We start from the raw sequence: 72,089 nt of genomic DNA on the forward strand, positions 1-72,089 counted from the left end.
AGGATTATGAAGTAGCTAACTAGGACATAGGAATGACAACTCAAAAAAACGAACAGATTGGATCCTCTAGTCTCTTTGTGGTCAATAATGTCTTAGTGAATACTAGTTCAAGATATATAGAGGATTAGTTTTCTACAATGGATACTGATGTGCCAGATGCTATTATCTGACAAGCTTTAATTTATATAGTTACCGATATAGTTCATATAGATAATCGGCTATTTGAGGAAGATGATATACTACGTGAAGATGATATGGATGATGATGCTCAGCAAGCCAGTGCATCACATGATATAGAGTGCTCACATGTTGTGAAGCACTCCATTTTTCTGGTGTTTGAAGCTCCTTCTGTTACATTCAGAAGTATTGATTGGACGGCTGCTAATGTATCAATATCTTTTACATTGCAAATATAATGTAGCACCTGAAAAAGAAGTGACAAGTTATATAAAAGACTCCATTTTGTAAATAAAATAGAACTACAAACTGCAGTAAAACAGTATTCAATTGACACACATCATGAATTTAAAGTTGTTGAGTCAGAGCCAAAGCTTTGAGTGGTTAGATATAAAAATATGAAGTCTGGATGCAATTGGATACTTCAAGCGACTAAATGGTATTATTATTTCAAAATCACATAATATATCGGTCCGCATACATGTATTTCGGTCATACTTTCTCAAGATCATTCTAGCTTGATTCGAACTTCATCGTCAACGAAATATGGAATCTTATAAAAAATATCCATAATTTCTATCGTTGAGTTGTCAACCACCTCAGACTGAGCCGGATGGTTGAGACGTTCGTTCAATCTAAGCAGTTAAGTTCGATCGATTCAGCCAGTCGACCACCCATCTATCTTTTGCAAGGTCGACGAGGTTTTTAATTTTTTTTACATATTTTTTTTCTTTTTGATGTTTAGATTACTAAGTATTTATGAAATCCTAAATCCTAAAACCTGATACATGAAACCCTAAACCTTAAATCCTACCCTAAAACCTAAAACTTGATACATGAAACCCTAAATCCTAAACCCTAAACCCTACAACCCTAAAACCTAAAAACCCTAAACCCGAAACCTTAAAATCCTGACAAAATAATGGTGTTACTCAAGCTATAAAAGCTGTTTGCTGATCGCCGGCACTTAAATTCATCACCAGTCGACCATCTGATATGATCACCTATAGGAAATACAATTGGAAGTTGTATGGAATCTTTGAGGCTAGAAGTTGTGGACAGTTGAATGCCAACTCACATGCGCTAACAACCACTAAGTGAGGATCGATTCAAGAGCACTGATTGCAGACAATTATTATACAAAGCCACACTTCTGGTTTGAGCTAGATTATGCACATACAAGAGCACTGATTGCATTGTCAAAATCTTCATCTTATCCTATCAATAACAGGCTCAAAACTTATATGTCAAACAAGATCAAGTTTTTAATACCATCACAGCCACCACAAGGAATACAACTAAAAATGTGGAACACACATATTCAAAGGTCTGTGTCGTGAAAAAAGTATATGAGTTACCATCTATTGATATCATGCTTGAGAATAAGTTCACATCACATGGTAATGAGAAACAATCATCTAACATGAAAATAGTGTTTGTAAAGCTAAAAAGAAGCCATCTGTTGATCGTCAGCATATAAATTCGTCTGCAATTGAGATAATGTGATCCAATATGGATATCCATATATAAGTAGAGCAACATAAAAATAATGTACAAATGCATAAGAATAGTAGTGTTAATTAGAACATATTAGTTTATAAGAAATCTCAAGTTCAAGATAAAACTGGTCAACATCATATGCACAATTTCATTTGACAAGGAGGGGAGCACCAAAAAAAAAAAGTGCTTCCAACAAACCAAAATACATTACTCTAAAAATAAGTAAAAAAGATGATGCATCAACGAGTGGAGCCTCATATACAACAATCAAAAGCCAGAACTTAATCATCCCCTGCAGGGTCCTGTGGAGGGAACTAATGATAAAACTGTTGTATGAACTAATCAAAGCATTCAAGTCCCTCATCTAGTTATACCTCGAGACTATGAGCTCGTGCATCGATCTATGCAAATCCCTCATCCATCCATGCAGTGAGAGATATCTCTAGTGCATCTATCCGAGTAGATAATGCATGCAGATCAAAAGACTGCTGATCAAATCATAGAGGCTGTGTATGCTGAGCAGGATATCTAGACTGGTCTCTACCAGCAAGCTGATCTTTTCCTTCGCTATCATTTTTTTCTTCATATATCTTAGACACATACCTCCATACTCCATCGGTAAATGTATACTCCATAAGCCTTAGAGATGAGTAATTATAGGTGTCAATGGATCTGAGCTTAATAACTTCATCCTCATCAGTGATAGAGACATCAAAGACCTCAAAGATAGTGGTCATAACAACTCCATAGGATAAACATGATTTTGGACTTTGGAAACATTCATTTATATAACGTATCATTAAATATGGCAAATTAATTCTATCACCCAAAAGCATCATTTTGAGGAGATAAATATCTAGATGTGATACGTTATCTCTGTGACCTCCTTCACGTAGAAAATTAAATGTAAAAATATAATGAATTAGTCTATTTTTCAGTGATAATAGATGTGCATTAGGTTTATCGGTTCGAACTAAATCACCATTCTCAAAAATAATTTTAATATAGATAATATAATCTAAACCTCGATGACTCCAATAAGTACTATTGAAATATTTATCATCATCTACTGGAATATCCAAGATTTAATCAAGAATACTACAGTCAAACTCTATAATTTTTTCTTTACATATAATGTAATAGAACAAACTGAACTATTAAAATTAAAATTATTATAAAAATATTTAACTAAATCAGAATAAGTTAGCTTGTTCAACGTAATCAAAGATAGCCAATCTATCCTTTCAAATAAAAATCTAATTTAAAAATCACTAAAACTATTTAAATCTACTATTGTTTCTACTATAACTTTTCTTCGAAAAAAATTAAATCTAAAATTTTCGCTACACTCATTATTCAAAAACAAATCTTCTTCGTATCTACATGAAGGTTATTTTTTTTTTTATTCAAGCCCTCTTTCCTTTTGACATATTTTTACCTTTTTTTGAAGCAATTAGGTTGATTTGAGAGTAGGGATGAGGGTTTGGAGTTGGGATAGATGTATTGGAAAGATTTTTTGAATAGATCAATAGAGAGAAAGAGGGGCTCGACTGGAGTTTTAAAAAAATTTAAACACTAAATGAAACCATGGATTGTGGCTGCGATTTCAAGTGAAATTGTGGCTCCACCCCATGATTTCATAGTGCCAGTCAGTGAACCAAAATCATAGGTTGAACCTATTATTTTAGCCAAGTGAATTTGAAATCATGGTTTCAACCCATAATTTTGGCCGACCTGACGTTGAAATTGTGTGTTGAGCCCAACATTTCACACGACATGGTAGACATACTTCTCAACCGACGGTAATTTTAAAATTAAATATTAAAAATATAATATTTTTAAAAAAAAAATCCTTTCATCTATAGCATGGACTACGGTCTTCACCAGATAAACTTTCAGGAGGCAAAAAAAAAAGGGGTCTGAAATATTTCCGTGAAATCTTTCCACTTCTCTTCTTCTCACTTTTTCTATCTCCTTTATCTCTTCTTTTCGTCTCCATTTTTCTTCCTCATATTTTCACATTAAAAAAAAATTTTTAGTCCTTTTTTTTCCTTCTCTGTCTTCTCTTCACTCCTATCTACTTTTGTCCCTTTTTTTTTTTGCCTATTTTGGTAGCTTTGGTAGCATTTTCCGTTATTTCTCCGCATCTTATCTCTCTCTTCAATTTATATAATTTTTTTTCTTTAAATTCTTTAAATCATGAGCTATAATATTTTATTTTTAAATTTTTATTTTTTTTATTTATCTTTTTGAGTGATGGGCTGATATGTGCCTATCAAATTTTTCTGCTTAAAAATTTTTTGTGCAGTCCGGCTCCGTGTGTGAGCCAATCACTATGCATGGTGCGTAAAAAATTTCTCATTTCTACTTATTGGTTGCACACCGCACGTCCAACTGTGGGGGATACGTTTATTGGGCTCTTTCTACATGGTATAAACAACAATTCTTCTCCATCAAGATAAATCCAATGTTTCCCAGACTGGCTGCAGACTATAGAAAGTACCAAACAAAGGATTCCAACTCCACTCATAGGGCCCTTTCTTCCACTCTGATATATGGTGATGACAATAGGTAACTAATGTTACTAAAAGATGTTCTGAAAAGACTTCTCAAATTGAGATGCTTCGTCAAAGGGTAGGTATACTTGGTCCTATTAGTAACGATGTTTAATTAATTGCCAATAGCTATTGGTTCTACCATTTTAGGTACTGTTTATCCAAGGATGGCGCATCACCACCACATTCATATTGCTCAAAAACAAAGAAGATGACTAGTTAAAATGGGAGGCATGAAGAAGCAAAATTATTTTGAATAGTGCAAACCAAGGGTGAGACTATTAGAATTCGAGGTTTGGGGTATGTATATGTGTTTCAAAATTTTATTTTCTAAACATCATAATGAAATACAAGATTAAAATATTTTTAATCTGAATCATGCATGCATAAAAATATAAAACCACAAAGATCTAGTTCATATGCTGAAATTGACATATACTGAATTTAGATTGTGATCAAATCGCATACCAGTTTCGTAATCTCTTTCTTCAAATTTGGATCTGCAAAAGAAGAGATTTTCTTCTAGCTGCACAAGTGTCTGACCTCTATAGTTATCCACTCGGAATTAGCCTAGAATAGTCCTCTTCAAATTGATTTTTCTTCTCTAAAAAAATTCAGCCTGTTGAATCTGAACGAAGCCTGGATCGCGATCAACACTTGATCTCTTTCCTTGATCTTCTTCTTCTCTTCTTCTCTTGCCTTTCTCTCTTACTTTGTACTGCTACCAAACACCAGGAACCAGCAAGGTGGAACACCCAATAGCCTTGGGCGTAAGGAAGAACTTGGGATGCCCAAAAGTGCTATGGCGTGAGAACGCCCAAGAAGAAGAGAAGGAGAGAGGAAGAGAGGGCATGGGGAGATCTAAGAGATGTGGAGGGCTGTTGGTTTGGATGCTCTAGGGACCTTAAGGAAGGTCCCTTTAAATAGACATGAGGATTGAATCCTATTCAATCTCATAATACAAGTCCTACTTGCATTAGGTTTCCTAATAACTTAAGTTATTCAACTTATATTAGAAATCCTATTTGTTGGGTATAAAATACCCCCAGTCGAAGTCCTCCACAGAATCAACGGCTTCGCCAACAAGGCCAACCTCAAAAGAAATCTCTGCCCGGGCTCCCACGGGAGCCGGACTTCATCCTCGACGACCAACAACTTCGGCTACAAGATAGCTCCGCCCGGACTCCTACGGGAGCCGGGCCCCGCCGACAACTTCGACCTCAAGAGGACTCCGCCCGGACTCCTACGGAAGTCGGGCTCCGCTCTCGGTATCAACTGCTGGTAAGCTCCGTCCGGACTCCTACGGGAGTCGGACTTCACCTTTAACTTTGATTGCAGAGGACTCCGCCCGACTCCTACGGGAGCCGGGCTCCGCTCTCGGTATCAACTGCTGGTAAGCTCCGTCCGGACTCCTACGGGAGCCGGACTTCACCTTCAACTTTGATTGCAGAGGACTCCGCCCGGACTCCTACGGGAGCCGGGCTCCGCTCTCGGTATCAACTGCTGGTAAGCTCCGTCCGGACTCCTACGGGAGCCGGACTTCACCTTTAACTTTGATTGCAGAGGACTCCGCCCGGACTCCTACGGGAGCCGGGCTCCGCTCTCGGTATCAACTGCTGGTAAGCTCCGTCCGGACTCCTACGGGAGCCGGACTTCACCTTCAACTTTGATTGCAGAGGACTCCGCCCGGACTCCTACGGGAGTCGGGCTCCGCTCTCAGTATCAACTGCTGATAAGCTCCGTCCGGACTCCTACGGGAGCCGGACTCCGCCGACAACTTCGACCTCAAGAGGACTCCGTTCGGACTCCTACGGGAGCCGGACTCCACCCACGACCCCAACCGCAAGGAGGACCCCTCCCGGACTTCTACAGAGGCCGGACTCCGACCGCTGCCGAGCCTCAATCAACAGATCCGCGCCCCCTGGCAGGTCACAATAACAACCATGATCCTGTTCCACTTCCTGTAGCGGATTCCGTGCGGCTCCATCACCCCCTGCGGTGGACCCATTACTCTCTGACAGGCTGTGTCAACGGCCACGATTCTGCTCCGCTCCCTGCGGCAGGTGCTGCGCGACTCCACTACTCTCTGACAACTAGCGGCAACGGACGCCGCTCCACTACTTGCAACAGGCTCTACGTGGCAGACCATGACAATAGCCACGGGTCTACTCCACTATCCTTCGCAATAAATTCCCCTGACCATGGGCGGCCCACTACCAGACGGTTACAGATGTCGCCATCAATCCGTTGCCTCCTCCGCCTATAAAAGGGGGACCCAGATACGTTGTTCTCTAAGCTCATTTCTTATCTCAAAACTCTGCTAAATTCTCTATTCGAGTACTCCATTCTTGTTGAGGCAGAGAACTGACTTGAGCGTCAGAGGATCTTGTCGGAGCAACCCCACCTCCGGTTTAGACTTCCTTTGCAGGTCCCGGCGGTGACCGCGGCTTCCCCGACTCCAGCTTCTCCGGCGCAAGCAGATTTTTGCACCAACACTATTAGACACCAACTCTTGGAGCCCTTGCACCCATTATTTTACACTCTCTTTTGCACCCAAGGGACGCCCCATATGAAATCAAAAGATCCTCTAATCATGGGACACGTCCAACTTGATCCAATCAAGATGGCACCCCATAATAACTATCAAAGAATATTAATTAGAGACTTGTACCTTAATTCAATTGATCCAAAACCTTAGACATCCAACAATTGGAGTCTAATGAATCTAATTTATTTAGATTATTAGTAGATAATTAAGTTTGAATTATCTTATCAAATAAAAAATCCAAACGAAAAGAAAAAATTAGGTCCAACTATATGCTAGCAAGGTTATCTTAAACCCAATCGAGTTTCTCTAAATCCAATTGACACTTTCTAAGCTCAATTGCTAATTTCAGGCCTAATCCCTTTGTTGTGTGATCCCATAGGTTCAATTTTATCTGATAGTAAGATATACAATGATCTCTATCAAAATATTATTGAAACTCTTTTCAATGGATCGAAACAATTTCACTCTAACTCATCAAGGATTATCGATTCAGAACAACCCTAGTGAGTTCTCACAATCCACCAGTGACATCTAGCAGTTTGTAGTGGCAATCCAGTAGAATCGAAATAAATCTTAAGGTATATTTAACATGTAATTCAGTCCCTCTATCATGAGTTCCGACTAGATGGCAAATCATGGATAAATCGTCAAACTTCAACATCAGTCATATGATAGATTCGATCAGCTCAAGTCATTATGATTTCTATGAAAACTCTTTTCCATCAATCATACTACTATGACCATAGATTCTCGGACCTAGGCTTTTAAATCTCATAGGACTACTCCTCTCTATCAAGATTGATAGATCCCATCTTGATGTACATCCTACTCCTACAGTGGATCAACTGTCGCCAACATCTACTTCAAGGACTCATTGAGATCCATGTTTATATGTTAGTCAAACTCTAGTAGCCTCACTGCGAGCAATAGTACAATCTCAGGTCAAAGGACCAGTCACATAACTATAGCATCGAGACAATCACTGACGAATGAATAGAAATTCTAGTGATCTCTCATATGGTCACGCTCAGTACTAGTTATTCTCTAATAACTATCTGCACTCGTTGTCCAGTGTCTCTACACTATAGACTAGAGACTCATCTATCTCAAAAGAAGCGATCTGTACGTCGGTCTATCCGAATCAATCACTATCCTCATGATTATTATATGACTAGGAGCATTTAGAAATTAAATACGTCTCTAATTCTCAACTCTTTAAGAATATGTATCGAAAACTAATTCCATGGACGATTCAAAGATACATTACACTTGAATGAAAAATAAACTTGCCCTTTTATTGATCATATCATTGTATTAAGTATAAAATTATGTCCTAGATTCATTATAATGTGTCAGCCATATTGGCTTCTAGAACATACATCTAACAATCTCCTACTTGGACTAAAATCAATTGGCCACAAATCTAAGTCCCATCTTCTCAAGGTGAACTTTCATTTTTGGTTGGCTTAACTGCTTTGTCAGCGGATCTGCCACATTATCCGTAGGATCTACTCTTCGCACCTCGACATATTTCTTTTCGAGGTAGTCGCGTATACTGCTGCTCTGTGTGCTTGAATTTCTGATGAGATCTTGGCTCCTTAGCAAGGGCAATGGTGCTATTGTCTTTGCAGTACTGTGTCATGATATCTAATGACATGACATCCAGTTCTACAATGAACATTAGAACCAGAATTTATCCTACACATCTACAGCATAGTCAGCTTCTATTGATTGATTACTCAGAACCCTTCCAGTATATCGAACAAGAATACATCCTGATGTAGACATTCTATCATCAGTAGTAGGCATGAAGTCTAAGTTAGTATATCCTTCGACTCGCAACTCAGAACTCTTTCAAAATCAAGAACAAATCTTTAGTCCTTCTTAAGTACTTAAGGATGTTCTTCACAGCTATCCAGTGCTCTTCATCTGGATTCGACTGATATCTGCTCGTGACACTCATAGCAAGAGCAATATCAGGTCGAGTATATAGTATGACATACATGAGGCTTCTTATGGTCGGGGCATAAGAAATCCTACTCATACACTGCACTTCCTCAGATATGATCGAACACATCATCTTAGAAAGATTAATACCATACCTAAGAGGCAAAAGTCCTCTTTTGGAGTCTTCCATGCTGAACCTCTTTAGCACTTTCTCTATGTACAGCTTTTGTGACAGGCCTAGCATTCATTTAGGTCTATCCCTATAAATTTTATTTCAAAAATATAGGATGCTTCCCTTAGGTCTTTCATGGAGAATTCTTTAGACAACTATCTTTTAATCGTGGTTAGCATAGGAATATCATTCCCAATGAGGAGAATATCATCAATGTACAATATGAAGAATGTTATTATGCTCCCACTGACCCTTTTATATACACATGGTTCTTCTTAATTTTTGATGAAATCAAATGATTTGATTGCCTCATCAAAATGATGATTCCAACTCCGAAAAGCTTACTTTAATCCGTATATGGATCTTTGCAGCTTGCAGACTCTATGATCATCATCACTAGATGTGAAACCCATAAACTACCTATATAGATATCTTCCTCAAGATATCCATTTAGAAAAGTAGTTTTCACATCCATCTGTCAGATTTCATAATCATAATAAGCTACAACAGCAAGCAGAGTGCAGATGGATTTTAGCATAGCTATGGACGAAAAGATTTTCTGATAGTCAATATCCTCATGCTGACTATAACCTTTAGCCACAAACCTAGCTTTCTAGGTTCTATCTTACCATCGGCATCTATTTTTCTTTTGTAAATCTATTTATACCCAATGGGTACGATATCCTAAGGTGGATCCACTAAGATCCATACTTGGTTCAAGTACATCGAGTCAATTTCTGACTTTATCGCATCTAATCATTTCTCAGAATCGATGTCAGACATCGCCTCGTCAAAGGTATTAGGATCATCACCATGACCCTTATCTCCTATAAGAAATATTTTCTTTACTTCCTCCATAAGCATATCTATGTACCTTTCAAGAGATCGGAAGATCCTGCTAGATCTACAAGGTGGTTGAGAAATATCAACTACTGACTCATGAAAAATAGATTCCTGAGGATCTATAGCTCTTTGTTCTTCAGAGACCTTCTCTTCGAGCTCAACTAATCTCCCATTGCCACCATCCTGGATAAATTATTTTTTTAGAAATATGGCATTTTGACTCACAATCACATTGTGATTTTGTGAAAAGTAGTAGTATCTCATGATTCTTTAGCATACCCTATGAAACGAGCTATAATAGATCTATTTTCCAACTTATCCGCCATCTATCTCTTGACATAGGTCGACATCCCTAAGTCTTAAGATAACCTAGACTCGATTTCTTACCGAACCATATCTCATATGATGTGGTAGGAACGAACTTTGATGGAACCCTATTCAACAGATGAATGACGGTTAATAAGGCATGTCCCTAAAGATATAAGGATAGATCAGTGAAGCTCATCATGGACCTGACCATATCCAATTTAAGAATAGAGCGATCACTTCGACTGAAGCAAATTGAACCTTAGCCAATTTTTCTACATCGACCCTTGAGACTCTCCATCAGGGAACGGTTCTAGACATTATAGAATGGAAATGCCCCTCCTCCACTCCTTGACATGACCATGCTACCGAAGTGGGACTTCGAATAGCATTTACGCCTTAACGGTGAACAATTTCTTGCTGAAAGTGAGTCATGAGTTTCCTCGCTCGTACAGTACTGCTTTCCTTCCTACATCTACTCATGAAATTCCATCAGAACTCGCTTTAGGAAAAAAACATATTAGTAGCTTATATGCCATGGGAAGGTTACAATTCTGAAGCACGAAAAACGAAAACCTCATAGAAAGCAGAATAAGACCTTAATAAGGTAGAAGGAAAACCCAGCCTACCATAGAAGGAAGATAATTCGTCGGGATGACGAGGCGGATCAGCTGGTTCAGTTATATTTGTCTTAGTTCTCTCTGGCTAAGGTCATTCAGTTGGCCATCAAACGAAGACTCGAATCGAGGTTTGACTTCCGAAGTTCACTGAGAGTTTTCTTTTAAGAACACTTGACCTTACCCCTTCTATTGAGCCATGTCTAGGTGGAATCGGCAAGATTGAACCGAGGCCCTTACCCGATTCGCCGGGAAGGGGGATATAAAGTGAGTAAACAGAATTCCATACTCGATCTATAATATAGTGGCGAATGGGTGGAGGCGAATAAGTTGATTCCACTGAAGGGGAATCAAACCTCTAGCAGCATGCGAGCCTCTTTAAGGGAGTTTTTTCAAGTTTTCGGCAGGTTGGAAAGAAAAAGAAGGCGCTTTGTTGTCGATCGCCAGATGTTTTTTTCTCGATCCATCCCGAAGGTTTTTTTCCCTCTCTCGCCCATCATCGTACCCAGCCCAGCTATCGGCTCAGCCCTATCTATTCATCTCTTCTTAGAAAAGTAGGTTTTTACGATCCGATAAAGAATCAAACTTATTTAAGAAGTAGGGTATTTTTCTATTTGGGATATCCGTTTCGAATCATTATCTAAATTGAATTTCTGATCAAATTTCTTCTTAAAGCAAGTTCGTGCGGATGCTGCCTAATGCCAGGTTCTTTCTTATCTATGGTATGGAATCACGCCGGCGAGTAATGTCTATTTCACCGAGCCTCTCTCCGAGACAGTGCCCAGATCGTTACGTGGATGAGAGCAGGACGACCAACTATATCGTTTTAGAAACTGCCTTATCAACGCGCGTTAAAGACCTCTTACACCTAAGACCCCCTATAAGTAAGTTGGGATATCTTTTGAAAGCAGAGAAGCTGTTGCCAATACCAAAGAAAGCATGGAAGGCAAAAATGACATGCCCTAAAGAGTTCCTTTCCCAATTTGGATAGATACGATACCTGTACAAATGAACATATATGGGCGAAACCAATTCCCAGGGTGTGACGGGTGGTGTGTACAGGGCCCGGGTACATATTCACAAGGCAATCCAAAGACTCATACTCTCACACGATCATTCTAGCTTAGATCGTGGCTTTCTACATGGGTTTATAAGCGCCTTGTAGATGCGGCTTCCGGGAAAAGCAGACGGAGTTGGCGAGACAAAAGCCCCTCTCAGGAAATACGAATTCGGTTGTTTTAAGAAAATGAACTTTCTGACTTTCTGATTCTGTTCCAAGTGATGTTTTCAGGTGGTTCAATCTAGAAGTGGGACGAAAATCAGAGCTGTCGTAGATGTCCTCGTACCGGGTCCGCCACCATAATTTGGCATCTCTGGTCAAGTACATGGTAGCCAAGAAAAAGCTTTTCTGTCAGCAAGCCGGTGTCCTCATCGAGCTTCAAATCGAGATCAACAGGATTGAAATCGGGAATTAAATACATTATAGGATACATTGTGCCTCTTTTAGAGGATGCCGCCACTCAGACTCGAACCGAGATAAACAGCTCGTCTCGCCGTGACCTTATCTTGGAAAGTGAAGAGAGCGAAGTCCTTCCTCTAAAGAAGCCCGAGCACAACGGGTACCAAGATCAAAATTCATCGTCGTGGTTATTCAATATACAAGAGTCTCAATCCGTTTTCTTTCCAGCCGGAGATATAGCAGCTCGGCGCCGCACTATGCTCCGCTTCAACAAATGATAGTTTTCGGTGGAACCGGTGAACTTTTTGGGTCATGTTTCTCCTTTTGGATATCCCGTTAAGCTGAGGTGTTCCGAGAGGCATCTATTGAGAGACTATGTCGTTGTCCTTAAGATATTTTAAAAATTTTTTACTAAGATATTCACCTCTTCGATTAGATCGAAGAACCTTAATTGTTTATCAGTTTATTTTTCTACCTCATGTTTGAATTTTTTGAACCTTTCAAAAATCTCAGACTTGTGTTTCATCAGATACACATATCCGTACCTAGATAAATCATCGGTAAAGATAATAAAATAGCTATAACTACTCCTAATCTGCATATTAAATGGCCCACATACATCGGTGTATACCAGGGTAAGTAACTCAGTGGCCCTTGTTTCATGTCCTACAAAGGGTAACTTGGCTATTTTTTCTCGAAGATAAAATTTACAAGCTGGGTATGACTCTGGATTAAAAGAGCCAAGGATCACATCCTTTTTCAGTCTGTTTATCTTGTCCTCTTAAATATGGCCTAGTCTATGATATCACAAAAATCTTTATTGAAACTAATTTCAAAACCTTCATGTGCTAGCACAGATATGAAAATCAAATTTCGACTAGCAATAGGAATATAATAACAATCTTTCAAATCCAATCTAAAATTAGACGGTAATCGAAGAAGATAAATGCCCACAGTTTCTGCAGCAACTTTTGCTCCATTGCTGATCCGAAGGATCATATCACCTTCCCTCAACCTTCTACTTTTTATTAGACCCTGCATTGAGTTATATATATGAGCACTCGAGCCAGAGTCTAATACCCAACTAAAAGTAGAAGAAATCGTAAAGTTAGATTCAATTACGAGCATATCATTGAAAGATTTATCATCTTTTTTGGTCTTTAGGCTCTCCAGATATGTTAGATAGTTTTTTCTCCAATGGCCTTCAGCATGACAGTGAAAATATTTTTTCTTTACTTCGATCTTCTTAGGAACTTTCTTCTTTGGTCTGTTCTCTTTTTTCTGCTTCTTAGTGAATTTTGTCTTCTTCTTTCCAGTAGACTTTCTTTTGGAAGAAGTCTACTTCATAGTGAGAACAGTGCCCCTTGAACTCTTCAAGATTCCTTCCGTAGTGACCAACATGTTGACCAGTTCGGATATAGTGCAATCGAGTTTGTTCATATAAAAATTTATAATAAATTGACTATATGAACTCATAAGGGATTAAAGGATCAAATCCATCTGCAATTTCTTTTGCATATCAAGCCCGAGCTTCCCAAACTCCTCAATATCCTTGATCATTATCATAAAGTGCTTATGGACAAACTGTCCTTCGTGCATCTTTAAGTTGAAAAATCTTTTGGATACTTTGAAGTGCGCAGTATGGCTCTGCTCACCATACAACTCTTGTAGGTGAGTTATCATTGTGATAACCCAGCCCGATGGGCCAAAAGCCCACTAAGCCCACTTAGGAAAAAAAAAACAAGGAAGAAGACTCTCGATCAGAGTCTTCCCCTTTCCCGATTTCGATCAGAAATCGGAGTCCTAGGGCCATTAAAAGACCCTAGGACGAGCTCTATAAGAACCCCCCTCCTCTCCTCTAAGAGAGGATACAACAGTCACCGACGATCGCCGGAGTTCTTCTCCGATTTTTTTGATTGAAGCCGCGGCCCCTCGACTCGTGCTCGCCGCGATTTCACATCGGTGGGGGTCATCGGAGGCTGTGGTAAGTCTTTCCTCCTCTTCCTCCCTTCTCTCCCTTCTTTCCTGTGCTGGTGGGCATGACTGCCGGCGACAGGAGTCGTCGGATTTCGTCAGAAAAGGGAAGTCCTATTCGGCCTCTCTCTTTTCCTAGTTTTTAAGGCACCGACGGTCACGCCGACCGCCGGCTCTGGCCTCTCCGAACTCAGGAAGGTCGTCCCTTGCCGCTGGCCACCGTCGGGCAAAGTACGATCGTGAATGGTCGGTCAAAGACAAGGGGACCTCTAGGTCTCCTGTTTCGGCCAAAGAAGGCCACGGGAAAAAGAAAAGGAAAAAGAAAAGAAAAGAAAAGGAAAAAGAAAAGAAAAGAAAAAAGAAAAAGAAAAAAAAAAGAAAAAATATATATATATAATAATAATAATAATAATAAATAATACACATGAGAGAAAGTTTCTCTCATCCCTCTCTAAAATCTTTCTCTCTCTAAAATTGGACTTTCTCTCTCTACTTTCTCTCTCATGATCGACTTTCTCTCTCTAAGAAGGTCTATAAATCCTGTATCGAGTTATGCCTTCATCTTTTAGAGGCTCATATTGACTCTAATAAGATGATCCAAAGTTGCTTTGATATCAGTGCTGTATGTCGACCTCATTTGGCCATATCAAGTATTTTTCAAACTCATTATTAAAGAATCATATTGATTGATCTTAATCTTAATTCGATCTGTGCTTCACGATTTCTTGATCAAGTCACTTAAATCTGACCCTCAGATCAGAGACCCTGAATTGTCCTGATATCTGGATGGACCGACACATCCGGACAACAGTCCTCTTTCCTTATGATTTAATCTTATTATATTTATGAAATAAAAATTGATGATGATTTGATATTTTAAATAGGATTAGCTGATTCTTTTAACGAAGTCTGAAGATCTAAGATGAACGAGGTAAGTAGATCTTATGCTCCTTATTTATTTTTAAATGATCATGTTCTTATGCAAAGAATTGCTATTGATGAAATCATAATTTTTTATAAAATAAGGATCGCATATGTGATATGAAAAAGTATATTTTATTATGAACATTGATTTTATGAATATGTCTTATGAAAATAGCATGATTACGAAGCATGAATTTCATTATTTTTCTATCTATATATATGTATGCTTTAAGAAAAAGATATAATAATTTCAAAGGCTCTCAGATGGCTATGAATGAATCCCTTCGGAAAGGTCGACATCCGGAGCTAGCATCCACACGAAATATGGCCCTGCCAACGGGTATAAAGTTGGCACATGAATTAAGAACTCTGTCGATTAAGAAACATGGCCCTGTCACGGGTATAATAGTGATCTTAGCACGAATATCTGTGAGCAATATTTTGAAACATGACATGAATACATGATGAAAATGATTTACGATTCATGATTGTGAAATATACATGATTTATGTATGCATGATGAGTTTATAACTTATTTTGTTATATGCTCTATGAAATACTTTATTTTGTATTATCTGTTATTTTCTAAATATTGCATTATCATGAAAAATTTATGTTTGATCCGATAAAAAAGTGCAAGTTCTACTTACTGGACTAGTGTAGCTCATATTCTTTTTGTTTTCTTTTTGTTTGAACAGAGAAATAAGGTTAGGATCGGCAAAAGAAATCCAAACTTGAAGATCGGCATAGCAAGCTTGAAAATTTGACAGTCGAAGTTTAATTTATTTTAAAATCATGGATTTATAGTTATTTATAAATGTTGAGATTCGGGTTAGTACTTGCTTTTAAATTTAGATGCTCTGAACCAATATTGGTTCGATTATTTGATGAATAATAGAATTGAATCTTTTTATTTGATGGATTTTAGATGATTATGATGGATTGGCTTCGTGTTATCGTGGGCTCCATCCCTAGGTAGCATGGCCGTATTATGTCCTAGATTTGGGACGTGACATTTTATGGTATCGGAGCTTAAGTTATAATCTTTGAAGATTATGATATAAATAATATAAATGATTAGGATATGATAGAATAATATCAGAGCTTAGGTTTAAGATCATTGAAATTATAAAGTGATATCAAAATTTTATGTATGATCAATAGGATGTGACCGAGTGGAGTATAATGGATAATATCAGAGCTTAAGATTATGATCATTAAGGACGTGATAGAATGATATAAAGTTTAGATTATGATCACTAGAGAATATGACTTAAGTGGTATTTGAGCTTAAGGTTATCATTATTCGGGATTGTGACTTTAGTGATATTTGAACTTGAGGCTAAGATCATGAGGAACATGATAGATATAAAAAAAAAGATTCAATAATTTGATTTCGAATCAATAGGTATTATGATGAAATTTATGCATAAGTGACATATGATGTCTATAATAGAATTGACGAGTTATATCATAGATTTCAATTAGCAAGGTTGACCTGAGTACGAGAAGTGTTGACCCTAGAATGAAGTGGAAGGTATGGATATATTATGTTAGGGATATTTGATGACATTGAAATGCTAAACCTATACGGATAAAGGACATGATAACTTTACTGATTTTGATGTTAATTTTTTTGCAAAAAAAAGTTGGTTTGAAAGTTGTCTAAATGATTGTAAGATAAATCGAAGGTTAACTCAAATTAATTCTAGACATATTGGATTCTTGAGGAGTGGTGAAGCTTATGTAATAAGTTTAAACATAGAAGGTGGATGAAGATTTAATTTTGATGTGCTATGCCTAAGAGATAGTAATGACAAGAAAATCTTAAATTTTATCCTAAATTGTATATGAAATCTGAAAGTTAGATCTATCTCTGATTGATTTAATATACAAAGATATCTTTTATTTTTGATAGACTTTGATAATTTGGTAAGTTGAGATCAGAGTGCGCAGCAAAAGCGTGGTGGTCTGAATTGATTTGAAATATTAATCCTTTAAATCAAAAGATATTATGAAATATGTTAGTTGTAAATAAGAAAAGATTTTACTGATAATAAAAAGGATGCTAGAGAAAAAAATTTATCTGATCAAAGAAAGACTCAAAGCAGTACAGGATAGACAAAAAATTGGGCAGATAGAAAAAGAAGATAATTGGAATTTCACTTTGGTGATTATAATTTTTTAAAAGTATCACCTACAAAAAGTGTCATGCGGTTTGGGAGATATGGCAAGCTGAGTCTACGATATATTGGACCTTTTGAAATTTTGAGCCGAGTAGGAGATGTTGCTTACGAACTAGCCTTACCACCAGATTTATCCAAAATGCAAAATATCTTTCTTGTTTCACTACTGAGAAAGTTTGTACCTGATCCAAATAGTATGATAAAGTATGAGCCATTGTAAGTTCATGAAGATCTAATCTATGAAGAATTTTTTTTCCGAATTATTGATCGAAAAGAGCAAGTTCTAAGACAGCGTATCATTCCGTATGTAAAGATTCATTAGAGTAATCATGAAGAGAGAGAGGCCACATGGGAGCTTGAAGATGATATGAAGACGAGATATCCACACTTATTTGAAAATGAAGGTATGTTAAATTTTGAGGACGAAATTTTTTTTAAGGAGGGTAGAATGTGATAATCCGGCCCGATGGGCCAAAAGCCCACTAAGCCCACTTAGGAAAAAAAAAACAGGGAAGAAGACTTCCGATCGAAGTCTTCCCCTTCCCCGGTTTCAATCAGGAATCGGAGTCCTAGGGCCATTAAAAGATCCTAGGACGAGCCCTATAAGAACCCTCCTCCTCTCCTCTAAGAGAGGATACAACAGTCACCGACGATCGTCGGAGTTCTTCTCCGATTTTTTTGATTGAAGCCGCGGCCCCTCGACTCGTGCTCGCCGTGATTTCACGCCGGTGGGGGTCATCAGAGGCTGTGGTAAGTCCTTCCTCCCTTCTCTCCCTTCTTTTCCGTGCTGGTGGGCATGACTGCCGGCGACAGGAGTCGCCGGATTTCGTCAGAAAAAGGAAGCCCTGTTCGGCCTCTCCCTTTTCCTGATTTTTAAGATGCCGACGGTCACGCCGACTGCTGGCTCTGGCCTCTCCGAACTCGAAAAGGTTGTCCCTTGCCGTCGGCCATCGTCGGGCAAAGTACGATCGTGAATGGCCGATCAAAGACAAGGGGACCTCTAGGTCCCCTGTTTCGGCCAAAGAAGGCCACGGGAAAAAGAAAAGGAAAAAGAAAAGAAAAAGAAAAAGAAAAGAAAAGAAAAGGAAAAGAAAAAAAAAAAGAAAAAATATATAATAATAATAATAATAATAATAAATAATACACATGAGAGAAAGTTTCTCTCATCCCTCTCTAAAGTCTTTCTCTCTCTAGAATTGAACTTTTCTCTCTACTTTCTCTCTCATGACCAACTTTCTCTCTCTAAGAAGGCTATGAATCCTGTATCGAGTCATGCCTTCATCTTTTAGAGGCTCATATTGACTCTAACAAGATGATCCAAAGTTGCTTTGATATTCGTGCTGTATGTCGACCTCATTTGGCCATATCAAGTATTTTTCAAACCCATTATTAAAGAATCCTATTGATTGATCCTGATCTTAATTCGATCTGTGCTTCACGATTTTTTGATCAAGTCACTTAAATCTGACCTTCAGATCAGAGACCCTGAATTGCCCTGGTATCTGGATGGACCGACACATCCGGACAACAGTCCTCTTTTCTTATGATTTAATCTTATTATATTTATAAAATAGAAATTGATGATGATTTGATATTTTAAATAGGATTAGCTGATTCATTTAACGAAGTTTGAAGATCTAAGATGAACGAGGTAAGTAGATCTTATGCTTCTTATTTATTTTTAAATGATCATATTCTTATGCAAAGAATTACTATTGATGAATCATAATTTTTCATAAAATAAGGATCGGCATATGTGATATGAAAAAATATATTTTATTATGAATATTGATTTCATGAATATGTCTTATGAAAATAGCATGATTATGAAGCATGAATTTTATTGTTTTTCCATCTATGTATATGTATGCTTTAAGAAAAAGATATAATGATTTCGAAGGCTCTCAGATGACTATGAATGAATCTCTTCGGAAAGGTCGACATCCGGAGCTAACATCCACACGAAACATGGCCTACCAGTGGTATAAAGTTGGCACATGAATTAAGAACTCTGTCGATTAAGAAACATGGCCATGTCACGGGTATAATAGTGACCTTATCATGAATATCTGTGAGCAATATTTTGAAACATGACATGAATACATGATGAAAATGATTTACGATTCATGATTGTGAAATATACATGATTTATGCATGCATGATGAGTTTATAACTTATTTTGTTATATGCTCTATGAAATGCTTTATTTTGTATTACCTATTATTTTCTAAATATTGCATTATCATGAAAAACTTATGTTTGATCCGATAAGAAAGTGCAAGTTCTACTTACTGGGCTAGTGTAGCTCATATTCTTTTTGTTTTCTTTTTGTTTGAACAGAGAAATAAGGTTAGGATCGACAAAAAGAATCCAAACTTGAAGATCGACATAGCAAGCTTGAAAATTTGGCAGCCGAAGTTTAATTTATTTTAAAATCATGGATTTGTAGTTATTTATGAATGTTGAGATTTGGGTTAGTACTTGTTTTTGGATTTAGATGCTCTGAACCAATATTGGTTCGATTATTTGATGAATAATAGAATTGAATCTTTTTATTTGACGGATTTTAGATGATTATGATGGATTGGCTTCGTGTTATCGTGGGCTCCATCCCTCGGTAGCATAGCCATGTTATGTCCCGGATTTGGGGCGTGACAATCATAGCCCTGACAGTGGGCATATGCTCATGCTGGTTTTGTAACTCATTTGACATAGATGCCAGCACATAGCATTTGACCTGACTGCCTTCATCTGTCCATTTTTCATAAGCAACCCTTTGCTCGATAGTAGGATGATTTGGTAACACTATGAGTTTCTGATCAAGTACATGACTTAACTTTTCTAAGATCAGGACAATTCTGAGATTTCTGAGCTAGTCTTTGTAATTAGTTTCGGTCAAACGATTGGTTTCAAGGATGCAGGCTAGAGGGTTTGAGGCTGACATTGTTTAACTGTGAGAGTAGAGATTCAAGTTAGACTTTTGTACTTAATATTATTTTTGCTTCTAGAAACTTTAAGATGCAAACAATGACTCCCACTAATTTATCGAATCCCTCCACTCTCCGGGAAGGAAACGAAAATTCTAACGCGATAAAAGATTCCTAGTGGGTGCTGCGGTCCCACCGATGTCATACACCTCACCTAATAATTATTGGTACTATGTACACCGATGCGTAGGCAACTCTTTTTCCAGATGCTTCTCTAAGTATGTTGCAGCGACTTGGTCTCTAAGTCATGTGGGCTCACCTAACAGTTATTGCCCACACTTCTTAGTTAAGCCCGATCCACTATTCACAAGCAAGTGCAAGGCCGTCATTGGGTCCCTCACCTAATAGTTATTAGGTCCAACCCCATCCTTATCCTGGAGTAACTCTTTGCTAATAGAGTGGTTGCGAGTTTTCAATGCAACTGAACCACTGTAACCAGTCGAGAACAATCAACGTCGGTAGTACGCCCGCACATCTACAACAGTGGAAGACCTATGGACTTAATATTTACGAAAAAGTTTAGATTTAGATCTCATCTAATCAGTCATTATATGACCGATCTAATTGGTATGGGCTAAACCAAATCGCTAAGCAACTTTATTAAAGATCCAATCTTTCAAATTGATCAGATAAGTAGAGATCGATGGGGGTCCTCCCGTTGCTTTCCTTAGATACCAATAAATTGGTCAGGTAAGCGAACGGAACCAATTAAATAACTATATCTCAATTACTTGCCTGAGACACCAATAGGTCAATTGATCCAAACAGATTAGCTCAAGCGAATCAGGCTCAAACCAACAAGCCAAATTAAGTCCTTCAGTTAATCGATTCTACATATGGGACTCAATCAATTTGATCAACAATAATTGCATGATCATATAACTTAATTGATCTAACCCAATCAACACTTGACTTAGTTTGATCAATTACTTAATCAAATTAGACCCTTATGATTCAAATCAAAAATCCTAGATGCAATCCTATTACATGACCTAATTTTGATTTGTCCATTACTAAAATTCTTATGCATAAACACAAATTTTAGATTTTAAAATCAAATTTTAGATCTAAATTCTTTACATGTAAGATAGATTTTAAATCATAAAAATAATTTTTAGATTTAACATATAAATATATATCTTATATATGCATGTAAAATTCAGATCTAAATAAAATTCAAATCTACTACATAATATCATATGTCTCATATACTAATCATGAACCATATCAAAAGTAATTTTATGACCTTAAGCATGCAATTACATATCTCATATATAAATTATAATTAGATCATATAAAATTTCAGGCTTATGCATGCATTTACATATCATGTGAATATGAACTAGAAATCATTCTAAATCAAAATTCAGATATATGCATGCTTTCACATATCAATTATATGTTCTAAAATCAAATCCAAAATTAAATTCTAGATTCAAAGATTCATCTATACATCTTATATATCAAAAAAAAATCAGATTTTAAAATTTTTTTCAAAACATATATAACAATTTCAGCAATATGAAACCCATGACTCTGATACCACTATTGGAATTCGAGGTTTGGAGCATGCATGTGTGTTTTAAAATTTTATTTTCTAAACACCACAGCAGAATACAAGATTAAAATATTTTTAATCTGAATCATGCATGCATAAAAATTTAAAACCACAAGGATCTAGTTCATGTGCTGAAATTGATATATGCTGAAATTCAGATTGTGATCAAATCGCATATCTGTTTCGCAATCCCTTTCTTCAAATCTGGATCCGAAAGAGAAGAAGTTTTTTCTAGCCGCATAAGTGTCTGACCTCTATGGATATCTACTCGGGATCAGTTTGGAACAATCCTCTTCAAGTTGAATTTTTTCTCTAAGAAAATTCAGTCTGTTGAATCTGAACGAAGCCTGGATCGCGATCAATACTTGATCTCTTTCCTTGATCTTCTACTTCTCTTGCCTTTCTCCCTTGCTTTGTGCTGCTACCAAATATCAGGAACCAGCAAGATGGAACACTCAACAGCCTTGGGCGTGAGGAAGAACTTGGGATGCCCCAAAGTGCTATGGCGTGAGGACGCCCAAGGAGAAGAGAGGGAGAGAGGAAGAGAAGGCGTGGGGGGATCCTAAAGGCATGGAGGACTGCTGGTTTGGATGCTCTAGGGACCTCAGGAGAGGTCACTTTAAATAGGCATGAGAATTGAATCCTATTCAATCTCATAATATAAGTCCTACTTGCATTAGATTTTTTAATAACTTATTAAGTTATTCAACTTACATTAAGAATCCTATTAGATGCCAACTCTTAGAGCCCTTGCACCCATTATTTTACATCCTCTTTTGCATCCAAGGGATGCCCCATATGAAATCAAAAGACTCTCTAATCATGGGACATGCCTAACTTGATCCAATCAAAGTGACGCCCCATAATAACTATCAAGGAATATTAATTAGGGACTTGCACCTTAATTCAATTGATCCAAAATCTTAGACACCCAACAATTGGAGTCCATTGAATCTAATTTATTTAGGTTATTAGCAGATAATTAAGTTTAAATTATCTTATCAAATAAAAAATCCAAATGGAAAGAGAAAAATTGGGTCCAACCTTGTGCTAGCAAGGTTATCTTGAGTCCAATCGAATTTCTCTAGACCCAATTGACACTTCATAAGTTCAATTGCTAATTCCAAGCCTAATTCTTTTGTTGTATGACCCCATAGGTTCAATTCTATCTGATAGTGAGATATACAATGATCTTTATCAGAGTATCATTAAAAAATTTTTAATTGATCGAAATAATTTCATTCTAACTCATCAAAGATTGTCAATTCAGAACAATCCTAGTGAGCTCTCACAATCTACCAGTGACATCTAGCAATATGTAGTGGCAACCCAGTAAAACTGAAATGAACCTCAAGATGTAGTTAATGTGTGATTCAGTCCTTCTATCGTGAGTCTCGACTAGATGGCAGGTCATGAATAAATTATCAAACCTCAATATCAGTCATATGATAGATTCGATCAGCTCAAGTTCAATTGTGATTTCTATAAAAACTCTTTTCCATCAATCACATTACTATAGCCATAGATTCTCGGACTTAACCTTTCAAATTTTATAGGACTACTCCTCTCTATCAAGGTTGATAGATCCCATCTTGATGCGCACCCTACTCCTACAGTGGACCAACTATCGCCAGCATCTACTACAAAGGCTCATTAAGATCCATATTTATGTGTCAGTCAAACTCCAATAGCCTCATTGCGAGTAGTAGTACAATCTCAGATCAAAGGATCAGTCATACAACTACAGCATCAAGACAATTACTGACGAATGAATAGAAATCCAAATAATCTCTCATATGATCACACTCAGTACTAGTTGTTTTCTAACAACTATCCGTACTCGTCGTCCAGTGTCTCTACACTGTAGACTAGAGACTCATCTATCTTAAAAGAAGCGATCTATACATCGGTCTATCCAGATCGATCACCGTCCTCATGATGATTATATGGCCGAGAGCATTTAAGAATTAAATACATCTCTAATTCTCAACTCTTTGAGAATATGTATCGAAAGCTAATTCTATGGACGATTCAAAAACACGTCATACTTGAATGAAAAATAAATTTATTCTTTTATTGATCATTTTAATGTATTAAGTACAATATTATATCCTATATTTATTACAATATGTCAGTCATATTGACTTCTAGGACATACGTCGGTCTATCCGGATCGATCGCCGTCCTCATGATGATTATATGACCGAGAACATTTAAGAATTAAATACATCTCTAATTCTCAACTCTTTGAGAATATGTATCGAAAGCTAATTCTATGGACGATTCAAAGACACGTCATACTTGAATGAAAAATAAATTTATTTTTTTATTGATCATATTAATATATTAAGTATAATATTATATCCTATATTTATTACAATGTGTCAGTCATATTGACTTCTAGAACATATATCTAACAAAAACATTCGGATTGATAGTCCATATAGTTCTCCCTGCAAATAAAGATAACAAATGTCTAGCTTGTCTAAATAAAACAAATATCTTTTAAAACTCGTTATCCAAGACCTAGAGGAGCGAGAAGCATATTTCTCTTTTTTATGGATCAAAATCTTCTTTTCTGGATCAAAGTAAGTCAAGGGTCGATCTATCTGCTTCTCCATCCCAGCAACTTCTCATCCATCACCGATGGCCTTACGAGAGAGCAAAGTAGATCCAAATGATTACAAACAAAAATTACACTATTTCCAAAAAAAATTAATTCACCTTCAATCTTTTATAGAAGTGAATAAATATTTTTATCGAATGAATGATAAGTGAAAATATTTTTATATATTTTGGTAGAGTACATACCTGAAGCTGCAGATGAAAGGATCCAAACAGTCGAGAATCCAACCATTTATGCCAAAGAATAAATGCAATCTGAATCTATAAAAACAAAAAGAATGCAGGATTCTTTTGCAAATTCACCAATAAAATATAAAAAGTAAAAATCATCCGTAACATCCTAGTCATCGAGAATGGAACAAGTTCATAAGGGAGGACGAGAAAACCCAACAATAGCAAATTCTGACATGCGATATGATTTGAGAAGAAAAATATGTTAAAAATGAGAGAGAATCTACGTCAACACTGTACAGCACCATTCTCTTCTGGTAGATTGATGCATCATTCTCCATGGCCAACATATGATGCAAATAACACGTAAAAAAAAAAAATTCGCCTCAACGATCAAGCGCATATAGTCTTGCATGAGTACACAATCTCCAGCGGGGTTGACTTCATGGTTTCATGAATGTTGCCAATGCAGCGTGGATGGGGCTATCTCGTACTGAAACATGTCTCCGGGTTAAAGAATGGGGCCCGTTCCACACGGACCTACGGTTGCTCGGAAAAAGGCTCCTGCATAACCACAATATTGTATGGTTTTCTTCTTGCACGATATTCTCTTGCATTTTGATCAGGTGATCCCTCAAAGAACGTTCCTGCAGCCAAACAGCGCTGATATCAAAACACATGCAATATCCACCAACATACGTATACATTCAAAAGCACGTGCCCCCGTGTTCATGCATGATGCGTTCAGAAGTGCATGCCCTCCTTGTTTTCATGCATGATGCATGGCAGTACCGACAAGCCTGATAATGCAATCCATGCAATTGTTTTTAAATCTTAATATGAACACAAAATGCGCACGTAAAAAACAAAAAGCATTCAAAACTTAGGAGACAGAAGCATTCAAAACTTACCCCAGGTTTCTTTTGCACCTCTTGATGATGATGGGCAACTGCTGCTTCCTTCTGCTGCACCACGTGTCATCTTTCTGGTCTCCAGATTGTGTTGCCTCCGTTTCTTCTTGAGACAGTGGATTGGAATCCTCTGTTCCATTTTCAATCGGCAAGGAATGGAGAGTTTCGTTTCTGCCACATGAGTTGTGATTTAGTTCCATTTCGCTTTCTACTATCTCCTTTTCTTGAATGTCCATCAGCTCAGGGGTCTCAATCATTTGTTCATTTTCACCTTCTTCCACATCCACATTAGCATCAGTCTCTGGAGAGTGGTCCAAGCTTGAGGTAGCATCCTCACTGCAAGGGTTATCTACAGGAGAGGCTTCCTGCAACATATGATGAATCAAATTGGCATACAGATATTGAGTAAAACCTGAAATATGATAAGGCCTTGAAGATTAAACATTGAAGACATTTCCATTTCACTCCATGGATAAATGGTAATGTTATTGATTTCAGCATCTTGAAACCTGAGAATTCTGATTATTTTTTGTAATGTGGTTACTTATAACCATCTCAAGTGTTTAGGAAGTAAAATACATCAAGCAAGATCAGGAGAAAATCAAACCACTATTAGAAACTGAAAGCAGCATATGAAACAAGAATTCTCACCATTAACAACAGAAAAATTTAAGGACCTGTTTGGCTAAAACCCAGCAGGATAGGCCGGGATCAGAGAATCCTGTGAAGGGACAGAGCGAGAGGAAGCAACAACGTGGATGCAAGTGTCCCCCTCACAACAGTATTTTTTATTATAAAAAGGGACCTCCCTAGGTTATTATTATTCCTACTGAGAGCAGGCCATGCGACAGCCAGGCTCTTCCTCTCCCAGTCTCCTGTTTCCTCCCTCCCTGTCCCACGCATTCCATTCCTAGGCTGTCCTGCCAGATCATGCTGGAAGCTCCCAAACAGGCCCTAAAAGTGCTTTCTGATTGGTCTGCATCAGGATTCACATTATAACCCAACTACAAAATGGTGTCAGGCAGATGTGAAATTTAAAATTTAGGCTGTGCTTTTTCCAAGCTTGTCACACGTTTGGTGAGAGAAGACTCCTTTCCATATATTTTCAGCATGAGGTCCAAGACATCCTTCCAACTTATAAAAAATAATAATTATTATTTTTTTTTTTAAAAAAAAGGAGGACCAAAATTTCCTTAAAATCCATATGGTCCACAATTGCAGAATATATCCTGACAAAAGTCATTTGATCCCACAATTACAAATTTGACATCCTGGCTATCTATTGGCAGCCATGATGTAAGCCTGTTTGTGGGTCAGTTTAGGTCAGCAACTGGCTTGGTCATCTAATAATAATGTAGTTGTTGTTAAAATTCAACGGTTCACATTCTCTGTCATACAAGCAGGATTGAACAAGCCCCAAAAAATAAGGAGTAAACCAGGATTAGTTAGGAACATAAGATTTAGATCCATCTTATGAACTATACAAGCACTTGATCTATAGGACTTGATTTTTTTAAAAAATATTATATTATGTGATATATGGCTTTCAACTAATAAGACTTGCATACGTAAAGTCAGCAAGCCTATTATTTCAGGTTCATGGAGTTAAATGCAAGAGGCTGTTTTCATTTTGAACAACCATAAAATAAAATCTGTTATTTTTCAAAATATTCTATCCAAAATGATAATTGAATGATAGGCTGCATATAGATATCTTGACTAGTTCAATACAGTGTTAGCTTCATTGGACATCCTACATATGGATTTATCATGAGGAAACTGAACTCATACGTATAGGTTTTGTCATCATCCATTCATCTACCCAATACTTGACTTATTTTTTCAAATTTCACATTCTTTTATCTTTCTTACTTTAAAAGAACTCAAAATAACTTTCAATCCACAGTTTGGTCCACAACACAATCCAAGATAACCCCTTTACATTTTATGACAACCCCAATCATGACAACGTTGAGTGCAGTTTGTGAATATTCTTCTTTCATTTGAGCAAAATGAATGGCAGAAAGATACATAAAGCCAGGCTGGTATAATTACAAAAAATCTTGTCTATTATAACCAAGGTTATAATTTATGACTCATGTCTTTTCACTATGCAATCACATGGGATTGTCGCCAACTCTTCTGACTTGTATGGCAACTTTTCTTAGTTTCTGTTATCAGATGGTTGCTTTCAAACATATGTTCCAAGTCATACTTTGTCATAAACAAGAACATGCATCTGAACCTCCCAAAGTATGTTTCTGACACTTCGTATTAAAGAATAAAGACCACATAAGTTTTAAAAAATTGATAAAGTAGCCTCTCCTTTCAAGACAACGGATCCATCTTTAGAATTCAGAGCTAAAACAAAAGGGTTTCAACTCCTATTTTCCAACGAGATAATCCATTAAGCTTCTACATGAAAAGGTCAGCATATTATTCAGATAATGAAAGGATAAAGCCTGTCTGCCAGCGCCATCAAAATAACTGGATACAGCTCTTCTCCCTATAATAGTACTAGAACAAACTGCAACACCATTTACAGATCTTTTAAAAAAAAAAAAAATCAAACAAGTTCATGCTGCCACATGAAAAAGGTACACATTAAAATACGGTCTCTAGCCAAGACCAAAAAAACGTACTTAACAACCTTCTTACTTTAGTAGCCTTGAAAACAAACCAAACAAATTGTAGGATACCTTAAGGTATGTTTAACCAGACAATTTCAAAAGCTTTCTGATAGACATTAGAAAAGACAGCTTCACTTTTAGCATCTCTCACCATGTATCTGATACTAGGTCTTGAATGGATATTAATGAAAACGATATAAAAAATTGAGAAAAAGATTTGGAAGTTAACCCAGTTATCAAGATAAACTTAACTACACCACCATGAAGATGACTTCCTATTGATGACTATTTGTTATTTAAAACAATATCCAAACAGCATAAGACAGTAAAGTTTCTGTCTCTATATTTAATACTTCACAAAAACTATAAAAAGTTTTTCATAATATGATATTTGTAACCAAGGTAATTCTTGGCAGAAATAATACTGTTATATCTTTCTAGGATTCTTTCATCAATTAATGAGTTCTAAAGGACATCTAATGCTCTAAATATAATTTCATATAAACATGAACCATTATTATGAAATCCACCAAATGCTAGATTATGAACAAATGTCAGGAAGTAGCATGTATCAACCTCAACCCTGAACTCTTGAGGAAGATTAGCATTGCTTACAGCCATTTGACTCTCCAGAACTGCTGAACTTTCTTCACGTTCCTTCCTACGGCGCCTAACAACACAGACAGCACATAGGCAGTCGCTTTTGTGGCGATCAATCCTGCATTAGATAAACTTATTCAGTTTAAAATTGAAATTTCTGTGATTCTATATACAATTACATAAAGAACTACAAAAAGAAGCACCTTGAAACCTCTGATCCTTGGACCTTCTAATTTGAAAAAACAAAAAATGCCTACAATCTTAATTATATCATATGTTTTGACCAGGAGAGTGAAAATCCTCTGGCAATAACTACTGATGTGTGTGTGTGTTGTGAGAGAGAGAGAGAGAGAGAGAGAGAGAGAGAATTGCTCTCATGAAGCAGTTGGTAGAAGATCTACATGTTGCGGATAGCGAATCAAGATTTACCAATGTGAATCTCATCCTACAGCAGAAGACAATGTAAAAACTTTCTCGATCATTTTAAAACAACATAATGATGGTATTACTAGTCTCCATCCTCTTGGTGTCGATTTATCTATGTAACACTAATCTATTTGTTATGAAGGTTGGGATGCTTTGCAAAGGAACCTTTGTTAACACACTGTAGCATAATCTAGAAGAAGCTCCTACAGAGGTGTCTCAGGCCCTCCATTAAAGTCAAGGCCTCTAAAAAGGGTCACGAAGAGATGAATCCAAGATGTTAGAGCCTTTTGAATTTGCAATTGTTTATCAATCAGGCTGCTTATTGAAAATTTGATATACTTAGGAAAGTGTAATATGGATGGGGGCAGACTAACACTAGGTTTCTCTGTACATAATGCTCCATGGAAATCACAGTTTTGTAATATAAAAAATTTCATCATTCAACACAAAATGCTTTCTTTTGCAGTTGGTTGCATTCTTTTTTATCCCATCATTGCCATCAGTACATTCTTCTTCTTTCACATTTCACCCTCAATTTCAACTCACCCACTTTTACTTCTTCCTCTTCTCCTTCATTTCTTACTGGAAAAAGAAGACGGAGAAGAAGAAGAAGATATGCAAGACAAAGACAATGATAACGTTACTTGCCCTAGGTTCATTGACAATCTTGATTGTGCCTCATAGTGTTAAAGAGCACTTGATCTCTCTATTCTTAAAAGATCTGACAAATCAAAGAGCAAAAGCAATCCTCCTAGAAGAATTAATGAATGGCCAAATTAAATTGTCCCCTCTCATTAAAGTTGGACAAGCAACTTACCCATAACGTCGACGCTTATGCTTTGTCTTGCTTTTTGGATGCAACTTTTCCTGACCTGAACAGGCAACATCCTCAATCTGAGTACTTTCATTAGCACCTAAAAAAAAAAAGAAGAAGAAATCATATCATTGTTCTATTTTTTAGAAGAAAATTTTTTACTCTACCACATTATTAGTAGATAAGATGTTCACAAGCTTCATAATTAAACTTTAAGAGTCAACTGCAAATATTTATACAAAACACTATTCTGAAAACAAAAAGGTCGACCAACCAGCTGCATCTCAAGTCAAGCTAACATGAGTGACAATGCACAAAAAAGGCATCAAAAAGTAAACAATCAGAAGAGTTACATGGCACAACCCCCAACGTTTAACTGAATAACAAGATTTTGATTAGAGAATATCATTGCAGATATTTTTTGATTTTTCTCTACCATAATTGTTCAGCAATTTACTCCACACCATTTTCTCAAAGTCCAAAATAATAAAGACAAAAATGCAGGACAGTGTTAACAATTCAACGGTTCATAGAGAGCTACCATGCATATCAAATGGCCCTAATCAGTCAGCATCTTGCAAGGACCCAGTTTTAACCCAAGATTTAAGTTTTGATCGCTGCATAAAAAAAAGCACATAATATACCTAGAGAGACCTATTTTACTCGGCTTGGTGGTAAAGAAGAAAGAAGAAACTAGAGCCCCTCCACAAGGAAAAGGCATGGAGAAAACAGCGAATACCACATCCCCAGATTGTCCAAAGGTAAAATTAGGAGATGGATATAAATTGAAATAAAGCTATTCAAAGGAGAAAAAGGTTAGCCTTCATTATTTCTATTTTAAAAGAGTTCCCAACTTTCAGAAGCCACCATCAACTCCATCATTGTTGCCACCACCATCACCACCGCCACCACTACCACTTCTGCTATCATTTTAGCCATCATCCCTAACTGCCATCACCACCATCGCTGTTACAGATTTCACTTTGTCTCACATCCTCTTCTAGCTTAATGTGACCAAACAACATAAAATTTGGAATTACCTTCCCATTATTCTTTTGCTATTTCCGAGTATTTCTTTCTACCCTTGTCATACAAACAAACAAAGCCCCTAGCTCCCTGAGATCTGATTCACAATTTCATTTTGGCACTATCAGAGATATATCAATTATGGCCCCAAAGTATAGAGAAACTGAAAATGAAAATGTTCAATATTATTTATATAAAAAAAATGGAAAGTATGATAGAACAGGAAGAGAATTTTAGGCAAAACCTCTTAACTTGAGGTCCTAGAACATGCTACCAATTTCTTTTCTGCATGTGGTAAATACCTCTCTATGTCATGTTTCAGTCTTCATTTTTGATTGAACATGTAACCACTTGATGAGATCTCATTGCACAATATGTGGATTATCACTTAAGAATATGATAAATATTATGACAGCAATTTGCAAGCATTTACTCTACCTACTTATAATAGGAACTCAAGACATGGGAAAAAATGGGGTGACGAGTGGTCAGCTTTCAAGCTAATGAACAATTTTCATACCATTATTGCTGCTAGAGAATGAGAAATACTGGAACTTCAAAGATCTTTTATTTATCTTGCCTTCCTCCGCACACATGAGGTCCTGTTAGTCAAAAAATAATGTCCTGCATATGCATGTACAGACCAGTTCCTTTCTCATTTAACTTTTAATCATTGATTAGAGGTTGAACTACTCATGTTTGCTCCTAATTCCCTATTCATTGAACATCAAGAGGACCGTTTTGTCATTCAAAACCTTAGATATCACCATGTTTAACACACTACATACTCAGTCCTTTAACTGAAGCAGCACCTGTCGAGAAGACTATCTGTATTTAAGCAACTCCATTGGTTTAATTCAATGTTAAATAGCTTCAATTGTGTGCGCGCGTGCAAGAGAAAGGGAAGGAGGGAGGGAGGGGACCAAAACTAACACATAAAATTGAGCCAAAGTCATAGAAGCCCAACTGCTATCATGAATGATTGAACACAAAAATAGAACTATTGAACTACAATTAAATGTGTTATAAATAATAAAGAAGGAAAGCCATTTCCAAATGTAATAACAACAGAGAGTGAGCATTATTATTAGCCAATATTCATGTACCATACTCACCGCTACTTGGCATATCAGAGTACAACCCAGCAGCCAACCAGTACTTCATGAAATTCTTTTTCACCCGTTTCATAAGGTCCAAAATATAATCACCCTTATTGTTGTACTTATAGCAGTTTTCCCAGATATATTGCACATCTTTATAAACATCCTCTGAGTTCGTGTATTTATGGCCATGTTCTAGCTCATGACAAATGGTGCCAAAATCCATTGGAGTGTCTATAATATCAAAATAGTCCTGAAACAGATAAGTTAGCAATTGGTTAGCTCAATTAAAGAGTGTAGAAGGATATCTATTATACAAGCATACGTGCAAGCAAGAATACATCTAGCAAGGCAAATGGTCTGGTAGTGTCCATGTCTAACATGCACAGTTCAAATCAGCTTATTAAACAGAAACATCAATTAGAGGTAATTAATTGAGAGAAATATTGTTACTCAATAACTAATCAGACTGAAATTTGCAAGGTCCAGAGCCCAGAACTATTAGTTAAGAGATTTGGCCAGGACAACTTCAAACATCAAGCTGATAGACGTGAGAGAGAAAAAAATGAATATGGCAAAATATGATACTGCAGACTTGCAGATTCGCAACCATAGAGGGAATGGAACCATGAAATTTAGGGCAATATATTCTAGAATGTGACAGACTGATTGCCATCAGACACTAACTGCACTAGCAACAACAGTTAGGAGCAAGATAAAGTGAAGGAGAACTAACACGATGAAATGGTTTGAAAGTGCCCCTAATAGCCCCCCAAACCCCCTCCTCAATCCTTTCTTCTTTATGCATCTCGAAAGAAGACATGTTCTCTATATCTGAAGTATCTGATAATACTTACAGGTATCCCCAGAGCGACAGGATTGACGGGGGCATTGAAGGGCCCAGCTGCTTCCATTTTCATGACTTTTTTAATCACCTGAAACATAACACAAAAGGAACCAAAATAAATAGCGTAGGTCTTCGATAATTTAAGAAATTCATACAACATTCTACATACCACAAGTGCAGCACTCAACTCTTTCGCCTTGAAATGAGGGTCCCTGGAAGGCAGTTTTATTGTCCCTTGTCTCAAATTCCTGGGCATTGATGGATCCACATGTTTTACATCATCTGCAAGAACCAAATTTCTCTGACCCAGAATCTGTGGACCACTTAGCTTATTGAGGTTTTTGTCTTGCATGATTTCATTTGACAGACCTAAGCTCCTTGAAGATTTAATCTTGATGCTGCCAGTTTTTCTTGGCAATTGTTCTGAAAGAGCATTCTGCTTTTCTGATGTCTGTCCATCAGAATAAGTGCTATCCTCCTTTTCTACAGCTGTTTCATTCATCTCCACGGCCACTTGTGGATTACTCTTATCTGTATTACTTGGTGTTTGTGCATCCGAATAACTTCGATGAGGTTCCAAAACTCTCGAGGATCTCAGTTTTACCTTAACCCGACTGTGTCCTGTTTTACCCGTTGATTTTTCATTTAGCATATCAGCACCAATACTTGACATGGTGCTAAGCTTATCCGATCCAAGGGAAGGTGATTCATTATCCATTTCAGAATTAAGCTGACCATCATCAGCCCGATTCGAACAAATATCATCTTCTGTGTTTACATGTACTGGAGACAACGTTGGATTATTCACCAAACTCTTTTTTTTCCCTTTCTTATGACCTGCTTTAGGTCCACGCTTGCGTTTCATGTCTTTCCTATTATTTGCAGAAATATTCTCTTCGGATGATGATGCTAAGCCAGTGAACACAGCATCTTTGAGCAGTTGACCAGAAGTTCCTCTGTCTGGAGTACTATCAGTGGATATTCTTGTACCTGAAGCTTTTAGCTTGATTTTTAGCACACGCTTCTCCATAACCCAGCAAAAATCAGTACTAATGATGTTCCCATGATAATCACACCTTTTAGAGAGCAACATGCAACTAGTCATGCAACTAGTCAACAGAGCAGTATAGCAACCAGGTAATTAAACAGCACGAGAAGACAGAAATCTGCTTAATCACATTATCCCTCAACAACAAAGGCTAAAGCAATTACAACATAGTAACTTAAATCCTGGATATGCCTCAGATCTCTCATGTGATCGTGCATTTTTCTAACTTGAGGCCTTCTTTAACATAAAGACTTGTTCTTTTGGTGATATGTTTACTAAATCTAAAGATGAAAGAATCTTGTGATTCATAAGCAACCTTCTCTGAAACATTTATCAAATTATGACAACTTTTCTATTGTTCCACATTTATCTAAAAGATGGAAAAGTTGTCCAATAACCATCTCAACCAATCAATATGCATCAGTCAAAATTTGCAAAATATACTTTAAGTCTCCATTTAGTTGTGAAATAAAGGAGGATCAAGTGGAACAAACAAAGGCCCGACTCCATTTATTCCACTTTATCCCACCAAATGCTATAAAACTAGAAAAGTAACTAATTCATTCTGAAAGTAAAGAGGGTATGTTGCTACACTGGTAGAGCTACTTTTCTACCTAATGATAAGCGAACTAGGTTGAAGACTTGAAGTAGTTTATTCCAAAGAAAAGTGGGTTTGGAGTAAACCAACCCATTTACTCCAAGCTAACATATTCTACAACCAAATGCAGCCTAAGAGCTGGGTATTACAAACTACATCAAATACAATAAACTTGACTTGGAACACTGATCAGTGTCTGATCACACTGCTGCAACCTAAATTATCATGTTAACGAAAATGACTCCTTATATTCAGATGATTAGTTTGGATAACAATCTTAAACATTAGATGAGTTGGAAGAGATCTCATAGCCAAACCCACCAAGCAGTGCACCTGCAATGCATGCACAAATTTTCAGTGAGCTAACAAACACATCTCCCTAATTGCATTCCAAAACTCCTCTTCAGCTTTAAAAAAAAAAAAAAAAAGGAAATACAGAGTTATGATGAATGCAACTGCTAAGAAAGGGTGAACTGATCATTCCACAGATATGATGATAAAGAACTCCCAAATTACAGAAAGATATGGCACTGCTACAGCTGCAGAGCCACCTATATGTTTGTATATACTAATGAAATAATGTAATGAATAAATCAAGATGTCTAAAGAGACAAGCAAACTAGACAAAATGTGAGATCTTAAAATAGTAGACGACTTCCGTGAACATAAAAATTGATAACTTGTTTTTGTTGTAGCACATCACCGAACAGATTGATGGTAAATCATGCTGTAGAAAATCCAACAGTTCGCTGTGAAAGCGTATCAATATGCAAGGCGATCGACAAAAAATATTATGTTAGACGACCCAACAAATTAAATTTCCAAATTAAAAAAAAAAAATCCAACTTTGATATTCTACATAATTTGCTGATAGATAATCATATGGATTCTATCTAAAATCCAAACAGGATTAAAAACACACCAGATCACTTCTGGGATACAACCAACACATGATCACACAACAGTTATGTGCCACTGTAAAAGAAGAAAATTGGCTAATTGAACGACCTAATTGGTCCTTGAAGAACCAAATCACAAATTAAAACAAAAATTAGATCTCTAAAAACAGCAACCAGATCGTTTATATCAACAGCTTAACCTCCAAAACCAAAACTTCCACCGCATGCATCGACAGTCGGAATGACCTCGAGCGAATTGATAACTAATCCAACGAATTTCTTATCAACGCACCCGACTTCTTGAAAATAGCCATGTTAAAACTACCATTACATGACACCCAATCTAAGAAAAGGGAACAAGAACTATTTTCAATTTAAAGAATCGATTAAAATCCACCCCGCAGTTGGCAGGGCTATCGATGGGAACAAGAAAACCGAACCATGGATCCATGGTTCTACGAGGAAAAAGAAGAAAGAAGTAGCGCTTCGATCTATTTTAAAAAGAAGATGAGAGGAGGAGACGAGATGTCACCAGACTTCGGCCGGAGTGCGGGAGACTACCGCGGTGAGACGAGGAGATCGAGGAGACGGCGCGAGGTGGGAGAGGGGGTGAAGGGGATTCGGTCCGGTCGGGCCCGGGACGAGTCGGTTGGAGATTACGATTTGGGAATTTTGGAGTCGGTCCCTGCGATGTAGTTTACTATACATATACATGCGAGGTGTCACGTGCACTGCACGTGATAGTAAACTTGTGGTCAGAGTCGGACTTGGGCTCATTAAACTGCGGCCGACGGGTAAAGTTTGGGTCCTGCGTCACGGATCGGGACAAAATCTCCACCCCAAAACACACCCACCCCCCCGCCACCCTCCTCCTTTTTTTATTATTATTATTTTTCTTTTTTTTTTTTCTTTTTTTGAACCGACTACATATAGAGCCCTACAATAAATACAGTCAATAGAAAATCACCTCCTCTGGATGGCCCATGCAGCACTTGATCTTTCTCTTCAAAGGTTGAGCCAACTTTTCTCAGCTTTAGCCCTTGCACACCTTTGTCACAATCCTTGGTTAAAGCAAAGTAAGGAACAAAGAGAGCTAAGAGCATAGTGGATGAATAAAATTTTATACCATCAAATAGAGGAGGGTACAATTAGGAGTTTTAGGAGTTACCTTGTATACAAGGAATCCTCCTCTTTGTTATACCTACTATCTAGTCAAGGTGCCAAAGTGATCAAAGTTTTGCCACTTATTATGTATGCAATAGTTAGAAAATTCTAAATAATGGTTATTTATAGTCATCTCCAAAAATATTTGGAGTACTAGAGTCTCTGGAGAACTTGGGACTTTTCAAGCAAAATTTGAGTTTATGTAGAGTTTAAGTGAATGTCTGGACTTCTTTGATGACCTTGTAACTTGATACTCCAAATTTGGATATAAAACCTTAATGAGTTGGACATTGGACGGCGCAAACCCACAACATTTTATTTGCATACAATGGATACAAGAGAAAAGTTGATTTCTATATTTTTCATATGATATTAAGAGTATGTTGAATTGCTAACATTGATATAAGTCATAGATTTATATCGATGACTTTATAACATTGATAAATCTTGAGATACATATTATATCTATTGTCTTTCTAAAGGTTTGGTGTCTTCCACTTTCTCAATCAATCTAAACAACCTACTTTTTCTTAATTGTTTCTCTATGTTCAGCCCTTGAAGTATACAATAACTAATCATGGTACTAACGATAAGCCTTGGCTTGCATTTTTCAATGGATACAATATTTGCTGAGGTATGATCAATCAAGTTAATCATGTTAGCCAAGTTAAATATAAACAAGTTAATTGATAGTTATCTATGGGCCTAACTCGATACGGCTTATTTATCAATCAAATTTAGCAAGTCAGGTAGGGTTATCTACTTGTTCAATAGACCGTATTCAAATTTGACAACTTGACTTATTTAATAAATAGGTCAGATTCAGATTTAAATTTTAACCCAATTCATATTTAACCCAGCCCATATTCAATGCAATTCAACTTGATTGCCACCACTATATAGAAGAAATATCTTAAAGGCAAAATCACATAGAAGAAATTATTTTTCTCAAAAAAAATAATCATTATATTCTTTTAAGAAATGATGTGAAAAAATTTTTAAAAAAATGTAAAGACTTTGGGTATACAATAAGATCCAGAGTTTATATACCATAAAAAAAAAGATTGTATACAAAAATATATATATGTATAATAGCATTTTTACTTATTTACTGATCACAGCTAAGAAATGGCTTTGAACTTTTTTAGAGAAAAAAAAAAAGAAGGCTTTTTTTTAGTATAAACGGATGATTACATCAGTCCGATGCGAGAGCAACCCAAAGGATCAAGATACAGAAAATTTTGCAAGGTCAGTGGACAGTCCCCATCTTGTCTCCAGATCCAGTCATCGGAGTAGTCTGCAACAAAAGCTGCCATCCAGTCTGCTGCAGTATTAGTCTCTCGATAAATATACTGAACTCTGACTACAACAGTTTAGCGAAGAGAGGTTCAGACATCTCAGATAAGAGGATGACCTCCGAGCTACCTAGCACCCCCCCTAAAACTAAGCAATAACAGTGGCAGAGTCATTCTCGAGGAAGATCTCTCAACATGAAGCTAGTGTCAGCAAAAGTGACACCTACTCAGACAGCATGAAGCTCTGCATCTGGAATAGAAGGCTCAAAGAGGTGAGACCCATCAACTACCAGAAGTCTACCATCAGAGTTGCAGATAACAAAGCCAGCTCCGCCTCTCCTGTCTCTGACGCTGCCATCAAAGTTTATCTTGATAAACTCCAAAGGTGGGGGCTCCTAAGAGATGGATAGAACCTTACAGGTCAGTCAGGGTAGTCAAAGAGCTCCAGGGATAAGAGATGTCAAGAAACGGAGTGGTAGTATCAAAGTGGTAATACTCCAGAGTAAGATAGCTATGTCCAAAATCTGACAAGCAGGAATCACATCACCGTCGAAAATAAGGCTATTCCTAGATAGCCAAATCTGGCAAATAATGTAAGCTATCATTCCGGCAACAGCAGTCGACCCGTCGGTCACACTCTGATGAATCAAACCAAAGAAGAAAACCAACCAAAGATTAGTGCTCATCTCCCAAGGATAACCATCCGTTTGTCTCCAAATGACCCTTGCCCTCGTGCAGCGTAGAACAACATGCTTCACAGACTCATCCTCCATTCCACAGATCGAACAGAAGGTCAGAATCTCCATGCTCCTATCTCTGAGTAGTGTCCGAGTAGGAAATCGATTTCAGATAAGTTTTCAAAGAAAAATCCTCACCCTAGGATGGGTGGCAACTCTCCAAATCCAGACAGCATCGATCCTCTTAGTAGATGTCGGTCCATACAATCGGGATAGATCCCTCAAAGGGACTCTGAGATAGTAGGAACATCCTCAAACCCTCACATCTTGACTGAAGTGCACTGAAAATAGGATGGCAAGGATCCGCTCATCAAGTGGGCCCCCAAAGAGTCGAGTGATCTCCTCTTTACTCCAACTGGAGCCGTCAGCAATAATGAGGTCAGATACCCTCATGTGGTCCTCCACCTCATTGTTGATAAGGATCGGCCAGCAAGAGAAGAAATGTCTGAAATTCAGGCATCCTGGATCACCTCCATCAAACGTCCATCCCCAATCAAGCATATGATCTAGTCCTTAACGTCAAGGCCTTGAGCACAAATCTCCCTCTATATGAAAGAGCATCCCCGACCAGCATAGATGGGGGTCCATGGCTCCAGCCGTCGTAGCGGACCCTCATCACCCCACTCCACAAACAGTCCGACTGGATTAAGAATCTGACCACATGCCTCATGATCAAAGCCTCCCTCCTCATCAACAAAGAGTAGATCCCAAGATCACCATTCCGCACAGGCTGGCATACTACCTCCCAAGAAAGTAGATGGACTGGATGATAATTACAGTCGAAATCCTACAAAAAGTTGTAAAACTGTTGCTCCATCCTTCTAATGCAAGCAACTAGCACAATCATATTGGCCAAGAGGTATACCAAAACAAAACTCAGCACCGATCTCACCAAAATCATCCTACCCATGAAGGATAGGACATCAGCCTGCCAGCCCTAAAGATCTCCTAGATCCACTGCTCCAGAGGCCTGCACTCAGCCCCCCAAAGACGACGGCCCGTGATCGAACCTCCAAGGTAGGACAGCATCCCTGTCTGCTCCCGAATCCCTAGGATCTCCTTGATCATCATCTAGCCTGGGGCTTTGTTCTCAGACTGAAGATAATCGCAGACTTTTGAATGTTGACCAACTACCCTGATGACCGACATTAGGCCCTGACAATAGAGGCAAAGTACATACTTTGTATTTTGAATCGAGGTGCACCCAACGAGAAGGCAATCATCTGTAAAGAGAAGGTACCAGAAAGGTTGGACACCAGAGGCAAGCCAATATGGCTCCAGGGCCTGCCCCTGAACCGTCGCTCTCAAAATCCTGGATAACGTATCAGCACATAAAATGAACAGGTAGGGGGAGAGAGGACAACCTTGGTGAAGACCAATAGAGGAAAGAAAGAATTCTATCGGGATGCCGTTGACAAGGATGGCAAAGCTCGGACCCTCAATGCAGTCTATGATCCAGTCCATCTGTCCCCAAAATCCAGTTCCTAAAACATCCATCGGAGGAAAGACCAACACATCCGATCATATGCCCACTCTATATCTAGCTTGATCATCATGAGACTGTGGCGACATGGAGCTCTTTGGAGGTCGTGCATGAACTCCTGGGCCAGCATAACATTATCGGTGATATACCGACCTACAACAAAAACATCCTGCTTCGAGCTCATCAGACGAGGCATCAATGGCTTCAACCACCCAATCAGAACCCTCGCACACATCTTGTAGAGGGTGGTACAGAGACTGATAGATCTGAAGTACTCCGAGAGTGAAGCATCAGGCTGCTTCGGAATGAAAGTGATCAAGGTCCAGTTCCATGCCGTCGATATGCCTCTGGACTCGAAGGTCACTTACACGACCTCCATTACCTCCTTTCGAATGATCAACCAGTACTAATGTAAGAATAATGGAGGAAAATCATCAAGCTTCAGGGTTTTATTCTCTCCAAGAGACCAAAGAGCCCCACGCACCTCCTCAGGAGACACTGGACTGGTCAAAACATCATTCTCCTATGCGGAGATATAAGCCACCGACTGAGCACTCGGGATGGGGTGGTCATCACCAAGCATCATCGTCCATCGATCCCTAAAGAAGCAGAGGATCTCCACTCAGATCCCTCCACCATCATCCACGACACTGCCATCACTCCTCCGCAACTACCTGATACGGTTGGCGGACCTTCGGATCATGGTGGACTATTGAAAGAATCTAGTGTTCCGATCCTCCTCCCAAATCTACTGGACTCTAGACTTCTGCCTCCATAAGGTCTTTTACTGCCTCAGTAGAGAGTGATGTCCGGAGAGTTTACTATGGAGCTCTCCCATCTTAAGCTGATGTAAGCCACCATTCTGATCCTCCCTCAACTACAACTCCATAATATCCACTTCAATCTACTCAATCCATCAGAAAATGTCACCCACCTCCAAGCGGTTCCATCTGAAGAGTCTGCGTCTGGCCAGCTCCAGCTTGCGGGTCACCCTATACCTCGCATCTCTGCGTATTGGCATCCTCCACACCTCCCGAACCAAATCTCAAGATCTTGGATAAAAGATCCAAAACTTCTAAAATCGAAAGAGGGCCCTGGACCGGTTCAGGCCATCTATTGAAATAAGAATTGAACAATGATTCGAGACTATCCTCGACAGGTGCTGAACACAATATCCTAGATAATACTGGATCCAATCAGTAGAAGCAAGTGTCCGATCAATCCTCTCCCAAATGCGAGCTGACCCATGCCGATTGTTGCATTAGGTGAACCTCGAGCTTGTGAATCCGAGATCAATCAATTCAGTGCTATTGATGAACTCCCTGAACTCTTGGGACTCTATGCTATCCCCCTACTGTCTGTCGCCTCGCTTCTCGTGGGGATCCACGATGCAATTGAAGTCTCCAACCATCAGAGAAGGCACGTCCTATGTCAGAAATCTAGAAATCTCCATCCAGAGCACCCTTTGATCCCTGTGCTTGGTGTTCGCATAGACACTAGAGAAGAGCCAAGGCCCCTTAGACTAATTCGTGATGACAAGAACCACCTGCTACTCACATTTGTTGAAAGCATCCACTCTGACCAAATCATGATGCCATATCACCAAAATACCTCCTGACAGTCTTCGAGACTCCACAGCATAAGAACTCCAGGCCATAAGGATCCTTCGTCTGGCCCGAGCCAATCCAGTCTTAAAAAGATGAGTTTCGCTCAGCACACAAATATCAGGACCATGTTACTGGATCAGTCAGATGAAGATCGATCGAAAGGAGGGCTTTTCCACCCCTCGACAGTTTCAGAGCAGGATTCTCATGGAGAAGACTCATCAGAAAGGGGGCCAGCACTCCTACCCCCCTCAATCTGAGAGTCTACCTCAGCCACATCATCCATCGAGCCCTCCCTCCTGAAGGTCGTCACCTCATCATGGATGGCCTACTTGTAGGGTTGAGCACGGGTCGGATTGAGAGAAAAATTTGATCTGATCGAACCCAATCGGATTAAAAAAAATCTAACTCATTGTCGATCGTTTATTATATATAAACTATTTGAAACCGAAGTTAATAGTTTGTAGCGGATTCGGATGGGTTGTTTCGGTTTGAACTTCAATATTGATCCAATATTAATTTTAAACATCACAAACCAATACATCATTCAATTCATATAGAAACTAGAATATAATAATTTCATAACATCCATAAGTTAGTACATAATATGTCATAGTTATCAATTTTCAATTTTCTAAATAGCCTAAGTATTGAAAATACTATATCGATCGGTCGGATTCAATTTCATACAAGTTAAAAATACAGAAATTGAATGTGACTGTAATTAACTGAATTTTTTATGAATCATAATCTGATTCAAGTTCGGTTTCATACGAGTTCAGTTTCATACGATCGATTAGGTGGATTTCTTCGGATTTTAGTTATTTGTTCAGCTTTATCTACCTGAGTCTAGCCACTGCAATCTCATGAGAGGGGCCCTGATTCACATCTGAAATCTCCATGTGCTCCAGACCCTCAACCACCGTGCCCCTAAGTGGGATACCCTCCATCTCAATCTCGAGCCTTCGCTCTGACACCCCTTCTACCACCGGGGCACCAAGCTCTCGGCTCCCTCCTCCTTGCTCCAGCAGGTCCTCCTCCACCTCCATCTGGGCCCTGGCTGCAAAGATGAAGACTCTAGGATCTTGAGATGCTGCTGTCGCCTACAGATCCATTGACGAAGAGCCCACAGCCTTGTCTTTTGCCTTGTTCTTCTTGGTCCTAACTTTCTTGGAGCCCTCCAGGCCCAAAACTTGGCTAGTGGGCTTCACTGGAACCTGGCCCATGTCAAACTCTTTGGGCTGGGCTCGCTTCGCCTGGCCCGCCGCCTGCACCCTGCTCCCTTCTCCCGCCTGGCCTGCTTTCAATTGGACTGGGCCCCCCACAGTAATGCCCAGCGCACTCACGCACCCATCCACTCCTGCAGGCCCCGAGTTGGCCAACGGGCCGAATGGGTTTGGGTTTGGGTCCGAAACCCTCCCCCCGCCTCCAGCACACAACCCCGCATCCCCTACCACCGGACGTGACCGGCCAGGCGATCTTCGATGCGTGACCTTGATCGGCTAGATCCATCTATCAATGCTAGATTTCGAGTTCGCCTAGATCGAGTTAGCTACAGAACGTCTCGGTCCGAGTTGACTTGCTATGGACTTGTGTCAAGTCATCTCCGTCATCGATCTCCTCCCATTCACCCTAGCTTTCTGCCTCAGCTCCCGCCGACGGATGGCCAGCAACCAAGGCCCAACAGGGGGCCCCATCGTCCCCTAGTCACCTTTCGCCCCCTCCACTCGGATGAGGTTGTCAGGGCCCAAACCCATCACCGCAGCTCCTTTCCCTGGCCGGCACCGCTCCTCTGATGGGTGAAAGTATCCGCAATGGAGACAAACCCCGTAGGCACATTCAAACACAAAACGCTACCAAACGGGCTTGTCGGCCCCTTAACCAAAACCTCCAGCCTCAGAGGGCGGCCGAGGTCGATTTTGATGCAAACACGGATAAATCCCCACCGCCTTAGGTCTGTCGTGTAATCATCAAGGAAAACCAGCTCGCTGACGAGTCGGACCATCTCTCGAAGTGCTTCCAGATCCCAATACTCCGTCGGAAGTCATAGAAGACGAACCCAAAGTAACACCATCGAGATTGCCCCTTCCACTGTAAAAACCCCAGCCTCTACGATTCGAAGGTTAAGGCTTGTCCTACCACCGTCCAAGGCTGCCAGAGGAACAGATCATGCTCCGCTGCACCTCAAACTGGAAGAGCAAGAAGGTTTTGCTTTCCTCTCATGGTACAGCAAGAACGTCGCTTAAAACTATTGCTCATTATTTCTTTCTTTTGAAGAAAAGGTTTTTTTTTCCGGGGAGAGAGAGAGAGAGAGAGAGAAGATTTAGAAACCAAATAACTTCCAAAACATTACCTCATGGTTCTTTTAGTTACTCTCCATTGAAAAGCCATATAACTTACACTGCCATGACATAAGAAATTATCTTACATTAACATCACAATCAATTGTAAACTCTATTATCACTGTTCTCTTGTAATCAACCGCCTAGAGGTAGGAAATACTGCATAAGATACAAGTTCTCCTTATCAACTAATTCCATCAGCAACTTCTCCTTGGTCTCTTTGATCGGACAAGTCAATCCCTCTTTAGTTGCTTTCTCCAGAAGGTTCAAATGTAGTCAACCTGCACAACAATCACCCCTACATCAATTAATGATAAAAAGGAAACTTAATTAGAAATGTGCATGATTGTGAAGTGACAATTTTAAAATTCCATCTTGCTTGAAGTTGGCTGGAAGAAAAAATAATAATAATATTAACATACCACATTTTTGTGTTCTTGGATCTTGTGCAATATATAGCCTTTTCACTGTACTGATGAACATCCTGCAAAGTTTTTAACATAAGATTTATGCTGATAACAAACATATCCTGCAGTAAAATGTATGACCTTTTCTTTTGAAAAGTGTTATGGAAATTGTATGAAAACTTGGAAAATGGATGCAAAAAGACATACTCCCAAGGTACATCGCCCACAAGCATTCGATCTCCTTCATTGTCCTCATAAAGAAGAATATAACTAGGAGTAACAACCTCTTCTTCTCCATCTTCTTTTGATTTCTTCGAGTAATCAGCTAGATAGAAAATAAAACCAACTCTATTAGCCTATAGCCTATTCATAATGGAGAGCAAGACTAGATATTGGATCAATTAATGTGATGAAACAACATGCCTAAATGTGTTTAGTAGAACAAGTGTAGAAAGATCTAAGATGGGGCTATGAAACAAAAGAAACACTAAAAACAAAAAACAACTTACTTTTGCACTATCACAATTTAGTATCAATCAACAAGCAGTGGAAGGAAGCAACATTTGCAAAAACTAGAAGTTTGACTATAATTAAGACTCACTAACCAGTCAAAAAGTTATGAAACATCTTTTGGAGGGCTTGTGAGAGTGATTCATAGCTATCATGAACCTTCAAGTCAATTTTCCTTCCAACTGCATATCCTTCCATATTCACCTTCACAAACATTGTTTGCCTTGCTACTGGCTCGTTGCCCGGGTTCTCTCCCTCTTCTGGTTTCATTTTCTCCATATCTTTTGCCGAATCCATTGTTGACTTTGATGCTTGTGGAAGCCCCAAGTTCCTCCTAAATGCGCGGATCGGAGGCCAGCCCACAACCGATGGTGAAGGATTTGTGCCCCTAATTACATTTAACATGTATCATCATCAGCATCATGATAAAACTTGGTAGAAAACCCCAACTAACATTGTTTAGAATAAATGACTAAAAGATGGAGAAGATGCAGTTGTATTGAAGTAAATTGCAGTTGGTTCTAGAAATTAGGAACACATGGACTAGCATGGAGAACAAAATGTTATGTTGCATGGTTATGGGCTGCAGGCCTACATGGCCCATGTAGTAAAACAGCTAAAGCCCAAGATATATAAAAAAAAAGATATGAGACTTCCACTGCTATAAGATCGAGGGAGGGTCAAATATAAGCAGCTTTATCCGATGTATGGAGAGTCCATTTCTATGTTTCGAATCCATGACATTTAGGTTACAATAAAGCAATCTTACTGGTACACCAGGCCCGGGCCCAAAATATATATAGGGAAACGCAATAATTGTGGCCTAACTCTAAGCTCATTTTAGACCCGAATTGGTATCAATCTGGAGCAATGATAAGCTCATTGTTGGCCTTGTGGCCTTGTATCTTGGGAGTTCAGTCCAGGCCAAGCTTATCTTGGGGCCATGGCTATCATGTTTAGAAGGATGGCAAAAATAAAAGGGCAAGTTAAAGAAAGATGACAACGCGTGGCTCGTGTACTATTTGTGGGACCCATGCGACAGGGACCGTTCATCGCATTTCAAAATGTACCCCACCCTTCCCTGCAGCCACTACTTTTTGATCATCATGCACAAATTACTGTCACAATCCTCCCATGAAAATCCCATGGATGCCATCTAAATCTCTCCTAGTAGGAAATGGATTCTCTCACATGCCCAAGTATATTCTTGCTTTTACGGTTGTAGAAAAGAACAACTATAAAAGAATCTTATGGTATGATGACTCCGCCTGCAGCAACAATTATTCTCCTAATAAAAGAGCCTAACGTACGAGAAGTATCCTGTTTTTCCTCAAAAAAATATTAAAAAAGTAAAACCTCTTCTTCTATAATTAGGAGAAAACTATAGTTTAGAGGAAGCAATTTACGGTGCTCAAGTGTACCCATCTGTGAAGGTATATATTTACAGAAGTGAGAACCTTGAGGTAAAATAAAAGGTTAGGGGTGTACTCTTTGCACAATAGAACTAACTTTTCTTCGTCTGAATCCATCATTGAATCGCACAATAATCATTTTAAGATTTGGACAAACAAATGAACAAATAAATTTGGAGTACTTAGAGATGATTTATGCCGTGATCAATCATTTTTGTGTGAAAGAAGATCAATCATTTTTGTGCATGAAAGATACAATTAGGCCCTAAAATAAGTAGACAGAAAAAATTTGAAAAATTTTTTTTTTCTTTTTGGACGATGCCTAGATCACTAAGATTGTTAGCATGCCAACTAGCTGAGTAAGATTAGTTGGTGACCTAAGAAGGGAAATTATGTTTGAAAAAAAAAAAAACTTTCGAAAAGTGTGTGTGTCTATATATATATATATATATATATATACATGCTACATACCTACGATCATGATCACTAACGGTAAGAGAGAGAGAGAGATGAAACCTTAGGACGGTAGAAGGTGGGTTGGTCTTTTTATGGGCTTGCTCGAGAGCGGCTTTCTCTTGCCGGGCTGCCAGACTCCAAGGGTGGACAAAGCCACTTGTGGTCTCGGAGAAACATCTCTTGGTCCCTCCAATCCCAACACCACTCCTCTGGTGAGTCACATGCCCATCTTGAGGTGCTCGGAACGTCGGGCTTGGACCACCATCCTTCCCTTCACCACCTTCAAACCCATTGTTCAAGGAGAAACCAAGCCTTAGCTCCAAGTGGCCATGGAATCCATTGACTACTGTTTCCTTACCTCTGTCTTCATGAATCCTTTCTCCCCCGCCCCCTTCACCACCTTCCTCTTCTTTGGGTGGTGATTTCTCAAGCAGTGCAGCCTTCATGGGCTATCCAAATTTCTTGTTGAGATGAAAAAGAGAGAGCTTTGGTTGGAGTGTGAGGGATGGGAGAGAGAGGGAAGGAGAGGGTGGAGGACTTCTCTTTTATGGAGGGGGTGTGGCCTTTTTTAGGGGTGAGGAAAATGTGGGGGAATAAAGGGTGGGCGTAGATGAAAAGGAGGGAGGCTTTGTGGGGACTGTGGACTGTGGTGGCCACTGAAGTGGAGTGGTGGGACAAGGAGTGTGCGAACTGTGAAGGGCAGGCTTGCTTTGTGGGGACTTTGGGAGCGCTGCACTTTTTTTATCTTTTTTACTTCTAATCCCCACCCTTATCTTTGTGAGTTATCACAAAAAAAAAAAATCTAAGTGGATGTTGCCACTTGCCAGAGTTGTTTCCTTACAACTTTGTACAGCCAATCTTAGTGGTCTAATGGTGTTAATTATCTACTTTGCACCTACCTACCCACGATTCAAATCATCTCCCAATATAACGGTGGCCATTTTGCACAGCGTTTTGGAGAAAATCTAATTGGATGGTGAACTAACCAATTGGGGATTGACATAATATAATAATATATGGAACTTATCTCTGCAGGAAGTAGGGAAAAGATGTGCACTCGACTCATTTAAAAGGGATTAGAGTAATTGAGGTTGCCAAGCCTGAGTTATCAAATCTCTCTCTCTCTCCCTCTCTCTCTCACTCATAGGAAGAAGTCCCAGCCTATATAATTACCAGTGCAGTCGTATTAGTAGGATTCGATTGTATCCTCTGTGTAAAGAATGTTGATCTTTTTCATGATATTCTATTAGATTATGTTTCAAAACTTTTAAATTTTTCTTTCTATCCATCAACATAGCTCATAAATAGAATCATACTTTGAAAGCTGTACAAAATATGATCCAATGGTTCATACTGCGAAAGAAGATTAATCGTTTTTTCACGTAATAGATACAACCCTCATCCATATTAGTATTACTTGGGGTGAAATTTTGAGAGATGATACCACTTTCAAGACCAGAACTACTGCCCTATTGTTGGTAAATGGAAGGTTATGACTACTGGAATAGCACTTGGGTCATAATCGTCAAATCTATTGAAAGGAATCTCTTTGCGGTTATCATCAAACGTATGCAAAATAGTGCAAGTGCTCTAATGGCAATACCATAAAGATATTATCCCTGTTAACATCTACGTAAATATCTACTCACATTCTCTTGTAGAGTTGGGAAGAAAGCCAATGATTTCGATAAGGCCCTTCCTTTTAGCACAAACAGGGAAATTAATTACAGGCCATCCCCTATCTTGGAATCCTCTCACAAGCACCAGAGAAGTTAAGTTGTTTGCTTGTCACCAGTCAACTTGAACGTTTATCCCTCTAATCCTAGAATCATTGCCTCTTTAAACCTCTAACTTCATGTAATGATTTGTCTGACAAAAGTACACCACACTATAAGAGTAAGAACAACACATTATTCGATCACAAGAATGAGAAGTTATAGAGCTAGCTTAGAAGTGAGTTAGCCTAGTTAAGAATAAGAAAAATGAATATCTGGTAATAAGATTTTTCTGTTTATCCTTTCACCTCATGGAAGTAGTAATTTTTTGTTTGTTTAGTTAATCTTAGGGTGACATTCTTATTCATGGTGAAGAAGTTTATACGCAAACATGACATGTTACTCACTCCAGAAGCTAGCTCCAAAGTTGGTTCAAAAGTTAATTTTCCTCCTCCTTGATCAATAAAGCCTGTTTACTTTATAAGCAAAGCTTCTTTAACTTTACTAAAAAGTATCACCAGACCACATGATTAAATGATGTCGGTATATTACTACCCAAGATATGGTATCATACTCTGTATAAGTGATACGTGGCTACCAGTCTTCATCCTACTCTCTATTTTAATAAGCCTTGATCTCCTTAGATATTATGGATTGCTTTACTTAGATTTGCGGCTCCTGGTAGGAATGCTCTCATCATTCCTTCATGGTGTCCTCTGATACAAAGAATCTCTGCTTTACATGAAGGCCTTTTTTTTAAAGAAAAGCAGACATGTCATTCCACAAAAAAGAACATCTTTTTATCAATCAGGCGTTATAATTCAGTTGCTTATGGTCAACTTTATTGAGAACATCAATTATGGATGGATTAAGGATTTGTTAATGCCATGGAATGTATACCTATAATCCTAATCTAAGTTCGATATTCTAGTATTACGACAAGTGTGCTCGGCGAAAGAAATCGCATTTTAGAGTGTACAAGCAAAGCAAATCTCTAGCACTCTGTTAAGTGATGCATATCATGAATTTTAAATGGAGGGTGCTGTTAGTTTAGCCCAAAGCTTGTTCCTTTTAGTTGCGACTGTTATTAGTTGTCTCATAATTAATGGCACATCACATTTAGGGTAATTACCACCAAGCGCTTGTCCTAGAAAGGAGATGGGGATTTAGTTAGATTTAGCCTTGAGGGGTGAGAGGGATGGTTTTGTTCTCAAAATAATACATCTACTTATCCGTCGGAAATAGTTTTATTTGGAGGAAACCAAGAGATGCTTGTTTCCTCTTCGAAACCAAGAGATGCTTGGTTTCCACTTCTCATCCTTTAGGAGGGAAGTTTAAAACTTTAATCAGCAATATATTTTTTTTAACAAGGAGTCACTTCTTTTTAATTCTATGTATAAGATGCACTCCGGCAGATTTAAATATCTTTTCCTTCTCTTCATTATTACAATCATGCTCCATCTTTCTGACAACCATTCTCTTATACAGATTAAAAGTGTGGATGTTAGTATGCTACACTTTGGGGCGAAGCCTAAAGTATATAGAAAGTGTGTAGACTTTGTATTCTGGATAATAATTTCCACGAAGGCTACCTATACAGTGAAGAAATAATTACCTTGAAAAAAAGTATCACCTAGCCCAAATTTATTATAGTTTTTTGCAGGTTTTCTTGATTTGTGCACGTGAACTCCCCAACAGTAGACCCTTCTAATCTCATAAAATATGTGAGGTAATCACAATATGTTATCATTAATTAAGAATGACGTTTATGCTGATGTATGACTAGGTCTCATCATGGATGGTATGACATTAGGGGTGGGGGGGGGGGGGGGCATGGTGTTGCTCCAGGATCCAGTATCATATGGTGCAAAAAGAAACACAATACAAATACGTGGATCGGTCTCAAACCTATCTCCACGGTCATGCAAACTTCACTATGAGAGAATAAAACAAAATCAATATAAGAAAAACTCACCACTCCACCTTTGTATAAGAGTCTCTCATAAAAAAATCTCAAAACCCTGACAAAAACTTTCTAAAACCTCTGTTGAAGCCTTTCTGCACCTCCAGGACATCACCAGCTCTCCAACGCAACTGACGGCTCGTCAATTGGAGTTTTACAAACTTCAGAAACTCCAAAACACTATTATACTAGGAAACAAAATCCCAATCAAGCCTAGAATCACCCGTGGCCGTCCGATCATGACTGGCTTGCACCAAAGTCGTCCGATCGCACACATCAGGGCCACTGATCACCTAATCAAGCTCGAATTCATCCTCAGCCGTTTAATCGTGATCGGCTGCGATCTAGACTGTCGGATCGCGTAAAAAATATCCTGAACCGCCGTGGACTGTATGTTCGGTCTACGTCGGTCCCATAGACAGCCCAGTACCCCGCGGTCTACAGTAGACCACGCAGGGGCGCTGGGTCGCCCGCACGCACTAGGCCGGCCCGCACGCGCCCGTGATGGGCCCACCCGTGTGTTGGGCCACGCGTGCATCTCCATTGGGCCCGACGGTGCCACCGCCAGCCTCTGTCGACCCGTCGCCAGCCGCCACCACTGCCTCGTGCATCGTGCTGCCGCTCCGAGCCTTCTTTCACGCATATCTTCTCCGTTTGGACACCATTTGGACTGTTCTTGAGCTCGTTGGACTCCGTTCGTCATCCTGGACCTCGCTGTGGGCTCAATGTAGACCGAATCTTGAGGTATATTTTCTAACAATCTTCGTCTCGACTCGATATTCGACCTCATCTATCTCTGAAAGCCTGTGATCCATCTCACCCCCATGCTCTGGGGCATGCCTGTTGTCTCATGGATGGCAAACGTGGGAGTCGAGCCAGGCCGCTCGATCTCACCTCCATCATGGGCTGTGTCCACTCTGATCAAAGACCTGCTCGGGATATCATCCTGCGGTAATAGAAATCTCACCCTGCGATGTCACCTCTCATCCTCTCAAGTCTCCTGTCTAGTGTCCGATCCACCTTCACCTGGAGCTCCACCTCACTCTGGACTCTTCCTGGCTCCTGAAGCTCTACCTCGCACTAGCTCCTTGCCAAATAGTAATGTTCTCTCATCCTCTTCTTCTCCTTCAGAACAATCCTATCACCGGCAAACCTTCAGGATTTCTCCACTAGCTACCGTCCTGTAGACTCTCGAATCCAGTCTGCTCAGTGAGATAAGATTCCATCTGAAATCAATATATATCGGACCTCTCCCAATCTCCTCACTGCACCATCATATGTCCTCCAGCTGACCATTCTGATGCCTCTAATCACACAGCTCGATCCATTCGGTAGATAAACAGTGCCCTCACTGCTCTTCAGAGAGTTAAACTGCTCCTCTCTGCAAATACATGATGGATGCATGCAGAATCTAAAATCCACTGCTGAGAAGAAGTAGATACCTCATCAGATATCTCAAGGTATCACCCTCTGAGTCGCTACTGGTTGTCACTGCAGTAGCCCTCATCCGATCCCTGAGTTGAATGCAATCTTTGGCTAGATGTCATAACTATCACATCGGTAACATCTGGTCTTGCTCAAGTCTCTCATCCTAGACTTGGACCACCCTCGCCGCGATCTCCTACCGCTCTATCTACCGTCTCCTGCTCCTCCAGAAATCACCAAAACTGAGCTGCCGTCTGAGCTCGAAGCTAGGTTCTCCCTCTTAGAACCTCGTTCTGAAGAATCATCGTGGTAACCTCATCCATCTTGATGGTACTCTTCCCCACGAGAAGAGTAGTCACCAAGGACTCATACGAAGGGGGATGATGCTAGCAAGACCGCGCCCTGGTCTTCTTCTCAACTTTCTCGCCAATGCTGAGGAGGTTGGTGAGGATCTTCTGGAAGTGGCTGAGATGCTCCTGCACACTCTATCCCTCAGTCATCCGCAGTTGGCAAAACTGTCTCCAAAGGAAAAGAATGTTGGTGAGAGACTTCGCCATGTACAACTCCTCAAGCTTTGACCATAGCATCATCGAAAAAGTCTTGCCAGAACATGGATCACACCTTATCCGCTAGTACAAACAGATCGTACTCACCACCTGCATCTGGAGCCGTATCTAATTTGCACCTCCATAGTAGTTGGCTTCTCGTCGCACAAAGAGCATCGATCAATCCTTGCTGGATGAGCACATCTTTCACCCTTGCCTGCCATAAGAAGAAATTACTCTTTCTATCAAATCTGTTGATCTCCATTTGATTGTACTTGTCTTATCTACGCTCCCGGCACCACCTTACTCTGATACTAATTTTGTTCTCAGGATCCGGTACCACACGATGCAGTAGAAGAAAAAAAAATAAAATAAAAAAATAATATAAATACGTGGATCGACCTTAAGCCTACTTCCACGGGGTGTGCAAGCTTCACTATGAGAGAATAAAATAAAATCAATACAAAGGAACTCACCACTCAACCTTGTATAAGAATCTCTCAAGAAAAAGCCTCAGAAATCTCACAAAAGCTTTCTAAAATTTTGTTGAATCTTTCTGCACCTCTAAGACGTTACCAGCTCTCCAAGCAACTAACGACTTGTCAATCAGAGTTTTATAGACTCCAAAACTTCAAAAAACTATTACACTAGAAAATAGAGTCCCAATCAAGCCTAAAATCATCAGTGGCCGTCCGATCGTGACGGCTCACACCAGAGCCGTCCGATCGTACACATCAAGGCTATCGATCACCTAATCAAGTCAGATTCGTGCTCAGCCATCCGATCATGATCGGCTATGATCTGAGCCATCGAATCGTGCAAAAAATACCTTGAACCGTTGTGGACCGCGTGTTTGGTCCACGTCGGACCCATAGACCGCCCAGCACCCCACGGTCTATGATGGACTGTGCAGGGGCGCTGGGCCGGCCTGCACATGCACTGGGCCGCATGCCCTGCATGCGCGTGCATCTCCGTCAGGCCAGCGGCGCCACCGCGCATCCACCGACCTGCCGCCAGCCGCCGCCGCCTCATGCACCATGCCACCGCTCCGAGCCTTCTTTCGTGCGTATCTTCTCCGTTTGGATTCTGTTTGTGCTGTTCTTAGGCTCGTTGGATTCTATTCGTCATCTCGGACCTCGCTGTGGGCTCAATGTGGATCGAATCTTGAGGCATATTTTCAACACTTAGTTGGAGAGAATGAGGTCTGAAATCAGAATGGGAATGGGTGACTTCCATTCAATTGTTTGGTTGGAGGAGTCCTATTTTGATTCTGATTTCAGGTGGAATGGAATGGCCCAATCTACATAAAACTAATCTCTACTCTCCTTTATGGATTCAAATTTTAATTTCGATTTCGATCACGAACCAAGCACTTAAGGGATTAGCCATTCTGATTTCCATTCCGATTCCGATCACAAACCTATCACTCTTATAGATTCTCGGATAAAAATTCATGAAGGAATACTTAATCATCAAACAAACATCAAACCTAACCTTCATTCATGGCTAGAGGTTACAAAATCAGAAACGTTTACCCTAAACAAATGGTTCAACAATAAGTCATCTCACTGATCACTTAGCTGGTGTATTGCAATCCTTTTAGGTGGTGCTTGGTTGAGGGTGTGGGGGATGGAATAAAATGGAATGGGTGACTTTCATTCCTACCATTTGGTTGGGAGGAGTCCTATTCCGATTCCGATTCTCATTCTAGGGTGGAATGGGAATGGCCTAATCTACATAAAATTCAATCCCTACTCCCCTCTATGGATTCAAATTTTCATTCCAATTTCGATTTCAGTCACGAACCAAGCACTCCAAGGATTTGATCATTCCATTCCAATTCCAAGCCATTCTAATTCCCATTCCAATCGCGAACCAAGCATCCCACTTGCTTCCTTTGAAATGGCATTGCTATTTGTGCTATAAAGTGGAGTAAAGTGAAAGGTGCAAGACTGTTGAGTGGCTATTTTTGAGTGATTTTTTGACAATCGGGTATATATCAAATGCAAGTTTGGTTTAGATTTAGAGCAATAGGGCCTCATTAAATTGCAGTACCATACTCATTTCATTCATCTTCAAATGTATACAAAATAATAGAAGTTATAAAGACATTGAATAGAATTAAGCAAGTATATAGGTGTCTACAATGTAATGCGATCAGTGCAACACCTGGTTAGAATATCTACCTCCTATGAATCACACCCAATCTTGTATCATTTTAAGTTTTTCTTAGACTTGTTTGGTTCGCAAGAAGTGGAAGAGAGAAGTGAGAATTCTTGAAAAGTGAAGGAGAGTCTCTTTGGTTAGAGTTTTAAGATGAGAGAGAATGTAAAAGGCAGAAGTGTAAATTCATAAAGGAGGTAGATTTTGGGACTTTCCATGAGATGGAAGTAATGATTCTTTTTTCTTTCCAAAAATATCCTCTTAAAGTTATCTTATAAATATTAATATAATATTATATTAATACTCTGCTAATATTTATAATATATTAATATTATTTTAATATTTATACTATTATGATTTTTTATTATATTAATATAATATTTATATTAATATATTAATATAAATATTAATACCATATTAATATCTATATTAATAAATTTGTTATGTTAAAATATTAATATTTTATTAATATTATATGAATATATATATTAATGTTGCATTAATATAATAAATTATTTTGATCTAATGTTATATTATATTATATTTATATTTATATAAATACTATATCAGTATTATATAGTATTTATATAGAGTTTGAGAGCAAAAAAGTATGATCTTAAATTTATTAAGGATATAATCGATATTTTATATAGTTTTTTTAAAAAAATAAATGCTCAATCAAATATAAACAACTCTATAATAGACGATCAACTAAATATCAAAACTATATTCTCAAACATCATATTCATAGAAATAAATTTTCGAGAAGTAACTTCTCAGAAAGAAAATTTTTTTTACGAACCAAACGAATCCTTAATGTCTGAGAAAAATTAGGAAATCAGTTGTTTGTCTCTCTTCTGGATCATCGGAGACACGTGCCAGCATCGGGGTTGATAGATAGACAGCAAACTATGGTTCATGAAAGATAGCATCATAATGTTGATATATACAATTGAAGCAAATATTGATTCAATGATGACTAAATAGTCCTGAAAGATAAATTGCAATCTGGGTCCTCTAGTTGACTTGGCTGACTAAGTTGGCCAACCTGTATTTCTGAAGTACAAAGGAGAATGTTTAGACTGTGGATAAGATTCCAATTCAGTTACTACCACTGCAGAGCTACATGGTTAATGTGACAAATGAGCACTCATCTTCTTAATTGCTATGGGGATCTTCTCATTGTCTCTATCTCTGGTTTTACTTTAGAGACCCAACTTCACAAGTCTCCGCATGGATTGATTAAATGGCAGACCAAATGGCAGGGATAGAATTACATGTGAAAGCAAAGCTCTTCAAAGACTTTGTCTTCCTTCCACTTACATGGATCAAGCAATTATACTTTGTGCTCTCTCTCTCTCTACACACACACACACAACCAACCATATTTGGTGGTGAAAGAGGAGAAAAAAACAAAGAAATGCAAATCAGTTGTTTCTTGGATGCCCATTTGGTTGACAAAAGACATATCCATGAGTTCCACTCTGAATGGCTACTATAGACTAAAAGACATTCCAAAGGATAAGTGACAGGTAATCAAGTAGTAGCCTGGTCATATGGCCCAGTGCAAAGTGGTAAAGTTCAGACAAGGAATAAATAGGCCTTGCTCCATACACCCTCACAGGTGTGAGAGCGCCAAACATGTCCTTCAGTTTTTCTTACCTAGATTGAAAGGCCCTCTGAAAAAACAAGAATCACTTTTAAGTTGAAAGAAGCCTTCTTGGTGGATAATAAAGGTGAGATGCTATGATGGAAATGCTAAAGTGCAAAGGTGAGTCATGATGACATGTAGGTAGGATGCATCTGAACCACCCTACAACAATCATCACAGATCAAGCTTGAATCCTCATCCATTTTTCAAAGATGATGCCCACCTTTGTTTCCTAGCAAGCCAACTTCTAAGACAACAATTGCAACTTCTAAGAAAATAATCTTTTTGCAGTATGGAAAGGTCTTCTGCTCATCACTCCAGAGGGCATGCAAAATCCTGGTATTCTATTTCTTTGTTTTTTTGTTTTGTTTTTTTTTTTTTTTTTTTTTTTTTTTTTTTTTTTCACCCTTCTTCCTTCTGGTAGGAATAGAAAAAGTTGAACTCAAATTGATTTGTCTTAAAAGGGACCAATAAAAGAGGCACATCATATAAAGGACTTGAAGAAAATTAATCTGGAATCCACCATATATATTTCCATGCATAAACTGGATAGGCCCACTAGAACTTAAAAGTCTTACTCATCTCTCATTTTGTGCTACATTCACTTTTACTAGATCCTAATAAGCATCATTGGCCTCTCAGTTCGATAATATCAAAAGTAGGAAAAATAAGAAGAATATGAGATTCACCAAATCTATGGTCAGTCTCAAATGGAAAAGAATCTTTCGGGGAAGCTGGAAGTTTAGTACAATCATTTGTGTTGAAAGATAATTTTATTGACTGTTACTCAGCCTACAGTCTAGTAGACCACGCAATGGAAGGTAGTCCTTCCTGAACTGCCACTGGATGAGCCCAAATGTGCTCACCTGCACCTGAACACCGCTGAAAAAAGAAAGTCTGAACCACTCTTGAGACAACTTATTTATAAACTCCATACTACAATGCAACCACCTACTGGGTCTCCTTTTGGCTTGTGTGCTTCCTTCTGTTTTATGTAACAAATGTGCTTTATAGTTGTCACAGCTCAGAATCTCACTCAAAAAATATTAATGTGGTTTAAATTTTAGATATTTTCATGGGCCCAAATTATGACCCGACCTATAGAATCCGTGTTGCGACTCGAATGGAATATTTTTGTGAGATCTGTGGTGGTAGCAAAGAGCACCTATGGTACTGTCAATCTCAACATTTTTTGGTGAGAGATTTGGAAAATCAGACTGGAGCTAGAGTTTGGAGAGTTCTGAGTGATTATATCTCTTTTTTCATCATAGTGAAATTTTTTCTCTCGTATCTTGCCCGTGGACGTAGACTTTACAGCCGAACCATGTAAATTCTATGTCCATTTTTTTCTCTTCTCTATTCTATGTGATTGTTCGAGTCTATGTGTGTCTTATTTTATGCTTGTTATAACAAAAAAACTAGCCAGAAGATATAATTTGAGTTTCTAGGTCTTATATAAGTATCCAAGATCTTTTTAGTGAATAATCAATGTGGACTAAACACATGCTTGAATAGATCCTCACATTAGTAATTAGGAACCACTTAGAAACCAAGCCCTCACCCTCACCCTCACGGCAATATACAATGAACTATCACCTATGGGGGATCTCAGTAAAAATGATTGAAGTACTTTATCATGGACCCACATTCACCAAAGAGAGACCAAGCTTGGTGTGTGAAGGTAGATCCTGTTTGATGGGAAATCTTAGTGTCACCCCAATGGGATGAGCAAAAGAATGGGCAAGAGCCTGTTGCCAAGAAAGGGCCATCATTTCAACCAACAAAAAAAGAAAAAGATATGCACTTTTGGCTCGTGCAAGGTCTTTATCAAAGGCACTATGGTACCTCTCTTGGAACAAATGATGGGCATTTCTTGTCTATCCTTGACTTGGAGGGCTTATCTTCTGCTTTATTTTGTTCTTCTCCCTTGGTCTCTTCCTTGTGCAGCCTTCTTTTTCAACACATACCACATTACAGCTTCTAACATCATAAATTTGAAGAATTAAAAGTCATTCAAAAGAGGGGAAAAAAAAAGAAAAAAGAAAGAAATATGTAGATGTAGAATACAAACACTCTTTGGCTTTGGGTTTATCGAGCTTGTAATTGGAAAGAGATAGAAGAACAGACTAAAATTCCTCATGCCACCACTAGAACTCAAACATGAATAAGAAATGAATCATCAATAATCACTGATCTAGTTGTTCTTCTACAAAACTTTCTATTGGAATGTATTTCTTTTCCCTTTTTCTTTTTTTCGAGAAAAGAATGAAACAACATTCTTTTTAGGTAGTTAAATTATATAGCGAAAGCAATGTACTTTGGTGTTGAGATCATGAACGTTGACTAGATAGGTACAGTGTTCCAAAATCTTTTACAAACTCAAAAGTTTTCTATGGGAGACAATGGGTTGACTTCCATAATGGAAGCCTCCCAAGTTGCTGTCATCATTTCCGGCTAGTACAGAATTCTACAACTTCTCAATTGTTGATAGAAAAGCCTAGTCGAAAACTGACATGCATGAATTGATTGGCATTTGATAAGCCAGAGGTAACAAAAGAATAACTGGTCAACTAATTTGCCAATCATCTTGAGTCACCAAAGATCATCACAAAAAACTAGCAATTACATTGTAGTACATGCAAATCTATGGTATGTACCTATGAGTCTATGACACACATGAGAGATGGGCATATTAAGTATTAATGTCTAAACTTGAGATAAGTCTAGCACAAGATCAAATTTATCTAGTTTCCAGAAGAAAAAAAAGTTCAAGATACATGAATGATGGTGAAATTTAAAACCATAAAGGATGCTCTGATGCCATTAGCATCCCACAACGGAATGTTTATGTGATTCCAATCACAGTAGCCTGATCAACAGAAAAGTCAAAAGAACTGTGAGAACAGAACAGGGCAAAAAAATTTTCCTCAGGGAAAAAAGGGAAGAAGATGATGAAGAGAAAGGAAAGAAAACAGGGCCAATACTTAATGGATCCATAATATTGATAGTGAAGGTCTCTGCAAGCAGGGATGATAACTTAAATGTTGAACCAGGAGCATTAATGTTTTTCTTGATTATTTCAATGAAGCTGGGTATCTAATCCAAAATAAAAAAAAAATAAGTGAAGTTGGGTAGGTCCTCCTCCCTTTCTCTCAAAAATAAAAAGAAAAGTAGCATTATTTCTGTTCCATTGTATGAATGCTTGGGCGGCTTGAAGAATAAAGCCACACATTTCAAGCAGGCAAATCTTGACAATTTTTCACACTTTGATTTCTAATGTCTTGCAAATTTCACCAAGGAGCTGCATAAAGTGATTAAAAAATCTTCTCTTACACAAGTTATAAAGCTAAAATACCACTTTATTGAGGGTATTTCTTCTTTTCTCTGACATGTGTGTGAGGGTGAGTTGTTTCTATCATTTGCAAAGTAGTAACACATGCCTCATGAAGAAAGGAGCAGTGACAAGGAAAAAAGATCTCTGCAGCGGTTCGAGACATGCAGCAAAAATAAAGAGGCTTAGCCAGAAAGAAAGGTGAACGTTCAGTCCACATGTTAAAAGGCTACCAATATAGACTTGACTGCTCCAACACTCAGGTTTGGAATGGAGAGTTTTGGTCTCTCAATCATGGTGATCCATATATTGTGATGGACATAATTGAGAGGGCCTTGCAAAAAGTTAATGCTGGAAATAACTTTCCCTTTTGTTATTAAGGGATGAAGAAGGTCTCATTTTGATGACGACAACAAAACCACATGAGGCGTGGATCAGGGCCCTCTTAGTGATGTATCTTATGAATAGGATCTAACACTAGAGTTGTGTTAAGTTAGGATCATTTTTCTCTATTGTTTTATCTTGGTTTTATGTTATTTAAGAAGTTGGATTTTTCTGCTCTTTTGGAATGGATAAATCCCTTTATACATTCTGAATTATTATGCAACGAGTATTACTCTGTGGGTAATTATCCCTGTGAAACTTTTCTTTGTGCATTAGATAATGATTGAGATATTCTAAAGCATCATGCTCTTCTTAAAAAATGGAGTGATTTCAGAAGTCTATTGCAGGCAAAGAAACACCAACATATTTGTGCAGTTCAGGATGATCTAAACAAACACATCATACAAATGTAAAGCAACATCTAGATCCCACTGCAAATGTTAAATCCTCTACATTGAGGCATGGAAAAATCCACCACATAGGTTCAATCACTCTCATCATCAACCATCACACTTGATAACACTTGAAAAAAATTTCTAGCAAAAACAGTATCAACCCCTTAGGTTAGCTAATTAGTCCAGGTTTATCCCTTTTGATCAAAAGAATAACATATTGTTATATTGCATTACTAGGAGTGCCATATGAGAGTTTCACCTTAAATGGAAATCGAGCAAGGAATAAAGAACCATCTGTTAAATTCCTCCAAATTGTATAGCATATCAATGCATCTACCTGTCATAAGAATTCTAACAACTGCAAAGAATCACGGGAATTTACATCATCTCAAACCCATAATTATCTCAGCATGCAGTAATTTTCTTCAGCCTTTCCAAGATTTCATGATATCATAGTATCCTTCCTGTCATAAATATTCATGACCAAGCTGCGAGAAACCAATTTAAAATTTATCCATGCTTGGCCATTTCTTCAGAACTTCATGCCAAAGTTCATCAGCCTTCTTCACCAATCCTAGATTGAACATATTCAAGAGATCTTAAGTTAGTTATTTCAGGAGTCTCATTAATCTGATATTATTTAGCAATGCATTAACAACAAATTTATTGTCTCCATCAATCTTCTAATTTAACCAAATGTCTTTTCTTTTGCCCTCAAGAACTTCAGACATTAGGATCTCAATAATGATGCTTAGATAAAAATGGGTGGCCTCAAACCTCCCTTATTATCACAAAAAAGAAAAGACAATGATGGCACTGTTGCACTGTTCTACATTGATCTAAAAATGTTTGACAAACCAAAAAAAAAAAAAAAAGAAGTTCCATCTGGTGAAACATTATGTTCCAAGGTGGAGAGCAAAATCAAAAAGCTCAGCACTTCTGAGTACTCAGAGTTGTGCCTTCAGTTTCAACTGCATCACTATTAAATTACTGATGAAATTAATTTTGAAATATGTGTGAAAGTGAAATGATTATTTATTTATTTATTTATGGTGCTTGTGGTTGGAGAGATGCTGGAGCATTTCAGAACAAGTGGTGCTCAATGGCTGAGGTTAGGGATAGTGTCGTTTTCTGGGTAAAGGATTAGTCTTCAGTAATCCCCGTTTCAAAGTTGAAAGGATTAAGGTTGTACTAGCAATTTTAATCTAATCATCCTTTAATTTTGTTGGGGTTTGTAGTGGTTGACTTGGACTAGGCTAACCTTTTCTTTTTCTAATAAACTCAGATTGGACTGTGCCCAACTCTCTCTCTCTCTCTCTCTCTCTCTCTGTTTATCTGTCTAAATCTATATCTAATAGACTCAGGATTGGAGATAATGATGGTTACTCTTTAATCCCTTTCTATTTTTTATAACTTAGCCTATAGATTTTCATTTGTGTGATACAACACTTATCATGAACCAATTTCCTATCCTTTTAGAGCCTATAATGGCTCAAAGTGGACAAGATCATCATTTACCCACAATTTTCACTCCACCATAACTCTGTCTTCGTTTATTTTTCCCTCCACATATTAAAATGTTTTCTTTCTCATCCGAACTATCATTCCCTTCAAACCTCCCTAACCTATCTCAAAATTGGAGCCCTCAATGATACCAAATATTTTATATAACGATGCATTATGATAGGTACTTGATGAATGAGATCCATAGAAACGAACTTTTATAATTAGCACGATACATTGCCACGTAGTGCATATAAAGTTGAATATAATTTCTTCTGTCATCTCTGTGCCATAGTGCATGTGAACACAGCTTGAAGAGAAATTTTTTGTGCACCACGGGTAGTATAAAAAATCTGATGTGAAGCACCGCTTTATGTAATTGATCCATATAGCCACTGTTTTTTAACAAGCATTTAATGCTACAATTTTATTTTTTCATTTAAAAATTTTGTATGACGAAAATACTTTTATTTTTTGAAAAAAATATGACATCCTGTTGCATATTATCACTTTCTACACGCAGGATGTCATAATATGGCTTAGAAAATTATGACATCCCATAGCATATTATGATATCCTGCATTAAATTATGATTTTCTATATGCAGAATGTTATAATATGGTCCAGAATGTCATAATATAGAAAGGGCACTTTTGTCCAATCACTTTCTAACGTACATTTCATGCCAGCAGTTCCACTTTTTCGTTTGAAAATTTTGAATGACGAAAATATCCTTATTTTTTAGAAAAAATTATGAAATTCTATGGTATATTATGATATTCTGCATCAAAATTATAACTTCCTGCATGCATGATATGATAATATGAAAATTATTATGGTTCTAATAATGTGGAGGGCACCAATGTGGCCCGATGCCTTCCACATTTGGCTTCAAGTTCATCAATGCACCCATCCCTTTCTCGTCGAAGCCGATGGATGGAGTGCTTCTTGCTCCTTATTCGCGACTTGAGGGACGAGACGCTCTGACGAGCCAACTCAAGTTCGACCTTGGAGGATTGAAGTTCAGTCGTCATTCGAGAGATCTCCTCTTAAAGACTCTTCTCTCATTCAGTCGCCATCTGAAGTTGCTCGACGATGGTATTCTTTTCAGTGGTAACGGTCGCCACCTTATCCATTCATGACCGATGGAAGTCGGCAATCTTCTGATAGCCAACCTCCAGATCATGCATATCATGTGCCCACTGAAAGCAGAAGATAAATCAAGTCAGACAAAAAAAAAAAGAAAAGAGATGTCAAAAAATTTACCCCGAGTATCATCGGATAAAAGGAAGAAAACATCTCGGCTACTGTCCGATCCTTCCTGTTCTCCCGATCAGTCAGAAGAAGAGCAGCTTAGATGAGCTGCTTGGTCAATGCTGGATTGGCCAAGGCCGATTCACCCTTGAGAATTTTGAAATCAAAAAGAACGGGATGGCCCGCCAACGATCCATCATCTATCAAAATTGTCGGTGCCTTCCTCTGATCTCCTATCGACAGCCCCACGCTTGAGAACGAAGAAAAGTCAACGCTCGACTGCGCCCAAGAACGTTCCACTGTCAGAACAGTTGGTGCAATCGTAGACTGTTCTGGTTCATCCGCGACCTCCACCCCGGTCCGAACCTCTACTGATGAAGCTATCAATGGTGCTGCTGCAGCTCCGTCCTCTCCTGCCGTCCTATCTTCAGCAGACGGTGCTTCAGGAAGTATTGTCGAGGCCGACAACGTCAAAACAGGTTTTAAAATTGATTTCGATGGAATGTCGGATTTTCTCACCGGTGCAGACGGAGTGGCGATCTGACTCTTCTTTGACGTTCAAGAAGGGCCAGCTTCGGATGCTGTCTTCTTGTTGGCAGCGTGCTGACGAATGTCGGCAGACGACACTCATGTCCTCGGTTGTATGGCTGTAATCAGAATAAAAAGTCAGTACAATTCAAAAATAAACAAAAGCAAAAAGTAAACAGCCGACTATGTTATACCTAAAGAAGTGACCAAACTAAGTCCGATATCGTAGAGAGCTTGTTTGGTCATCAGCTCTCGCTGCGGTGGAACTGCCATATCCTTCAGTTGGTGGAAATCTTTTCGATCATCGACCTCCATCCAACTATTCTCGTAGGGGCCGGTCCTTGTGTAATAACCCAGTTTTTAAAAAAAATAATAATAATAATAGAGGAGGAGGAAGACTCCTAGCCGGAGTCTTCTTCCTACCCATCTCCAGCAAAATCGGATCGATAGAGTCCGATTAGGGGTAGGAAATCACCTCTATAAAATTCTCTTTCTCTCTTCTAAAGCTAACCATGACGAGCACCAGATTTCTTCTTTAATTTTTCTCGAATTTTTCCATCGAAGCTGCGGATGTCCTCATCGTGTTCATCTCAAATACTCACCGGATACCTCACCGGAGTCGTAGGTAAGCCCTTCTCCTCTTTCCCCTCTTCCTTCCCCTTCTTTCCGTGGCTCGCACACCCTTGCCGGCCGTCGGGATCGTCGGAAAAACTCATGAAAAAGGTAAGACCCTGTTTTTCCCTGTTCGGCCGAGCCTTTCCTCTTTTTTTTCCGACCGCCGGCACCGCTGTTTGCGGCGTCTTATCCCTAGGACAGCACCGCCATCCCTCTATCTCTCTTCCTCGAGAGTTCTCGACCACCGGTGATCGGCCAATGGCCGAAAATCATGAAGAAAGGGGACGGATCCCCTGTTTTTCGAGAAAAAAAAAAGGGGAGAAAGCTCGCCGGCCAAACCTAGTCGCCGACCAGCTTGCATGGTCGGCCGCCGTTGCTGGACCTCCGACCAAGTCACCCTCTCGCCGAAGCTCGGGCCACCAAGGGAGACCTCATCGGTCTTCCCCTGTTTCGGCCCAAATGAACCGACGGGAAAAGAAAAGAAGAAGAAAGAAGAAGGAGAAAAGAAAAGAAAAAGGAAAAAGAAAAAGAAAAGAAAAAAGAAAAAGAAAAGAAAAGAAAAAAAAAAAGAAAAAGAGAAAAATAAAAATAAAAATAAAATAAAATAAGAAGAAGAAGAGAGAAAAATTTTCTCTCTTCTCTCTCTACCTTCTCTCTCCACTTTCTCTCTCTACATTTTCTCTCTCTAGATCTTTTTCTCTTTTTATGGATTTTGTCTCTCTAGAGTCTTCCTCTCTCTCTGATTTCATCACGGACCCTAGGATAAAATTGAGATGAAAATAAGATGATCTGAGGTTGCTCCGAAATTCGTGCGGTAGATCTGATCCCACTTCGATCCTATTCGAAATTTGTAACACTTGATTCATATTGAGTCACCCTGATAGGACCTCTGATGATCTCGATCATGACTGTCTCATCGGAAGGATATGAAGGTTTCTCTCTCCACTTTCTCTCTCTACTTTCTCTCTCTAGAATTTTCTCTCTCTAGAAGTCTTATGGATCAGTGGAGGATCCAGATACTTAGGTAAATCCTAATTTTGGTTAATCCTAAGAGAGATCCTCGATCTGTGTTATTAGGATCGATTATCAGTAATTTTCTCCATATATAATTTTTTATATTGATCAGGGTCATGAAGAGATGATTGTCTGCATAAGATGTCCAGTGGAACATCTTGTTTGTGAAATTCATAAATCAAAAAAGAATATTGATTTCTGTGCTTGGATCAGTCACCGGTAAAGGTAAGAATTCCTATACATGATCACTATTATATATATGCTATTTTACTGTTGGTCTTGCATCGTTGGTTTTGCATTGTCAGATTTGAGATCGATGAATTTATTATATCTGAGATACTGTTATTTGATTTTGAGCATGAGTATGTTATGTCAATATATATGTATCAGAGATTGATAGCATGATTATATAGATATGACATATCTGAGTTGATCATAATGCAAATCGGAATTGATTTGATGAAATCAATACATAATGATTAAATGAAAAGAAAGAGATATATGGTATGGACTAGTCTTGTCATGTGGACAGCCCGTCAGGAGCTTATGCCTGGGACAGCCCCCACTGGCTTACAGGTGGATCAGCCGGCCAGGAGCTCATGCCTGGGACAGCCCGCCAGGAGCTTATGCCTGGGACAGCCTCTCACGGGCTTCCGTACGTGGGACAGTCGGCCAGGAGCTCATCCTGGGACAGTCTTGAAAGACTTTTTAAGTGGATTCGATCCGGATGATGACTGAGGTATAGACTTGGATAGTCCAGAGCCAGAAAGAAAAGGTTAAAAATCATGTGATTATGAAAAGAGAAATGAAAGATAAGATATGAGATAATTGTTGAACAAAAGTATTTCACCTGTTAACATATGATGATGCATCTATTTTAATAAGACAGAAAATTTATGGATGTTTGCATTATTCTGGATAATGAACATGAGATTTTATATTTTATTGCTTATCCTTATTTTCAGACTATATTACTATATCAGTGTGATATGGGAATTCTTACTGGGCTGTAAAGCTCACACCCCTTCATCTTTCTTTTTCTTCTCAGAGTTACAGGATACTTATGATTGGCTATAATCTGGATTTACGGATGAGCAGAAGGATAAATAGAGTGTCATAGTATCTGATCAGAAAATTGAAAAAATTTAAATTGTAATTATGCAAGGTTTTATGAATTATTGTTGAAATAAATTATTATGGTTGATAAGGTTGTAATGATTTAATTTGGCCTTGCATATTCTTTAGGGCTTGCTCTAAGGAGTGTGCGGCCATCACGTATCCGACCCGGGTGTTGGGTTCGGAGCGTGACAGAATGGTATCAGAGCATAGGTTATGATCATTGAGAACTAAGATATAAGTGATTAGGATGTGATAGAATAATATCAGAGCTCAGATTATGATTATTAAGGATTATAATATAAGTGATTTAAATATTACAAAGTAATAACAGAGCCAGGTTATGATCATTAGGGATTATGATATAAGTGATTAGAATATTACAGAGTGATATTAGAGCTTAGGTTATGATCATTGGAGATTACGATATAAATGATTAGGATGTGATAGAATAATATCATAGCTCAGGTTTAAGATCACCAGAGATTATGAAGAGATATTAAAACTTTATGTAAGATCAGTAGGATGTGACAGAGTGGCATCTGAGCTTAGAGGTTAGGTTACGTTTATTTGGAGATAATGATACAAGTGATTAGGATATGACAGAACAGTACTAGAGCCCAAGTTTAAGGTCACTAGGGATTGTCATATAAGTGATATCAAAACTTCGAGATTATAATCAATAGAGTATGATAGATAATATTAGAGTCTGAGGTTATAATCATTAAGGATGTAATAGAATGATATTACAATTTAGGTTATGATCATTAGAGAATATGATTTAAGAGGTATTTAAGCTTAAGATTATAATTATTTGAAATTATGACTTTAGTGATATTTAAACTTAGGTTATGATCATGAAAAACATGATAGATATAAAAGAGAAGATTCAATATTTAGATTTCGAATCAATAGATATTAAGATGAAATTTATGTATAAGTGGCATATGATATCTATAATAGAATTGATGAGTTATATCTTAGATTTCAACTAGTAAGGTTGACCTAAGTATGAAAAGAGTTGACCTTAGAATAAAGTGAGAGGTATTGATAAGTTATGTTGAGTATACTAGAGGATTTTGGAATGTAAAACTTATATGATTGAAGATCATGATAATTTTTTTAATTTCGATGATAATTGTCTGAGCATTATGAATTGGGACTTATCAAAGAAAGTTAATTAGGATATGGTCCAAGAAAAAATTTCATCATATGAGAGAGAAATATTTTTGAGTATTGAACCTATAAGAGGATCATATATGAAACTCAATTTTAAATGAAAAAAAATATACTTGAATTTTATTATTAGAATATGAGATACACATCTTGGTGAAATCTTTAGTTACTCAAATATCATATTCTGAATATGATTCCTTGATCTTTCAAGTTACATTGAATTTCAAGTCAAAAGCTTACTTTTCTAAGTGGTTCAAAAATATTTTGATATTATTATTAAATTAAAGAAAAAAATTTATTGTGTCAGAGAATGATATACAGGTTATGATGAAATTTTTTAATAATTCATATTACTATCTTTGGATTAGATTTTTTTTTGTGATTATTGAAAATGGTGAAGTGTATTTAGTATTCAAGTCAAAATTTGGATTATTATTTTTTAAATTGAACTAAGACATCTTGTTAGTGTTAAATTTGGAATGACTTATACAAGGGACAAGATTTTGTATGGATTTATCGATTAATATTAAGAGTTGTGATGAAGAGAGCTCTATAAGAAATAATCAAGTTGACTCTACTTAAGGATGTTGGCTTGAATTCTTCTAGTTTGTCAAGTTAGAATTAGTTCTTTAAAAAAAAAAAAAGATTGATTTAGAAATTATCTAAATGATTGTAAGGTAAATCTAAGGTTAACTCCAATTAATTCTAGATATGTTAGATTCTTGAAGAGTAATGAAACTTATGCAATGATTTCAAATATAGAAAGTGGATCAAGATTTAATTTTTATATGCTATATCCAAAGGTAGTAGAGATAAAGAAACTTAAAATTTTGCCCTAAGTCTTATATGAAATTTGAAGGTTGGATCTATCCTAAATCGATCTAACATGTAAGGATATTTTTATCTTTGATATAATTATATAATTTGATAAATTAAGATCAGAGTGTGCAGCAAGGCATGGTGGATTAAATTAATTAGAAATATTAATCTTTTAAATCAAAAGATATTATGATAAAATATATTAGTTGCAAATAAGGAAGGATTTTATTGATAATGAAAGGATACTATAAATTTTGATCTAATCTGATCATAGCCGGATAATCTTGTCAGTAGGTTGCTTCATTGTAGATAATATCAAGAAATTCTAGATGTCTCAAGTTTATTAACAGCTTGATAGTTCTGATATTAGTTCAAACATAGAATGTACTAACATAGATCTCATTTTTTTTAAATTTAATATTATTACTCGTACTGATATAGAAGATTCAGATTTTTCTTAAGATGAGAGTCTACAAAAAAAAAATTTTGGAAGGTCAAGAGAAGAAAGAAATCGATGATTGTGAAGAGTGACCGATGTTTGACCTTTATTTATTTTTCTATCAAGGGTAGCCTGAGATAATTATGAATTTGAGTAGAATGTATTAGACAAATAATGGAGGTATATTAATACAAGTTCAAAATGTTACAGTTCTTCAAAAAGGTGAGAATCAATAAGAAGGGATGAGTTTGAGATTTCAAATAATTTTTGTTATAACAAGATCATGAGAAATAAATAATATATATGACATTATCGTAAGCTTGAGAATGACATGAAGAATGTATACTTTGAAATAGGTATCTCGAACGACATAACCTAATTTCGAGGATGAAATTATTTTAAGGAGGGAAGAATGTAATAACCCAGTTTAAAAAAAAAAATTAAAAAAAAATAACAGAGGAGGAGGAAGACTCCTAGCCGGAGTCTTCTTCCTTCCCATCTCCGGCAAAATCGGATCGATAGAGTCCGATTAGGGGTAGAAAATCACCTCTATAAAATCCTCTTTCTCTCTTCTAAAGCTAGCCATGACGAGCACCAGATTTCTTCTTTTATTTTTTTCGATTTTTTCCATCGAAGCCGCGGATGTCCTCATCGTGTTCATCTCAAATACTCACCGGAGACCTCACCGGAGTCGTAGGTAAGCCCTTCTCCTCTTTCCCCTCTTCCTTCCCCTTCTTTCCATGGCTCGCACACCCTTGTCAGCCGTCGGGATCGTCGGAAAAACTCATGAAAAAGGTAAGACCCTATTTTTTCCTGTTCGGCCGAGCCTTTCTTTTTTTTTTCGACTGTCGGCACCGCTGTTTGCGGTGTCTTATCCCTAGGACAGCACCGCCATCCCTCTATCTCTCTTCCTCGAGAGTTCTCGACCACCGGTGATCGGCCAATGGCCGAAAATCATGAAGAAAGGGGATGGATCCCCTGTTTTTTGAGAAAAAAAAAAAAGGGGAGAAAGCTCGCTGGCCAAACCTAGTCGCCGACCAACTTGCATGGTCGGCTGCCGTTGCTGAACCTCCGACCAAGTCACCCTCTCGCCAAAGCTCGGGCCACCAAGGGAGACCTCATCGGTCTTCCCCTGTTTCGGCCCAAATGAACCCACGGGAAAAGAAAAGAAGAAGAAAGAAGAAGAAGAAAAGAAAAGAAAAAGGAAAAAGGAAAAAGAAAAAGAAAAGAAAAAAGAAAAAGAAAAAAAAAAAAGAGAAAAAGAGAAAAATAAAAATAAAAATAAAATAAAATAAGAAAAAGAGAGAAAAATTTTCTCTCTTCTCTCTCTACCTTCTCTCTCCAGTTTCTCTCTCTATATTTTCTCTCTCTAGATCTTTTATCTTTTTATGGATTTTATCTCTCTAGAGTCTTCCTCTCTCTGATTTCATCACGGACCCTAGGATAAAATTGAGATGAAAATAAGATGATCTGAGGTTGCTCCGAAATTCGTGCGGTAGATCTGATCCCAGTTCGATCCTATTCAAAATTTGTAACACTTGATTCATATTGAGTCACCCTGATAGGACCTCTGATAATCTCGATCATGACTGCCTCATCGGAAGGATACGAAAGTTTCTCTCTCCACTTTCTCTCTCTACTTTCTCTCTCTAGAATTTTCTCTCTCTTCATGGATTTTCTCTCTCTAAAAGTCTTATGGATCAGTGGAGGATCCAGATACTTAGGTAAATCCTAATTTTGGTTAATCCTAAGAGAGATCCTCGATCTGTGTTATTAGGATCGATTATCAGTAATTTTCTCCATATATGATTTTTTATATTGATCAGGGTCATGAAGAGATGATTGTCTGCATAAGATGTCGAGTGGAACATCTTGTTTGTGAAATTCATAAATTAAAGAAGAACATTGATTTCTGTGCTTGGATCAGTCACCGGTAAAGGTAAGAATCTCTGTACATGATCACTATTATATATATACTATTTTACTGTTGGTCTTGCATCGTTGGTTTTGCATTGTCAGATTTGAGATCGATGAATTTATTATATCTGAGATACTGTTATTTGATTTTGAGCATGAGTATGTTATGTCAATATATATGTATCAGAGATTGATAGCATGATTATATAGATATGACATATCTGAGTTGATCATAATGCAAGTCGGAATTGATTTGATGAAATCAATACATAATGATTAAATGAAAAGAAAGAGATATATGGTATGGACTAGTCTTGTCATGTGGACAGCCCGCCAGGAGCTTATGCCTGGGACAGCCCCCACTGGCTTACAGGTGGATCAGCCGGCCAGGAGCTCATGCCTGGGACAGCCCGCCAGGAGCTTATGCCTGGGACAGCCTCTCACGGGCTTCCGTACGTGGGACAGTCGGCCAGGAGCTCATCCTGGGACAGTCTTGAAAGACTTTTTAAGTGGATTCGATCCGGATGATGACTGAGGTATAGACTTGGATAGTCCAGAGCCAGAAAGAAAAGGTTAAAAATCATGTGATTATGAAAAGAGAAATGAAAGATAAGATATGAGATAATTGTTGAACAAAAGTATTTCACCTGTTAACATATGATGATGCATCTATTTTAATAAGACAGAAAATTTATGGATGTTTGCATTATTCTGGATATTGAACATGAGATTTTATATTTTATTGCTTATCCTTATTTTCAGACTATATTACTATATCAGTGTGATATGGGAATTCTTACTGGGCTGTAAAGCTCACACCCCTTCATCTTTCTTTTTCTTCTCAGAGTTACAGGATACTTATGATTGGCTATAATCTGGATTTACGGATGAGCAGAAGGATAAATAGAGTGTCATAGTATCTGATCAGAAAATTGAAAAAATTTAAATTGTAATTATGCAAGGTTTTATGAATTATTGTTGAAATAAATTATTATGGTTGATAAGGTTGTAATGATTTAATTTGGCCTTGCATATTCTTTAGGGCTTGCTCTAAGGAGTGTGCGGCCATCACGTATCCGACCCGGGTGTTGGGTTCGGAGCGTGACAGAATGGTATCAGAGCATAGGTTATGATCATTGAGAACTAAGATATAAGTGATTAGGATGTGATAGAATAATATCAGAGCTCAGATTATGATTATTAAGGATTATAATATAAGTGATTTAAATATTACAAAGTAATAACAGAGCCAGGTTATGATCATTAGGGATTATGATA

At 38.2% G+C, this 72,089-nt stretch overlaps 2 protein-coding genes across 2 annotated transcripts; both read right to left on the minus strand.

Moving 5' to 3' along the window:
• Positions 1–24,771: 24,771 nt before the first annotated feature.
• On the minus strand, positions 24,772–36,122 carry LOC105037898 (uncharacterized). Its single transcript, XM_010913527.2, is given in 9 exon segments — positions 24,772–25,196; positions 25,461–25,522; positions 25,525–25,825; positions 28,667–28,808; positions 29,934–30,030; positions 32,072–32,309; positions 32,914–32,991; positions 33,073–33,979; positions 35,981–36,122. Coding segments are annotated over 8 exon segments (1,983 nt in total). The 5' UTR covers positions 33,934–33,979; positions 35,981–36,122; the 3' UTR covers positions 24,772–24,992.
• A 7,948-nt stretch (positions 36,123–44,070) lies between these two features.
• On the minus strand, positions 44,071–47,434 carry LOC105037897 (auxin-responsive protein IAA25). The gene is made up of 5 exons (XM_010913523.4): positions 46,919–47,434; positions 45,086–45,378; positions 44,688–44,805; positions 44,496–44,557; positions 44,071–44,354 (listed from the first exon to the last, which is right to left on the minus strand). The coding sequence occupies exons 1-5, from the start codon at positions 47,302–47,304 to the stop codon at positions 44,350–44,352; spliced, it is 864 nt and encodes a 287-aa protein (XP_010911825.1). The 5' UTR covers positions 47,305–47,434; the 3' UTR covers positions 44,071–44,349.
• Between the last annotated feature and the right edge of the window lie 24,655 nt (positions 47,435–72,089).

Source organism: Elaeis guineensis, chromosome 1, assembly GCF_000442705.2.
Source record: "Elaeis guineensis isolate ETL-2024a chromosome 1, EG11, whole genome shotgun sequence".
Taxonomy (NCBI): Eukaryota; Viridiplantae; Streptophyta; class Magnoliopsida; order Arecales; family Arecaceae; genus Elaeis; species Elaeis guineensis.

What these genes read in the sequence shown, in the direction of transcription:
- LOC105037897 (XM_010913523.4), bottom strand. Translation starts at nt 47,304, where the DNA reads ATGAAGGCTGCACTGCTTGAGAAATCACCACCCAAAGAAGAGGAAGGT. An exon ending in CCACCTTCTACCGTCCTAAG is followed by an intron (nt 45,379 to 46,918) that starts GTTTCATCTCTC and finishes AAATGTAATTAG; the next exon opens with GGGCACAAATCCTTCACCAT. An exon ending in GTTTCATAACTTTTTGACTG is followed by an intron (nt 44,806 to 45,085) that starts GTTAGTGAGTCT and finishes TTTTCTATCTAG; the next exon opens with CTGATTACTCGAAGAAATCA.